General features: G+C 47.2%; 1 protein-coding gene across 1 annotated transcript; it reads left to right on the forward strand.

Annotated features, from left to right (window-relative positions):
- The first annotated feature begins 20409 nt into the window (after window positions 1-20409).
- LOC138674314 (CD209 antigen-like protein D) lies at window positions 20410-59296 on the forward strand. Its single transcript, XM_069762176.1, has 13 exons — window positions 20410-20588; window positions 35997-36125; window positions 38116-38166; window positions 39395-39433; window positions 39553-39626; window positions 42852-42948; window positions 45796-45837; window positions 46071-46148; window positions 47996-48073; window positions 50471-50524; window positions 52080-52228; window positions 54672-54775; window positions 58825-59296. Exons 1-13 carry the CDS (start codon window positions 20510-20512, stop codon window positions 58955-58957), a joined length of 1107 nt encoding a protein of 368 aa, XP_069618277.1. The 5' UTR covers window positions 20410-20509; the 3' UTR covers window positions 58958-59296.
- Window positions 59297-60948: the final 1652 nt, after the last annotated feature.

The following is a 60948-nucleotide window of genomic DNA, read 5'->3' on the forward strand; positions in this document are numbered from 1 at the left end:
TCTGGATGTGTAGTCTGGAGCCCCCCTATAACAGCAGTCTGGAGGTGTAGTCTGGAGCCCCCTATAACAGCAGTCTGGAGGTGTAGTCTGGAGCTCCCCTATAACAGCAGTCTGGATGTGTAGTCTGGAGCCCCCTATAACAGCAGTCTGGAGGTGTAGTCTGGAGCCCCTATAACAGCAGTCTGGAGGTGTAGTCTGGAGCCCCCTATAACAGCAGTCTGGAGGTGTAGTCTGGAGCCCCCTATAACAGCAGTCTGGAGGTGTAGTCTGGAGCCCCCCTATAACAGCAGTCTGGAAGTGTAGTCTGGAGCCCCCTATAACAGCAGTCTGGAGGTGTAGTCTGGAGCCCCCCTATAACAGCAGTCTGGATGTGTAGTCTGGAGCCCCCCTATAACAGCAGTCTGGAGGTGTAGTCTGGAGCCCCTATAACAGCAGTCTGGATGTGTAGTCTGGAGCCCCCTATAACAGCAGTCTGGAGGTGTAGTCTGGAGCCCCCTATAACAGCAGTCTAGATGTGTAGTCTGGAGCCCCCTATAACAACAGTCTAGATGTGTAGTCTGGAGCCCCCTATAACAGCAGTCTGGATGTGTAGTCTGGAGCCCCCTATAACAGCAGTCTGGAGGTGTAGTCTGGAGCCCCCTATAACAGCAGTCTGGATGTGTAGTCTGGAGTTCCCTATAACAGCAGTCTGGAGGTGTAGTCTGGAGCCCCCTATAACAGCAGTCTGGATGTGTAGTCTGGAGCCCACCTATAACAGCAGTCTGGAGGTGTAGTCTGGAGCCCCCTATAACAGCAGTCTGGAGGTGTAGTCTGGAGCCCCCTATAACAGCAGTCTGGAGGTGTAGTCTGGAGCCCCCTATAACAGCAGTCTGGAAGTGTAGTCTGGAGCCCCCCTATAACAGCAGTCTGGAGGTGTAGTCTGGAGCCCCCTATAACAGCAGTCTGGAGGTGTAGTCTGGAGCCCCCCTATAACAGCAGTCTGGATGTGTAGTCTGGAGGCCCCCTATAACAGCAGTCTGGAGGTGTAGTCTGGAGGCCCCTATAACAGCAGTCTGGAGGTGTAGTCTGGAGCCCCCTATAACAGCAGTCTGGAGGTGTAGTCTGGAGCTCCCCTATAACAGCAGTCTGGATGTGTAGTCTGGAGCCCCCTATAACAGCAGTCTGGAGGTGTAGTCTGGAGCCCCTATAACAGCAGTCTGGAGGTGTAGTCTGGAGCCCCCTATAACAGCAGTCTGGAGGTGTAGTCTGGAGCCCCCTATAACAGCAGTCTGGAGGTGTAGTCTGGAGCCCCCCTATAACAGCAGTCTGGAAGTGTAGTCTGGAGCCCCCTATAACAGCAGTCTGGATGTGTAGTCTGGAGCCCCCCTATAACAGCAGTCTGGATGTGTAGTCTGGAGCCCCCCTATAACAGCAGTCTGGAGGTGTAGTCTGGAGCCCCTATAACAGCAGTCTGGATGTGTAGTCTGGAGCCCCCTATAACAGCAGTCTGGAGGTGTAGTCTGGAGCCCCCTATAACAGCAGTCTAGATGTGTAGTCTGGAGCCCCCTATAACAACAGTCTAGATGTGTAGTCTGGAGCCCCCTATAACAGCAGTCTGGATGTGTAGTCTGGAGCCCCCTATAACAGCAGTCTGGAGGTGTAGTCTGGAGCCCCCTATAACAGCAGTCTGGATGTGTAGTCTGGAGTTCCCTATAACAGCAGTCTGGAGGTGTAGTCTGGAGCCCCCTATAACAGCAGTCTGGATGTGTAGTCTGGAGCCCACCTATAACAGCAGTTTGGAGGTGTAGTCTGGAGCCCCCTATAACAGCAGTCTGGAGGTGTAGTCTGGAGCCCCCTATAACAGCAGTCTGGAGGTGTAGTCTGGAGCCCCCTATAACAGCAGTCTGGAAGTGTAGTCTGGAGCCCCCCTATAACAGCAGTCTGGAGGTGTAGTCTGGAGCCCCCTATAACAGCAGTCTGGAGGTGTAGTCTGGAGCCCCCCTATAACAGCAGTCTGGATGTGTAGTCTGGAGGCCCCCTATAACAGCAGTCTGGAGGTGTAGTCTGGAGGCCCCTATAACAGCAGTCTGGAGGTGTAGTCTGGAGCCCCCTATAACAGCAGTCTGGAGGTGTAGTCTGGAGCCCCCCTATAACAGCAGTCTGGAGGTGTAGTCTGGAGCCCCCTATAACAGCAGTCTGGATGTGTAGTCTGGAGACCCCTATAACAGCAGTCTGGAGGTGTAGTCTGGGGCCCCCCTATAACAGCAGTCTGGATGTGTAGTCTGGAGCCCCCTATAACAGCAGTCTGGATGTGTAGTCTGGAGCCCCCTATAACAGCAGTCTGGAGGTGTAGTCTGGAGCCCCCTATAACAGCAGTCTGGAAGTGTAGTCTGGAGCCCCCCTATAACAGCAGTCTGGAGGTGTAGTCTGGAGCCCCCTATAACAGCAGTCTGGAGGTGTAGTCTGGAGCCCCCCTATAACAGCAGTCTGGATGTGTAGTCTGGAGGCCCCCTATAACAGCAGTCTGGAGGTGTAGTCTGGAGGCCCCTATAACAGCAGTCTGGATGTGTAGTCTGGAGACCCCTATAACAGCAGTCTGGAGGTATAGTCTGGGGCCCCCCTATAACAGCAGTCTGGATGTGTAGTCTGGAGCCCCCTATAACAGCAGTCTGGATGTGTAGTCTGGAGCCCCCTATAACAGCAGTCTGGAGGTGTAGTCTGGAGCCCCCTATAACAGCAGTCTGGAAGTGTAGTCTGGAGCCCCCCTATAACAGCAGTCTGGAGGTGTAGTCTGGAGCCCCCTATAACAGCAGTCTGGAGGTGTAGTCTGGAGCCCCCCTATAACAGCAGTCTGGATGTGTAGTCTGGAGGCCCCCTATAACAGCAGTCTGGAGGTGTAGTCTGGAGGCCCCTATAACAGCAGTCTGGAGGTGTAGTCTGGAGCCCCCTATAACAGCAGTCTGGAGGTGTAGTCTGGAGCCCCCCTATAACAGCAGTCTGGAGATGTAGTCTGGAGCCCCCTATAACAGCAGTCTGGAGGTGTAGTCTGGAGCCCCCTATAACAGCAGTCTGGAGGTGTAGTCTGGAGCCCCCTATAACAGCAGTCTGGAAGTGTAGTCTGGAGCCCCCCTATAACAGCAGTCTGGAGGTGTAGTCTGGAGCCCCCTATATCAGCAGTCTGGAGGTGTAGTCTGGAGACCCCTATAACAGCAGTCTGGAGGTGTAGTCTGGAGCCCCCTATATCAGCAGTCTGGAGGTGTAGTCTGGAGCCCCCCTATAACAGCAGTCTGGAGATGTAGTCTGGAGCCCCCTATAACAGCAGTCTGGAGTTGTAGTCTGGAGCCCCCTATAACAGCAGTCTGGAGGTGTAGTCTGGAGCCCCCTATAACAGCAGTCTGGAAGTGTAGTCTGGAGCCCCCCTATAACAGCAGTCTGGAGGTGTAGTCTGGAGCCCCCTATATCAGCAGTCTGGAGGTGTAGTCTGGAGCCCCCTATAACAGCAGTCTGGATGTGTAGTCTGGAGCCCCCTATAACAGCAGTCTGGAGGTGTAGTCTGGAGCCCCCTATAACAGCAGTCTGGAGGTGTAGTCTGGAGCCCCCTATAACAGCAGTCTGGAGGTGTAGTCTGGAGCCCCCTATAACAGCAGTCTGGAGGTGTAGTCTGGAGCCCCCTATAACAGCAGTCTGGAGGTGTAGTCTGGAGCCCCCCTATAACAGCAGTCTGGAGGTGTAGTCTGGAGCCCCCTATAACAGCAGTCTGGAGGTGTAGTCTGGAGCCCCTATAACAGCAGTCTGGAGGTGTAGTCTGGAGCCCCCTATAACAGCAATCTGGATGTGTAGTCTGGAGCCCCCTATAACAGCAGTCTGGAGGTGTAGTCTGGAGCCCCCTATAACAGCAGTCTAGATGTGTAGTCTGGAGCCCCCCTATAACAGCAGTCTGGATGTGTAGTCTGGAGCCCCCTATAACAACAGTCTAGATGTGTAGTCTGGAGCCCCCCTATAACAGCAGTCTGGATGTGTAGTCTGGAGCCCCCTATAACAGCAGTCTGGAGGTGTAGTCTGGAGCCCCCTATAACAGCAGTCTGGATGTGTAGTCTGGAGCCCCCTATAACAGCAGTCTGGAGGTGTAGTCTGGAGCCCCCTATAACAGCAGTCTGGAGGTGTAGTCTGGAGCCCCCTATACTAGCAGTCTGGAGGTGTAGTCTGGAGGCCCCCTATAACAGCAGTCTGGAGGTGTAGTCTGGAGGCCCCTATAACAGCAGTCTGGAGGTGTAGTCTGGAGCCCCCTATATCAGCAGTCTGGAGGTGTAGTCTGGAGACCCCTATAACAGCAGTCTGGAGGTGTAGTCTGGAGCCCCCCTATAACAGCAGTCTGGATGTGTAGTCTGGAGCCCCCTATAACAGCAGTCTGGAGGTGTAGTCTGGAGCCCCTATAACAGCAGTCTGGAGGTGTAGTCTGGAGCCCCCTATAACAGCAGTCTGGAGGTGTAGTCTGGAGCCCCCCTATAACAGCAGTCTGGAGGTGTAGTCTGGAGCCCCCTATAACAGCAGTCTGGATGTGTAGTCTGGAGCCCCCTATAACAGCAGTCTGGATGTGTAGTCTGGAGCCCCCTATAACAGCAGTCTGGAGGTGTAGTCTGGAGACCCCTATAACAGCAGTCTGGAGGTGTAGTCTGGAGCCCCCTTTAACAGCAGTCTGGAGGTGTAGTCTGGAGCCCCCTATAACAGCAGTCTGGAGGTGTAGTCTGGAGCCCCCTATAACAGCAGTCTGGAGGTGTAGTCTGGAGCCCCCTATAACAGCAGTCTGGATGTGTAGTCTGGAGCCCCCCTATAACAGCAGTCTGGAGGTGTAGTCTGGAGCCCCCTATAACAGCAGTCTGGAGGTGTAGTCTGGAGCTCCCCTATAACAGCAGTCTGGATGTGTAGTCTGGAGCCCCCTATAACAGCAGTCTGGAGGTGTAGTCTGGAGCCCCTATAACAGCAGTCTGGAGGTGTAGTCTGGAGCCCCCTATAACAGCAGTCTGGAGGTGTAGTCTGGAGCCCCCTATAACAGCAGTCTGGAGGTGTAGTCTGGAGCCCCCCTATAACAGCAGTCTGGAAGTGTAGTCTGGAGCCCCCTATAACAGCAGTCTGGAGGTGTAGTCTGGAGCCCCCCTATAACAGCAGTCTGGATGTGTAGTCTGGAGCCCCCCTATAACAGCAGTCTGGAGGTGTAGTCTGGAGCCCCTATAACAGCAGTCTGGATGTGTAGTCTGGAGCCCCCTATAACAGCAGTCTGGAGGTGTAGTCTGGAGCCCCCTATAACAGCAGTCTAGATGTGTAGTCTGGAGCCCCCTATAACAACAGTCTAGATGTGTAGTCTGGAGCCCCCTATAACAGCAGTCTGGATGTGTAGTCTGGAGCCCCCTATAACAGCAGTCTGGAGGTGTAGTCTGGAGCCCCCTATAACAGCAGTCTGGATGTGTAGTCTGGAGTTCCCTATAACAGCAGTCTGGAGGTGTAGTCTGGAGCCCCCTATAACAGCAGTCTGGATGTGTAGTCTGGAGCCCACCTATAACAGCAGTCTGGAGGTGTAGTCTGGAGCCCCCTATAACAGCAGTCTGGAGGTGTAGTCTGGAGCCCCCTATAACAGCAGTCTGGAGGTGTAGTCTGGAGCCCCCTATAACAGCAGTCTGGAAGTGTAGTCTGGAGCCCCCCTATAACAGCAGTCTGGAGGTGTAGTCTGGAGCCCCCTATAACAGCAGTCTGGAGGTGTAGTCTGGAGCCCCCCTATAACAGCAGTCTGGATGTGTAGTCTGGAGGCCCCCTATAACAGCAGTCTGGAGGTGTAGTCTGGAGGCCCCTATAACAGCAGTCTGGAGGTGTAGTCTGGAGCCCCCTATAACAGCAGTCTGGAGGTGTAGTCTGGAGCTCCCCTATAACAGCAGTCTGGATGTGTAGTCTGGAGCCCCCTATAACAGCAGTCTGGAGGTGTAGTCTGGAGCCCCTATAACAGCAGTCTGGAGGTGTAGTCTGGAGCCCCCTATAACAGCAGTCTGGAGGTGTAGTCTGGAGCCCCCTATAACAGCAGTCTGGAGGTGTAGTCTGGAGCCCCCCTATAACAGCAGTCTGGAAGTGTAGTCTGGAGCCCCCTATAACAGCAGTCTGGATGTGTAGTCTGGAGCCCCCCTATAACAGCAGTCTGGATGTGTAGTCTGGAGCCCCCCTATAACAGCAGTCTGGAGGTGTAGTCTGGAGCCCCTATAACAGCAGTCTGGATGTGTAGTCTGGAGCCCCCTATAACAGCAGTCTGGAGGTGTAGTCTGGAGCCCCCTATAACAGCAGTCTAGATGTGTAGTCTGGAGCCCCCTATAACAACAGTCTAGATGTGTAGTCTGGAGCCCCCTATAACAGCAGTCTGGATGTGTAGTCTGGAGCCCCCTATAACAGCAGTCTGGAGGTGTAGTCTGGAGCCCCCTATAACAGCAGTCTGGATGTGTAGTCTGGAGTTCCCTATAACAGCAGTCTGGAGGTGTAGTCTGGAGCCCCCTATAACAGCAGTCTGGATGTGTAGTCTGGAGCCCACCTATAACAGCAGTTTGGAGGTGTAGTCTGGAGCCCCCTATAACAGCAGTCTGGAGGTGTAGTCTGGAGCCCCCTATAACAGCAGTCTGGAGGTGTAGTCTGGAGCCCCCTATAACAGCAGTCTGGAAGTGTAGTCTGGAGCCCCCCTATAACAGCAGTCTGGAGGTGTAGTCTGGAGCCCCCTATAACAGCAGTCTGGAGGTGTAGTCTGGAGCCCCCCTATAACAGCAGTCTGGATGTGTAGTCTGGAGGCCCCCTATAACAGCAGTCTGGAGGTGTAGTCTGGAGGCCCCTATAACAGCAGTCTGGAGGTGTAGTCTGGAGCCCCCTATAACAGCAGTCTGGAGGTGTAGTCTGGAGCCCCCCTATAACAGCAGTCTGGAGGTGTAGTCTGGAGCCCCCTATAACAGCAGTCTGGATGTGTAGTCTGGAGACCCCTATAACAGCAGTCTGGAGGTGTAGTCTGGGGCCCCCCTATAACAGCAGTCTGGATGTGTAGTCTGGAGCCCCCTATAACAGCAGTCTGGATGTGTAGTCTGGAGCCCCCTATAACAGCAGTCTGGAGGTGTAGTCTGGAGCCCCCTATAACAGCAGTCTGGAAGTGTAGTCTGGAGCCCCCCTATAACAGCAGTCTGGAGGTGTAGTCTGGAGCCCCCTATAACAGCAGTCTGGAGGTGTAGTCTGGAGCCCCCCTATAACAGCAGTCTGGATGTGTAGTCTGGAGGCCCCCTATAACAGCAGTCTGGAGGTGTAGTCTGGAGGCCCCTATAACAGCAGTCTGGATGTGTAGTCTGGAGACCCCTATAACAGCAGTCTGGAGGTATAGTCTGGGGCCCCCCTATAACAGCAGTCTGGATGTGTAGTCTGGAGCCCCCTATAACAGCAGTCTGGATGTGTAGTCTGGAGCCCCCTATAACAGCAGTCTGGAGGTGTAGTCTGGAGCCCCCTATAACAGCAGTCTGGAAGTGTAGTCTGGAGCCCCCCTATAACAGCAGTCTGGAGGTGTAGTCTGGAGCCCCCTATAACAGCAGTCTGGAGGTGTAGTCTGGAGCCCCCCTATAACAGCAGTCTGGATGTGTAGTCTGGAGGCCCCCTATAACAGCAGTCTGGAGGTGTAGTCTGGAGGCCCCTATAACAGCAGTCTGGAGGTGTAGTCTGGAGCCCCCTATAACAGCAGTCTGGAGGTGTAGTCTGGAGCCCCCCTATAACAGCAGTCTGGAGATGTAGTCTGGAGCCCCCTATAACAGCAGTCTGGAGGTGTAGTCTGGAGCCCCCTATAACAGCAGTCTGGAGGTGTAGTCTGGAGCCCCCTATAACAGCAGTCTGGAAGTGTAGTCTGGAGCCCCCCTATAACAGCAGTCTGGAGGTGTAGTCTGGAGCCCCCTATATCAGCAGTCTGGAGGTGTAGTCTGGAGACCCCTATAACAGCAGTCTGGAGGTGTAGTCTGGAGCCCCCTATATCAGCAGTCTGGAGGTGTAGTCTGGAGCCCCCCTATAACAGCAGTCTGGAGATGTAGTCTGGAGCCCCCTATAACAGCAGTCTGGAGTTGTAGTCTGGAGCCCCCTATAACAGCAGTCTGGAGGTGTAGTCTGGAGCCCCCTATAACAGCAGTCTGGAAGTGTAGTCTGGAGCCCCCCTATAACAGCAGTCTGGAGGTGTAGTCTGGAGCCCCCTATATCAGCAGTCTGGAGGTGTAGTCTGGAGACCCCTATAACAGCAGTCTGGAGGTGTAGTCTGGAGCCCCCTATATCAGCAGTCTGGAGGTGTAGTCTGGAGACCCCTATAACAGCAGTCTGGAGGTGTAGTCTGGAGCCCCCTTATAACAGCAGTCTGGATGTGTAGTCTGGAGCCCCCTATAACAGCAGTCTGGAGGTGTAGTCTGGAGCCCCTATAACAGCAGTCTGGAGGTGTAGTCTGGAGCCACCTATAACAGCAGTCTGGAGGTGTAGTCTGGAGCCCCCCTATAACAGCAGTCTGGATGTGTAGTCTGGAGCCCCCTATAACAGCAGTCTGGATGTGTAGTCTGGAGCCCTCTATAACAGCAGTCTGGATGTGTAGTCTGGAGCCCCCCTATAACAGCAGTCTGGAGGTGTAGTCTGGAGCCCCCTATAACAGCAGTCTGGAGGTGTAGTCTGGAGCCCCCCTATAACAGCAGTCTGGATGTGTAGTCTGGAGGCCCCCTATAACAGCAGTCTGGAGGTGTAGTCTGGAGGCCCCTATAACAGCAGTCTGGAGGTGTAGTCTGGAGCCCCCTATAACAGCAGTCTGGAGGTGTAGTCTGGAGCCCCCCTATAACAGCAGTCTGGAGGTGTAGTCTGGAGCCCCCTATATCAGCAGTCTGGAGGTGTAGTCTGGAGACCCCTATAACAGCAGTCTGGAGGTGTAGTCTGGAGCCCCCTTATAACAGCAGTCTGGATGTGTAGTCTGGAGCCCCCTATAACAGCAGTCTGGAGGTGTAGTCTGGAGCCCCTATAACAACAGTCTGGAGGTGTAGTCTGGAGCCCCCTATAACAGCATTCTGGAGGTGTAGTCTGGAGCCCCCCTATAACAGCAGTCTGGATGTGTAGTCTGGAGCCCCCTATAACAGCAGTCTGGATGTGTAGTCTGGAGCCCTCTATAACAGCAGTCTGGATGTGTAGTCTGGAGCCCCCTATAACAGCAGTCTGGAGGTGTAGTCTGGAGACCCCTATAACAGCAGTCTGGAGGTGTAGTCTGGAGCCCCCTATAACAGCAGTCTGGAGGTGTAGTCTGGAGCCCCCTATAACAGCAGTCTGGAGGTGTAGTCTGGAGCCCCCTATAACAGCAGTCTGGAGGTGTAGTCTGGAGCCCCCTATAACAGCAGGCTGGATGTGTAGTCTGGAGCCCCCCTATAACAGCAGTCTGGAGGTGTAGTCTGGAGCCCCCTATAACAGCAGTCTGGAGGTGTAGTCTGGAGCCCCCCTATAACAGCAGTCTGGATGTGTAGTCTGGAGCCCCCTATAACAGCAGTCTGGAGGTGTAGTCTGGAGCCCCTATAACAGCAGTCTGGAGGTGTAGTCTGGAACCCCCTATAACAACAGTCTGGAGGTGTAGTCTGGAGCCCCCTATAACAGCAGTCTGGAGGTGTAGTCTGGAGCCCCCCTATAACAGCAGTCTGGATGTGTAGTCTGGAGCCCCCTTTAACAGCAGTCTGGAGGTGTAGTCTGGAGCCCCTATAACAGCAGTCTGGATGTGTAGTCTGGAGCCCCCCTATAACAGCAGTCTGGATGTGTAGTCTGGAGCCCCCATAACAGCAGTCTGGAGGTGTAGTCTGGAGCCCCCTATAACAGCAGTCTGGAGGTGTAGTCTGGAGCCCCTATAACAGCAGTCTGGAGGTGTAGTCTGGAGCCCCTATAACAGCAGTCTGGATGTGTAGTCTGGAGCCCCCTATAACAGCAGTCTGGAGGTGTAGTCTGGAGCCCCCTATAACAGCAGTCTAGATGTGTAGTCTGGAGCCCCCCTATAACAGCAGTCTGGATCTGTAGTCTGGAGCCCCCTATAACAACAGTCTAGATGTGTAGTCTGGAGCCCCCCTATAACAGCAGTCTGGATGTGCAGTCTGGAGCCCCCTATAACAGCAGTCTGGAGGTGTAGTCTGGAGCCCCCTATAACAGCAGTCTGGATGTGTAGTCTGGAGCCCCCTATAACAGCAGTCTGGAGGTGTAGTCTGGAGCCCCCTATAACAGCAGTCTGGAGGTGTAGTCTGGAGCCCCCTATACCAGCAGTCTGGAGGTGTAGTCTGGAGCCCCCTATAACAGCAGTCTGGAGGTGTAGTCTGGAGCCCCCTATAACAGCAGTCTGGAGGTGTAGTCTGGAGCCCCCTATAACAGCAGTCTGGAGGTGTAGTCTGGAGCCCCCCTATAACAGCAGTCTGGATGTGTAGTCTGGAGCCCCCCTATAACAGCAGTCTGGATGTGTAGTCTGGAGCCCCCTATAACAGCAGTCTGGATGTGTAGTCTGGAGCCCCCTATAACAGCAGTCTGGAGGTATAGTCTGGAGCCCCCCTATAACAGCAGTCTGGATTTGTAGTCTGGAGCCCCCTATAACAGCAGTCTGGATGTGTAGTCTGGAGCCCCCTATAACAGCAGTCTGGAGGTGTAGTCTGGAGCCCCCTATTACAGCAGTCTGGAAGTGTAGTCTGGAGCCCCCCCCCATAACAGCAGTCTGGAGGTGTAGTCTGGAGCCCCCTATAACAGCAGTCTGGAGGTGTAGTCTGGAGCCCCCCTATAACAGCAGTCTGGATGTGTAGTCTGGAGCCCCCTATAACAGCAGTCTGGAGGTGTAGTCTGGAGCCCCCTATAACAGCAGTCTGGAGGTGTAGTCTGGAGCCCCCTATAACAGCAGTCTGGAGGTGTAGTCTGGAGCCCCCCTATAACAGCAGTCTGGATGTGTAGTCTGGAGCCCCCCTATAACAGCAGTCTGGATGTGTAGTCTGGAGCCCCCTATAACAGCAGTCTGGATGTGTAGTCTGGAGCCCCCTATAACAGCAGTCTGGAGGTATAGTCTGGAGCCCCCCTATAACAGCAGTCTGGATTTGTAGTCTGGAGCCCCCTATAACAGCAGTCTGGATGTGTAGTCTGGAGCCCCCTATAACAGCAGTCTGGAGGTGTAGTCTGGAGCCCCCTATTACAGCAGTCTGGAAGTGTAGTCTGGAGCCCCCCTATAACAGCAGTCTGGAGGTGTAGTCTGGAGCCCCCTATAACAGCAGTCTGGAGGTGTAGTCTGGAGCCCCCCTATAACAGCAGTCTGGATGTGTAGTCTGGAGCCCCCTATAACAGCAGTCTGGATGTGTAGTCTGGAGCCCCCTATAACAGCAGTCTGGAGGTGTAGTCTGCAGCCCCCCTATAACAGCAGTCTGGATGTGTAGTCTGGAGCCCCCTATAACAGCAGTCTGGATGTGTAGTCTGGAGCCCAGTTTAACAACAGTCTGGATGTGTAGTCTGGAGCCCCCTATAACAGCAGTCTGGAGGTGTAGTCTGGAACCCCCTATAACAGCAGTCTGGATGTGTAGTCTGGAGCCCCCTATAACAGCAGTCTGGAGGTATAGTCTGGAGCCCCCCTATAACAGCAGTCTGGATGTGTAGTCTGGAGCCCCCTATATCAGCAGTCTGGAGGTGTAGTCTTGAGCCCCCTATAACAGCAGTCTAGATGTGTAGTCTGGAGCCCCCTATAACAGCAGTCTGGAGGTATAGTCTGGAGCCCCCTATAACAGCAGTCTGGATGTGTAGTCTGGAGCCCCCTATAACAGCAGTCTGGATGTGTAGTCTGGAGCCCCCTATATCAGCAGTCTGGATGTGTAGTCTGGAGCCCCCTATAACAGCAGTCTGGATGTGTAGTCTGGAGCCCCCTATAACAGCAGTCTGGATGTGTAGTCTGGAGCCCCCTATATCAGCAGTCTGGAGGTGTAGTCTGGAGCCCCCTATAACAGCAGTCTAGATGTGTACTCTGGAGCCCCCCTATAACAGCAGTCTGGATGTGTAGTCTGGAGCCCCCTATAACAGCAGTCTGGATGTGTAGTCTGGAGCCCCCTATATCAGCAGTCTGGAGGTGTAGTCTGGAGCCCCCTATAACAGCAGTCTAGATGTGTACTCTGGAGCCCCCCTATAACAGCAGTCTGGATGTGTAGTCTGGAGCCCCCTATAACAGCAGTCTGGAGGTGTAGTCTGGAGCCCCCTATAACAGCAGTCTGGATGTGTAGTCTGGAGCCCCCTATAACAGCAGTCTGGAGGTGTAGTCTGGAGCCCCCTATAACAGCAGTCTGGAGGTGTAGTCTGGAGCCCCCTATACCAGCAGTCTGGAGGTGTAGTCTGGAGCCCCCTATAACAGCAGTCTGGGTGTGTAGTCTTGAGCCCTCTATAACAGCAGTCTGGATGTGTAGTCTGGAGCCCCCTATAACAGCAGTCTGGATGTGTAGTCTGGAGCCCCCTATAACAGCAGTCGGGATGTGTAGTCTGGAGCCCCCTATAACAGCAGTCTGGATGTGTAGTCTGGAGCCCCCTATAACAGCAGTCTGGATGTGTAGTCTGGAGCCCCCTATAACAGCAGTCGGGATGTGTAGTCTGGAGCCCCCTATAACAGCAGTCTGGATGTGTAGTCTGGAGCCCCCTATAATAGCAGTCTGGAGGTGTAGTCTGGAGCCCCCTATAACAGCAGTCTGGAGGTGTAGTCTGGAGCCCCCTATAACAGCAGTCTGGAGGTATAGTCAGAAGCCCCCCTATAACAGCAGTCTGGAGGTATAGTCTGGAGCCCCCCTATAACAGCAGTCTGGATGTGTAGTCTGGAGCCCCCTATAACAGCAGTCTGGATGTGTAGTCTGGAGCCCCCTATAACAGCAGTCGGGATGTGTAGTCTGGAGCCCCCTATAACAGCAGTCTGGATGTGTAGTCTGGAGCCCCCTATAATAGCAGTCTGGAGGTGTAGTCTGGAGCCCCCTATAACAGCAGTCTGGAGGTGTAGTCTGGAGCCCCCTATAACAGCAGTCTGGAGGTGTAGTCTGGAGCCCCCTATAACAGCAGTCTGGAGGTATAGTCTGAAGCCCCCCTATAACAGCAGTCTGGAGGTATAGTCTGGAGCCCCCCTATAACAGCAGTCTGGATGTGTAGTCTGGAGCCCCCCTATAACAGCAGTCTGGATGTGTAGTCTGGAGCCCCCCTATAACAGCAGTCTGGATGTGTAGTCTGGAGCCCCCTATAACAGCAGTCTGGAGGTGTAGTCTGGAGCCCCTATAACAGCAGTCTGGAGGTGAAGTCTGGAGCCCCCTATAACAGCAGTCTGGAGGTGTAGTCTGGAGCCGCCTATAACAGCAGTCTGGAGGTGTAGTCTGGAGCCCCCCTATAACAGCAGTCTGGATGTGTAGTCTGGAGCCCCCTATAACAGCAGTCTGGAGGTGTAGTCTGGAGCCCCTATATCAGCAGTCTGGAGGTGTAGTCTGGAGCCCCCTATAACAGCAGTCTGGATGTGTAGTCTGGAGCCCCCTATAACAGCAGTCTGGAGGTGTAGTCTGGAGCCCCCTATAACAGCAGTCTGGATGTATAGTCTGGAGCCCCCCTATAACAGCAGTCTGGATGTGTAGTCTGGAGCCCCCTATAACAGCAGTCTGGATGTGTAGTCTGGAGCCCCCCTATAACAGCAGTCTGGATGTGTAGTCTGGAGCCCCCTATAACAGCAGTCTGGAGGTGTAGTCCGGAGCCCCCCTATAACAGCAGTCTGGAGGTGTAATCTGGAGCCCCCTATAACAGCAGTTTGGAGGTGTAGTCTGGAGCCCCCCTATAACAGCAGTCTGGATGTGTAGTCTGGAGCCCCCTATAACAGCAGTCTGGAGGTGTAGTCTGGAGGTGTAGTCTGGAGCCCCCCTATAACAGCAGTCTGGAGGTGTAGTCTGGAGCCCCCCTATAACAGCAGTCTAGAGGTGTAATCTGGAGCCCCCTATAACAGCAGTTTGGAGGTGTAGTCTGGAGCCCCCCTATAACAGCAGTCTGGATGTGTAGTCTGGAGCCCCCTATACCAGCAGTCTGGATGTGTAGTCTGGAGCCCTCTATAACAGCAGTCTGGAGGTGTAGTCTGGAGCCCCCTATAACAGCAGTCTGGAGGTGTAGTCTGGAGCGCCCTATAACAGCAGTCTGGAGGTGTAGTCTGGAGCCCCCTATAACAGCAGTCTGGAGGTGTAGTCTGGAGCCCCCTATAACAGCAGTCTGGAGGTGTAGTCTGGAGCCCCCTATAACAGCAGTCTGGAGGTGTAGTCTGGAGCCCCCCTATAACAGCAGTCTGGAGGTGTAGTCTGGAGCCCCCCTATAACAGCAGTCTGGAGGTGTAGTCTGGAGCCCCCCTATAACAGCAGTCTGGAGTTGTAATCTGGAGCCCCCTATAACAGCAGTTTGGAGATGTAGTCTGGAGCCCCCCTATAACAGCAGTCTGGATGTGTAGTCTGGAGCCCCCTATAACAGCAGTCTGGATGTGTAGTCTGGAGCCCCCTATAACAGCAGTCTGGAGGTGTAGTCTGGAGCCCCCTATAACAGCAGTCTGGAGGTGTAGTCTGGAGCCCCCCTATAACAGCAGTCTGGAGGTGTAGTCTGGAGCCCCCCTATAACAGCAGTCTGGAGGTGTAATCTGGAGCCCCCTATAACAGCAGTTTGGAGGTGTAGTCTGGAGCCCCCCTATAACAGCAGTCTGGATGTGTAGTTTGGAGCCCCCTATACCAGCAGTCTGGATGTGTAGTCTGGAGCCCCCTATAACAGCAGTCTGGAGGTGTAGTCTTGAGCCCCCTATAACAGCAGTCTGGAGGTGTAGTCTGGAGCCCCCCTATAACAGCAGTCTGGAGGTGTAGTCTGGAGCCCCCCTATAACAGCAGTCTGGAGGTGTAATCTGGAGCCCCCTATAACAGCAGTTTGGAGGTGTAGTCTGGAGCCCCCCTATACCAGCAGTCTGGAGGTGTAGTCTGGAGCCCCCTATACCCGCAGTCTGGATGTGTAGTCTGGAGCCCCCTATAACAGCAGTCTGGAGGTGTAGTCTGGAGCCCCTATAACAGCAGTCTGGAGGTGTAGTCTGGAGCCCCCTATACCAGCAGTCTGGATGTGTGGTCTGGAGCCCCCTATAACAGCAGTCTGGAGGTGTAGTCTGGAGCCCCCTATAACAGTAGTCTGGATGTGTAGTCTGGAGCCCCCTATAACAGCAGTCTGGAGGTGTAGTCTGGAGCCCCCTATAACAGCAATCTGGAGGTGTAGTCTGGAGCCCCTATAACAGTAGTCTGGATGTGTAGTCTGGAGCCCCTATAACAGCAGTCTGGATGTGTAGTCTGGAGCCCCCTATAACAGCAGTCTGGATGTGTAGTCTGGAGCCCCCTATAACAGCAGTCTGGAGGTGTAGTCTGGAGCCCCTATAACAGTAGTCTGGATGTGTAGTCTGGAGCCCCTATAACAGCAGTCTGGATGTGTAGTCTGGAGCCCCCTATAACAGCAGTCTGGATGTGTAGTCTGGAGCCCCCTATAACAGCAGTCTGGAGGTGTAGTCTGGAGCCCCATATATCAGCAGTCTGGATGTGTAGTCTGGAGCCCCCCTATAACAGCAGTCTGGAGGTGTAGTCTGGAGCCCCCTATAACAGCAGTCTGGATGTGTAGTCTGGAGCCCCCTATAACAGCAGTCTGGATGTGTAGTCTGGAGCCCCCTATAACAGCAGTCTGGAGGTGTAGTCTGGAGCCCCTATAACAGCAGTCTGGAGGTGTAGTCTGGAGCCCCCTATACCAGCAGTCTGGATGTGTGGTCTGGAGCCCCCTATAACAGCAGTCTGGAGGTGTAGTCTGGAGCCCCCTATAACAGTAGTCTGGATGTGTAGTCTGGAGCCCCCTATAACAGCAGTCTGGAGGTGTAGTCTGGAGCCCCCTATAACAGCAATCTGGAGGTGTAGTCTGGAGCCCCTATAACAGTAGTCTGGATGTGTAGTCTGGAGCCCCTATAACAGCAGTCTGGATGTGTAGTCTGGAGCCCCCTATAACAGCAGTCTGGATGTGTAGTCTGGAGCCCCCTATAACAGCAGTCTGGAGGTGTAGTCTGGAGCCCCATATATCAGCAGTCTGGATGTGTAGTCTGGAGCCCCCCTATAACAGCAGTCTGGAGGTGTAGTCTGGAGCCCCCTATATCAGCAGTCTGGAGGTGTAGTCTGGAGCCCCCTATAACAGCAGTCTGGAGGTGTAGTCTGGAGCCCTCTATAACAGCAGTCTGGAGGTGTAGTCTGGAGCCCCCTATAACAGCAGTCTGGAGGTGTAGTCTGGAGCCCCCTATAACAGCAGTCTGGAGGTGTAGTCTGGAGCCCCCTATAACAGCAGTCTGGAGGTGTAATCTGGAGCCCCCCTATAACAGCAATCTGGAGGTGTAGTCTGGAGCCCCCCTATAACAGCAATCTGGATGTGTAGTCTGGAGCCCCCTATAACAGTAGTCTGGATGTGTAGTCTGGAGCCCCCTATAACAGCAGTCTGGATGTGTAGTCTGGAGCCCCCTATAACAGCAGTCTGGATGTGTAGTCTGGAGCCCCCTATAACAGCAGTCTGGAGGTGTAGTCTGGAGCCCCCTATAATAGCAGTCTGGAGGTGTAGTCTGGAGCCCCCCTATAACAGCAGTCTGGAGGTGTAGTCTGGAGCCCCCTATAACAGCAGTCTGGAGGTGTAGTCTGGAGCCCCCTATAACAGCAGTCTGGAGGTGTAGTCTGGAGCCCCCCTATAACAGCAGTCTGGAGGTGTAGTCTGGAGCCCCCCTATAACAGCAGTCTGGAGGTGTAATCTGGAGCCCCCTATAACAGCAGTTTGGAGGTGTAGTCTGGAGCCCCCCTATAACAGCAGTCTGGATGTGTAGTCTGGAGCCCCCTATACCAGCAGTCTGGATGTGTAGTCTGGAGCCCCCTATAACAGCATTCTGGAGGTGTAGTCTGGAGCCCCCTATATCAGCAGTCTGGAGGTGTAGTCTGGAGCCCCCCTATAACAGCAGTCCGGAGGTGTAATCTGGAGCCCCCTATAACAGCAGTTTGGAGGTGTAGTCTGGAGCCCCCCTATACCCGCAGTCTGGATGTGTAGTCTGGAGCCCCCTATAACAGCAGTCTGGAGGTGTAGTCTGGGGAGCCCCCAATAACAGCAGTCTGGATGTGTAGTCTGGAGCCCCCTATAACAGCAGTCTGGATGTGTAATCTGGAGCCCCTATAACAGCAGTCTGGAGGTGTAGGCTGGAGCCCCCTATAACAGCAGTCTGGAGGTGTAGTCTGGAGCCCCCTATAACAGCAGTCTGGAGGTGTAATCTGGAGCCCCCTATACCAGCAGTCTGGAGGTGCAGTCTGGAGCCCCCTATAACAGCAGTCTGGAGGTGTAGTCTGGAGCCCCCCTATAACAGCAGTCTGGAGGTGCAGTCTGGAGCTCCCTATACCCGCAGTCTTGATGTGTAGTCTGGAGCCCCCTATAACAGCAGTCTGGATGTACAGTCTGGAGCCCCCTATAACAGCAGTCTGGATGTGTAGTCTGGAGCCCCCTATAACAGCAGTCTGGAGGTGTAGTCTGGAGCCCCCTATAACAGTAGTCTGGAGGTGTAGTCTGGAGCCCCCCTATAACAGCAGTCTGGAGGTGTAGTCTGGAGCCCCCTATAACAGCAGTTTGGATTTACAGTCTGGAGCCCCCTATAACAGCAGTCTGGATGTTTGGTCTGGAGCCCCCTATAACAGCCAGGGCAGTGGGGTGCTCGGTACCAGGTCCGGTCGCTCTTAAAGGGGATGTCAAAGTGACTGCAACCCAGTCTGTGGCATTGGGACTCAATTAAAGGGGGATAGTCTTTTAAGTGGTGTTGTGAAAGTCTATTTTCGTGACGCCACCTGTGGTTCTCGGTCAGTAGGGACCGACGCCGCTTAAAGGGGTCCTCTGGGGTGTTGGTATGGCGGCTGGATGGTGACGCTTCCCACAGGTGAAGGGGGGTCCCCAGGGCTCCCAAGGTATATAGCAGGGATGATGTGTTGCCAGTAAATAACAGAGGACTCAGGGTTGCAGTCTTTACCTGGTTTACTGTTGCTAGCAGGCCACAGTCCAGGGCATCGGCAACAGGTATAGAAGGAGTCCAGGCAGCCCGGAAACAAGAAGTCCCCTTGGCAGGTCAGGTTGGGAGCCTTCCTCTTTGCGCTGGGTTTCTAGTACCTTGCTGTTGTGAATTCCGTTCTGGAGCTCCCTCCTGTGGTTGCTAATGGTATTTTTGTGAGTTCTGCCCTTGGGCTCCCTCTGGTGGTTTCGAGTGGAACTGCTGCTCCTTTAGGTAGCTGTAGCAGCTGCCTTCACTAATGGCCTTGCCTGTTTTTGTTATTTAAACCTGCTCTGGGCTTTAGTCCATGCCTGCTGTCAATGTTGTTGGTTGGATTTGGTTCTTTCCTTGGAATTCTCATATGGCCAGTCCTTGTCTGCAAAAGATAAGTTTTTGCTAGTTTTTGTTTGTCCATTTGTTTTGGACTCTATTGCTTTGCAAATATGTCTCTTTTTGTCCAGCTTGTCACTATGTGTTATTCAGGCTAGCTGGAAACTCTGGGAAAGCAGATTTGCCCCTCCATGCCGTGAGTCGGTGTGGAGTTCATTTTTGTAAACTCTGCGTGGATTTTGTAGTTTTTATACTGACCGCACAGTATCCTTTTCTCTCTATCTATCTAGTTTAGTATTGGCCTCCTTTGCTGAATTCTGATTTCATTTCTTTGTACGTCATTTCCCTCTCCATTCACAGTCAATATTTGTGGGGGGGCTATCTTTCCTTTTGGGGGTTTTCTCTGAGGCAAGATAGCTTTCTATTTCCTTCTTTAGGGGTAGTTATTTCTTAGGCTGTGAAGAGGTGTCTAGGGAGAGTCAGGAACATCCCACGGCTATTTCTAGTGTTGTTGTTAGGATTAGGGACTGCGGTCAGTAGAGATACCACCTTCTCAGAGCTCACTCCATGTTGCTTTTAGCCACCAGGTCATATCAGTGTGGCCTGTTAACCACCAGGTCATAACACCTTGCTATCTGTGGTTTGCTGGCAAAGTACTCCTTTCTCCTGTCCTGGGACAGAACCTGCACGGCAGCCAGCTTGTACTCTTGGGGGTCTCTGACACGGTGACTCTAGGCTCTATCTGCTGCTTTGCCTCAGGTATCATATGGGCAGTATACTTATAGTCCTATGCGCTCCAGCTCTGCTGTTGACATTGCAGCTATCCACAACCTCGGGCCCCTGGTGCCCGGTTTCTGCGCTCTGGCTCTTAGGGGCCTGATCGTCGCCTCTTTGAGCCCTCAATCTGTCCTCTGCTCCTTTCCTGTCTGCTCCAGGCTGAACTGAACTCTCTGGTCTCTCTGGACCAACTGTCTGACTCCTCCTCCAGACCAGGATCCTTATTCAGGGAAGCTGCCCTAAAACCGGGTTTTGAGCTCCCCCTCCTGGCCTGGATTCAGAAAGTGTTGTGTGTGAGATTACCTGCCAAAGGGATCCCTCTTGTCTCCAGGCATAGCACTACCCTCCCCGAGAGGAAGGCAGCACTACTGTGGTACCCGAACTCCTGTGGCCCCACACTCGCAGTTGACATGATGTTCTGTGTAATTTCGTAAGCCCAGGTAGGGTGCAGAGTACTCTCACAGAGATGAGTCCAGAGTACCTCTACACAGGCTGCTTTGCAGAGTACCTCCACACAGGCTGTTTTGCAGAGTACAGAACCACACTGTCCCTCACTGGACCAGTGTCCTGTCTCTACGCTAGTAAGAGCAGAATGGTGACGCAACCCGTGATCCGGCGGTTATACAGACCAGGTCAAAGTGGTGCACTGGCCAATCTCAGCCATGACAATACTCGGCATGGCTGTGATGGCTGCGGAAGTGCCCACAATCTAAAAACTTGTTGATTGGCTGCGCTGCTGCCTTTCAACAAGCTTTATTCAGCATCCAAACTCTGAACACTAAAACGGACTTCTGGGAGAAATCTGTGTTCGGAGTTCAGCAGCGGAAACTAGATGTCCGGTACGAATCCCGAAGTTTACAGTTTGGATTTGCTCATCCCTTGTCAGAAGGGTTTTTTTTTTTTTTACAGTATTTCAGTCAGTGATATAAATGAGTTTCAAAGAGATAAAAAATGACAGAAGTGAAAGAAAACATTACTAGTTTTGCTGCCTACACGCGCTGGGACCAAGCGTCCTTAGGGACGTCTTCTTACTTGTTGGGTGTGATCGGCATTGCTCTGTTGGTCTTTATGAGGAAGAAAAATCAAAGTGAGAAGAATCATCTCTCCTCTAGAAGGACACTTCCACCACGTATGTCAACGACTCTGGAAGAACACAACGTGCACTCAAGTGAGTCCGTGGGCTGGCAGGACTATTTCACTCCATTACACCGCGTCAGGACAGAGCCCACTTGTGGTCTTCTAGACGAGAAGCTGTGAGAGATATGTGGAGGCTAGAAGGAAGATAACGGACTGAAGAGATTGATGTATAGAAGTTCCTCTGTACGTGAAGACAAGATGCAGAACGTTTATGGAACCTCATCAGGGAACAGAGTCAAAACAGGTGAGTACAAAGTATGGATTATTCAGGAAGACAGAAATATACTTGAGCTAAGAGGGTCTTCCTTCTAGCAGCTGATCGCTTAGGTGTAGTGATGAGCGAGCGTGCTCATCACTACTCGTTACTTGAGCATCAATGCGGGAGCTCGAGTTCCCGCCCCGCATATTTGGCGCTTTTTAGAAAGCCAATGAACATGCAGGGATTGCCTGCCAGTCAATGTAATGCCGTAGCCATCTTGGTTGTGGCATTACTGTGATTGGCTGGCCACATAGCGTCATCAGGTCTATATAAGACTGGTGACTGTACCCTGGAAACAAGTAGAGCAGGGAGAGGTGCCAGTGAAAGATGGACAGGATTGTAGCTGTGCATTAGCCAGGGATTCAACCACATTTACATTTCTTTTAAGTACAACAACATACCTTCTTAGGGTTAATAATAATAAATAGTAATACTGCTGTTAGCTGCATAGGGAGAGATTGTGCTGAAAGGATCGTGTAGGACAGGACAGGGTGAATTGCACGTCCTTTATGCTACAGCCTGCAACTCAGACCAAAACCCTTTCTCGGGGCTAATAATATTCTTTTTGCTCTTAATCTTGATGTACAATAACAAATTTTATTGTGGTACCGTGTTAGCCAGAAAAATTGATGTGAATACTTTTCTGCCCAACGATGACAAAAGTATTCTCGGAGTGATACCTTTATTGAATAACCAGAAAATAAAATGTTTGCAAGCTTTCAGAGCACAGAGGCTCCTTCTTCAGGCAGGATTACAAATAGATTAATAAGAAAAAAGCACAACATGTAACCCCTTTCTGACATATGACGTTCTATCCCGTCGAGGTGGTCTAGGCCCGTATGACCACCGACGCTATAGTACGTCTAATGCGATCAGCCGCGCTCACGGAACGCTCCTGGCACATTAACCCCCGGAACACTGCGATCAAACATGATCTCAGTGTTCCGGCGGCATAGGGAAGCATCGCACAGGGAGGGGGCTCCCTGCGTGCTTCCCTGAGACCCTCGGAGCAATGCAATGTGATCGTGTTGCTCCGAGCATCTCCTCCGTCCTCCTCCCTGCAGGCCCCGGATCCAAGAGGGCTCCTTCCGGGTCCTGCAGGGATGTGATCTCAGAGCAGGCGCCGGCAAGCCTCGTGCAGTGCCTGTCAGATCTCTGATCTGACACAGTGCATTGCAAAGTGTCAGATCAGCGATCTGACACTATAACATGATGTCCCACACTGGGACAAAGTAAAAAAGTAAAAAAAAATATTTACATGTGTAAAAAAAAAAAAAACCTAAATAAAAAAATATTGTTCCAATAAATACATTTCTTTATGTAAATAATAAAAAAACAATAAAAGTACACATATTTAGTATCGCCGCGTCCGTAACGACCCGACCTATAAAACTGTCCCACTAGTTAACCCCTACAGTGAACACTGTAAAAAAAAAAAAAACTAGGCAAAAAATAACGCTTTATCATCATACCGCCAAACAAAAAGTGGAATAACACACGATCAAAAAGACAGATATAAATAAACATGGTACCGCCAAAAACGTCATCTTGTCCCGTAAAAAACGAGCTACTATACAGCATCATCAGCGAAAAAATAAAAAAGTTATAGTCCTCAGAATAAAGCGATGCAAAAATAATTATTTTTTCTATAAAATAGTTTTTATTGTATAAAAGCGTCAAAACATAAAAAAAAGATATAAATGAGGTATCGCTGTAATCGAACTGACCCGAAGAATAAAACTGCTTTATCAATTTTACCAAACGCAGAACGGTATAAACGCCTCCCCCCCCCAAAAGAAATTCATGAATAGCTGGTTTTTCTTCATTCTGCCTAACAAAAATCGGAATAAAAAGCGATCAAAAAATGTCATGGGCCCAAAAATGATACCAATAAAAACTTCAACTCGTTCTGCAAAAAACAAGACCTACATGACTGTGTGGACCAAAATATGGAAAAATTATAGCTCTCAAAATGTGGTAATGCAAAAAATATTTTTTGCAATAAAAAGCGTCTTTTAGTGTGTGACAGCTGCCAAACATTAAAACCCGATGTAAATAGTAAATCAAGCCCCCCATTATCACCGCCTTAGGAAAAAATAATAAAATAAAAAAATGGATTTATTTCCATTTTCCCATTAGGGCTAGGGTTAGGGCTAGGGTTAGGGTTGGGGCTAAAGTTAGGGTTGGGGCTAAAGTTAGGGTTGGGGCTAAAATTAAGGTTGGGGCTAGAGTTGGGGTTAGGGTTTGGATTACGTTTACTCTTGGGTTAGGGGTGTGTCAGGGTTAGGGGTGTGTCAGGGTTAGGGGTTTGGTTAGGGTTGGAATTAAGGTTAGGGGAGTGTTGGGGTTAGGGGTGTGTTGGGTTGGGATTAGGGTTAGGGGTGTGATGGGGTTAGGTGTTGTGAATTCTGCTTTTGGGCTCCCTCCGCTGGTTGAAGGTGGTAATGCAGTTGTCCCTGGGTTGCAGTCTTGGACAGGTGTATCTACTGATTGCAATTCTGACTGGGGTATTTAGGATTGCAGGACTCATTGGTCCTTGCCAGTTGTCAATGTTTCTTGGGAAGTGTTGGATCTTTGTCTGGCTTCTCCTGCTTAGCTGCCAATTCAGCAAAGATAAGTGTCTGTTTCTTTTTCTGTGACACACAAGCTGTGTGCTTATATTCTGTGCTATTCATTTGTTTTCTCTTGTCCAGCTTAGACTGTGTCAGTGTTTTCTCAGTCTTGTTGGATTCTCTGGAGTTGCAGATATACGCTCCACATCTTTAGTTAGATGGTGGAGTTTTTGTATTTTCTGCTGTGGATATTTTTGGAAGGATTTTAATACTGACCGCTTAGTATCCTGTCCTATTCTTTCCTATTTTAGATAGAGTGGCCTCTTTTGAATAATCCTGTTTCCTGCCTGCGTGTGTCTTTTCCTCTACTACTCACAGTCAATATTTGTGGGGGGCTGCCTGTCCTTTGGGGTTCTGCTCTGAGGCAAGGTAGAATTCCTATTTCCATCTATAGGTGTATTTAGTCCTCCGGCTGTGTCGAGGAGTCTAGGATTTGTTAGGCACACCCCACGGCTACTTCTAGTGGCGGTGTTAAGATCAGGATTTGCGGTCAGTATAGTTACCACCTACTCCAGTGAAAGTTTTCATGCTGCTCCAAGGTCACCTGATCATAACAGTACAACTGGCCCATAATGAGTTAAATGCATCTCAGAAGAAGGGAAGAAAGGTCTTGAGCCATTTTTTTTTCTTCAGTCTGCTTTGTCTTCTCCTCCCTCTTAATCTCTGGGTGGCTGAGGAGCCTTGTGCTAGCATGAATGTTCAGGAATTAGCTTCTCGTGTAGACCAGCTTGCTGCTCGGGTACAGGGTATTTCTGATTATATTGTTCAGACTCCTGTTTTAGAACCGAAGATTCCTACTCCTGATTTGTTTTTTGGTGACAGGTCCAAATTTTTGAGTTTTAAAAACAACTGTAAACTGTTTTTTGCTCTGAGACCTCGATACTCTGGTGATTCCATTCAGCAGGTTAAAATCATCATCTCCTTGCTGCGTGGCGATCCACAGGATTGGGCATTTTCCCTGGAATCTGGAAATCCGGCTTTGCTTAATGTAGACTCCTTTTTTCAGGCTTTAGGATTATTATATGATGAACCTAATTCTGTGGATCAAGCTGAGAAGACCGTGTTGGCCCTGTCTCAGGGTCAAGAGGCGGCAGAATTGTATTGTCAGAAATTCAGAAAATGGTCTGTGTTGACTAAATGGAATAATGATGCTTTGGTGGCAATTTTCAGAAAGGGTCTTTCTGAATCCGTTAAAGATGTTATGGTGGGGTTTCCCACGCCTTCCGGTCTGAGTGATTCTATGTCTCTGGCCATTCAGATTGACCGGCGCTTGCGGGAGCGCAGAACTGTGAGCGCTGTGGCATTATCCTCAGAGCAAATTCCTGAGCCAATGCAGTGTGATAGGATTCTGTCTAGAACGGAACGACAAGGTTTCAGACGTCAGAATAGGTTGTGTTATTATTGTGGCGACGCTTCTCATGTCATTGAGTTTGCCAGGCATTGTGATTTTCCCTTGCAGCCTTTGCAGAACCCTATTCCTTTAAGGGGCATTGATGCTACACCCTTGGCTAAAAATAAGCCCCAGTTTTGGACACAGGTGACCATGCGCATGGCGCCAGCCCATCAGGAAGATTGTCGATTTCTGGTGTTGCATAGTTTGCATGATGCTATCGTGCTGGGTTTTCCGTGGTTGCAGGTACATAATCCTGTGTTGGATTGGAAATCCATGTCTGTGACTAGTTGGGGTTGTCAGGGGGTTCATAATGATGTTCCTTTGATGTCAATCTCCTCTTCTTCCTCTTCTGAAATTCCAGAGTTTTTGTCTGATTTTCAGGATGTATTCGAAGAGCTCAAGTCCAGTTTCCTTCCACCGCACAGGGACTGCGATTGTGCTATTGACTTGATTCCAGGCTGTAAGTTTCCTAAGGGCCAACTTTTCAACCTGTCTGTGCCTGAACATACCGCCATGCGGAGCTATATTAAGGAGTCTTTGGAGAAAGGGCATATTCGACCATCTTCTTCACCGTTGGGAGCAGGGTTCTTTTTTGTTGCTAAAAAAGATGGTTCCTTGAGACCCTGTATTGATTATCGCCTCTTGAATAAAATCACGGTCAAGTTTCAATACCCTTTACCTTTGCTTACCGATTTGTTTGCTAGGATTAAGGGAGCTAGTTGGTTTACGAAGATTGACCTTCGGGGGGCATATAATCTTGTTCGTATTAAGCAGGGTGATGAATGGAAAACTGCGTTTAACATGCCCGAAGGCCATTTTGAATACCTTGTGATGCTATTCGGGCTCTCTAATGCTCCATCTGTTTTTCATTCCTTCATGCATGATATCTTCCTGACTTATCTTGATAAATTCTTGATTGTATATTTGGACGATATTTTGATTTTTCCGATGATTGGGAGTCTCATGTGCAACAGGTCAGGATGGTATTTCAGATCCTTCGTGACAATGCTTTGTTTGTGAAAGGGTCTAAGTGTCTCTTTGGGGTGCAGAAGGTTTCTTTTTTGGGCTTTATTTTTTCTCCCTCGTCTATAGAGATGGATCCGGTTAAGGTTCAGGCCATTCATGATTGGATTCAGCCCACATCCATGAAGAGCCTTCAGAAATTTTTGGGTTTTGCAAATTTTTATCGCCGTTTCATTGCTAATTTTTCCAGCGTGGTTAAACCATTGACCGATTTGACGAAGAAAGGCGCTGATGTGGTGAATTGGTCCTCTGCGGCTGTCTCTGCCTTTCAGGAGCTTAAACGTCGATTTACTTCTGCTCCGGTGTTGCGCCAACCGGATGTTTCTCTTCCGTTTCAGGTTGAGATTGACGCTTCTGAGATTGGGGCAGGGGCCGTTTTGTCTCAGAGGGATCCTGTTGGTTCCTTAATGAAACTGTGTGCCTTCTTTTCCCGTAAGTTTTCGCCTGCTGAACGCAATTATGATGTCGGCAATCGGGAGTTGTTGGCTATGAAGTGGGCATTTGAGGAGTGGCGACACTGGCTTGAGGGAGCTAAGCACCGTATTGTGGTCTTGACCGATCATAAGAATTTGATTTACCTCGAGTCTGCCAAACGGCTGAATCCTAGACAGGCTCTATGGTCCTTGTTTTTTTCCCGTTTTGATTTCGTGGTCTCGTACCTTCCGGGTTCTAAGAATATTAAGGCTGATGCCCTCTCTAGGAGTTTTTTGCCTGATTCTCCTGAGGTCTTAGAACCGGTCGGTATTCTGAAAGAAGGGGTGGTCCTTTCTGCCATTTCCCCTGATTTACGACGGGTTCTTCAGGAATTTCAGGCTGACAAATCTGACCGCTGTCCTGTGGGGAAAATGTTTGTTCCTGACAGATGGACTAGTAGAGTGATTTCTGAGGTTCACTGTTCCGTGTTGGCTGGTCATCCTGGCATTTTTGGTACCAGAGACTTGGTTGGTAGGTCCTTTTGGTGGCCTTCTTTGTCGCGTGATGTGCGTTCTTTTGTGCAGTCCTGTGGGACTTGTGCGCGGGCCAAGCCTTGTTGCTCCCGTGCTAGTGGGTTGCTTTTGCCATTGCCGGTCCCTGAGAGGCCCTGGATGCATATTTCTATGGATTTTATTTCTGATCTTCCTGTTTCCCAGAAGATGTCTGTTATCTGGGTTGTTTGTGACCGATTCTCTAAGATGGTTCATTTGGTGCCTTTGCCTAAATTGCCTTCCTCTTCGGATTTGGTTCAGTTGTTTTTTCAGCATGTGGTCCGTTTGCATGGTATTCCGGAGAATATTGTGTCCGACAGAGGTTCCCAGTTTGTTTCTAGGTTTTGGCGGGCCTTTTGTGCTACGCTGGGCATTGATTTGTCTTTTTCTTCTGCATTTCATCCTCAGACAAATGGCCAGGCTGAGCGAACTAGACTTATCAGACTTTGGAAACTTATTTGAGATGCTTTGTGTCTGCTGATCAGGATGATTGGGTGGCTTTCTTGCCATTGGCCGAGTCTGCCCTTAATAATCGGGCTAGTTCGGCTACTTTGGTTTCGCTTTTCTTTTGTAATTTTGGTTTTCATCCTCGTTTTTCTTCTGGGCAGGTTGAGCCTTCTGACTGTCCTGGTGTGGATTCTGTGGTTGACAGGTTGCAGCAGATTTGGGCTCATGTGGTGGACAATTTGGTGTTGTCTCAGGAGGAGGCTCAACGTTTTGCTAACCGTCGTCGGTGTGTTGGTTCCCGGCTTCGGGTTGGGGATCTGATCTGGTTGTCTTCCCGTCATGTTCCTATGAAGGTTTCTTCTCCTAAGTTTAAGCCTCGGTTTATTGGTCCTTATAGGATTTCTGAGATTATTAATCCGGTGTCTTTTCGACTGGTGCTTCCGGCCTCTTTTGCTATCCATAATGTCTTCCATAGATCTTTATTGCGGAAATATGTGGAGCCCGTTGTTCCCTCTGTTGATCCGCCGGCACCTGTGTTGGTTGATGGGGAGTTGGAATATGTTGTTGAGAAGATTTTGGATTCCCGTTTTTCGAGGCGGAAGCTTCAGTACCTTGTCAAATGGAAGGGTTATGGCCAGGAGGATAATTCTTGGGTTTTTGCCTCTGATGTCCATGCCGCTGATTTGGTTCGTACCTTTCATCTGGCTCATCCTGATCGGCCTGGGGGCTCTGGTGAGGGTTCGGCGACCCCTCCTCAAAAGGAAGGTACTGTTGTGAATTCTGCTTTTGGGCTCCCTCCGGTGGTTGTAGGTGGTAATGCAGTTGTCCCTGGGCTGCAGTCTTGGACAGGTGTATCTACTGATTACAATTCTGACTGGGGTATTTAGGTTTGCAGGACTCATTGGTCCTTTCCAGTTGTCAATGTTTCTTGGGAAGTGTTGGATCTTTGTCTGGCTTCTCCTGCTTAGCTGCCAATTCAGCAAAGATAAGTGTCTGTTTCTTTTTCTGTGGCACACAAGCTGTGTGCTTATATTCTGTGCTATTCATTTGTTTTCTCTTGTCCAGCTTAGACTGTGTCAGTGTTTTCTCAGTCTTGTTGGATTCTCTGGAGTTGCAGATATACGCTCCACATCTTTAGTTAGATGGTGGAGTTTTTGTATTTTCTGCTGTGGATATTTTTGAAAGGATTTTAATACTGACCGCTTAGTATCCTGTCCTATTCTTTCCTATTTTAGATAGAGTGGCCTCTTTTGCTAAATCCTGTTTCCTGCCTGCGTGTGTCTTTTCCTCTACTACTCACGGTCAATATTTGTGGGGGGCTGCCTATCCTTTGGGGTTCTGCTCTGAGGCAAGGTAGAATTCCTATTTCCATCTATAGGGGTATTTAGTCCTCCGGCTGTGTCGAGGTGTCTAGGATTTGTTAGGCACACCCCACGGCTACTTCTAGTGGCGGTGTTAAGATCAGGATTTGCGGTCAGTATAGTTACCACCTACTCCAGTGAAAGTTTTCATGCTGCTCCAAGGTCACCTGATCATAACAGTTAGGGGTGTGTTGGGGTTAGGGGTGTGGTTAGGGTTGGGATTAGGCTTAGGGATGTGTTGGGGTTAGGGTTGGAGTTAGAATTGGCAGGTTTCCACTGTTTAGGCACACCATGGGCTCTGCAAACGCAACATGACGTCCGATCTCAATCCATACAATTCTGCGTTGAAAAAGTAAGACGGTGCTCCTTCCCTTCCGAGCTCTGCCGTGCGCCCAAACAGTGGTTTACCCCCACATATGGAGTATCAGCGTACTCAGGACAAATTGACAATAACTTTTGGAGTCCAATTTCTCCTGTTACCCTTGGGAAAATACAAAACTGGGGGCTAAAATATAATTTTTGTGAAAAAAAAAGATTTTTTATTTTCACAGCTCTGCGTTATAAACTTTAGTGAAACACTTGGGAGTTCAAAGTGCTCACCACACATCTAGATAAGTTCCTTGGGAGGTCTAGTTTCCAAAATGGGGTCACTTGTGGGGGGTTTCTACTGTTTAGGTACATCAGGGGCTCTGCAAACGCAACGTGACGCCTGCAGACCATTCCATCAAAGTCTGCATTCCAAAACGCCACTTCTTCTCTTCCGAGCTCTGCCATGCGCCCAAACAGTAGTTTTCTCCCACATATGGGGTGTCAGTGTACTCAGGACAAATTGAAGAACAACTTTTGAGGTCCAATTTCTCCAGCTACCCTTGGGAAAAAACAAAATTGGGGGCTAAAAACCATTTTTGTGGAAAAAAAGGATTTTTTAAATTTTCATGGCTCTACATTATAAACATCTGTGAAGCACCTAGGGGTTCAAAGTGCTCACCACACGTCTAGATAAGTTCCTTAGGGGGTCTACTTTCCAAAAGGGGGTCACTTTTGGGGGGTTTACACTGTTTAGGCACATCAGGGGCTCTCTAAACGAGACATGGTGTCCCATCTCAATTCCAGCCAATTTTGCATTGAAAAGTCAAATGGCGCTCCTTCCCTTCTGAGCTCTGCCATGCGCCCAAACAGTGGTTTACCCCCACATATGGGGTATCAGCGTACTCATGACAAATTGTACAACAACTTTTGAGGTCCAATTTCTCCTGTTACCCTTGGGAAAATAAAAAATTAGGGGCGAAAATATCATTTTTGTGAAAAAAATAAGATTTTTTAATTTTACGGCTGTACATTATAAACGTCTGTGAAGCAGTTGGGGGTTCAAAGTGCTCACCACACATCTAGATAAGTTCCTTAGGGGGTCTGCTTTCCAAAATGGTGTCACTTTTGGGGTGTTTCCACTGTTTAGGCACTTCAGGGGCTCTCCAAACGCGACATGGCGTGCTATCTCTATTCCAGCTAATTTTGCATTGAAAAGTCAAATGGTGCTCCTTCCCTTCCGAGCTCTGCCATGAACCCATACAGTGGTTTACCTCCACATATGGGGTATCGGCGTACTCAGGACAAATTTCACAACTATTTTTGGGGTCCAATTTCTCCTGTTACCCTTGGTAAAATAAAACAAATAGGATCAGAACTAAATTTTTTGTGAATTTTTTTTTTAAACATTCCAAAAATTCCTATGAAACACCTGAAGGGTTAATAAACTTCTTGAATGTGGTTTTGAGCACCTTGAGGGGTGCAATTTTTACAATGGTGTCACACTTGGGTATTTTCTATCATATAGACCCCTCAAAGTGACTTCAAATGTGATGTGGTCCCTAAAAAAAATGGTGTTGTAAAAATGAGAAATTGCTGGTCAACTTTTAACCCTTATAACTCCCTAACAAAAAAAAATTTTGGTTCCAAAATTGTGCTGATGTAAAGTAGACATGTGGGAAATGTTACATACTAAGTAATTTTTGTGAAATATCTCTGTGATTTAAGGGCATGAAAATTCAAATTTAGAAAATTGCAAAATTTTCAAAATTTTCGCCAAATTTCCATTTTTTTCCACAAATAAACTCAAGTAACGTCAAGGAAATTTTACCACTAACATGAAGTACAATATGTCATGAGAAAACAGTGTCAGAATCACCAGGATCCGTTCCAGAGTTATAACCTCATAAAGGGACAGTGGTCAGAATTGTAAAAATTGGCCCGATCATTAACATGCAAACCACCCTCGGAGTTAAAGGGGTTAATTGATACAATGGGACATTTGATCAGGGGGTGGGAGGTGTGATGCCTCCTAAAGATAAGCCATGGCTGACTGTGAGCACAAAGGTCAAGACCGTGGGCAAGGTGACACTGCCTGCCTTGGGAGCACTACAAACACACACATAATTTCGATCTAGCTTCCTGTCCCACTTTGTAGAGGGGCGCGGACCACCGCTCTTGAAGCCAGACCAGTGTGAAAAGATTGTTGAATGGATAGCCCATAATGCTTCCAGTCACTTTGCTAGTGCCACCCTGTCTACCACACAGTCCAGTCTCAGTAGCCATGATTCTGGACCATATAATCCTCACCCTGATCCTCCTCCCTCACACCAAGCCGAGTGCCCGTAGACAAGTGATCCCACACTTGGACACTCCAAGGAGCTGTTCACATTTCCATTTATCGATTCTGACCTCTCGCCCTGACCGTTTCAAGCAGGACACGAGGAGATTGCATGTAGTGATGCCCAAATATTTGAGCAGCCACGCGGCGATGGTGGGGAAATGCAATTGCTGTCGCAAGAGATCGATGATGAAGTTACTGATCCAACCTGGGAAGGTGACATGCAGAGCGAGGACAGCAGTGCACAGGGGGAGGGATCCGCAGCACCACAACAGGCAAGAAGAGGCAGTGACTTGGCCAGAGACACAAGGCGAGCAACTGTTCCTCAGAGAACCAACATGGTTGAAGTTGCCATGCCAAGGTTTAGGTGTTCACGAGTCTGGCACTTTTTTAAAGACAGTACAGTTAAGCCAAAAAAAGGCCACTTGCAATATCTGCCATGCCAGCATCAGCGGGGCAGCACAATTACAAGACTGATCACCGCCTTCATGCTCAGGCACATGCAAGCAAAGCACTAGTACTTGGTCCAGAAACAATGTCTGTGGGTGACACCGCTGCCTCTTTCCCTGTTCTACTTGCACGTCCATCAGGGGATCAATGATGTCGGTGAAGATGCCTCCCACTTGGCACCTGTCGTTGCACACTTGCAACCACTGTCAGCAGCCACATCCATTTCCTTGTCCCAGAACAGCGTTAAGTTGTCCCTAGCCCAGTCCTTGGAACGCAAACGTAAACATGCAGTCACCCACCCAGAGGCTACAATACTAAATGGCCATATTTCCAGACTGCCCTGGAAATGTTGCTGTTTAGGCTTGTGGAGCCACAACCTCATGGCGGCGGCCGTCCCTCGGTACTCGGTCCCCAGCCGCCACCATGTTTCCCGGTGTGCCGTCCCTGCCTTACACAAGTATGTGTCCCATAACCGTGCCCTGCCGTGCCCCGATCAATGCTGTGACTGGGAAGTTCCACTTAACCACGGACACATAGATAACTGCTTGTGGTCAGGGCCACGACATTTCCCTAATGGCACACTGGGTGATCATTGTGGCAGCCAGGACCCAGTCGGACCGAGAATGCGGGCCCGGGTTCAATCGCGGTTGTTCCCACCTTCTACAGCAGTTACTGCACCTCCTCCACATCACAAACATCAACATTTGTCGCAATCTGGAAGCACTGCCTCGGCTAAGCAGCAACAAGCTCTGCTGAAACTAATCTGCTTAGGTGACAAACTGCACACCGCCTCAGAGTTGTGGAAAGGTGTAACAGACCAGACTGATCTGTGGCTCTCACCCCTGTACTTACAACCAGACATGGTTGCATGTGACAATGGCTGTAACCTAATGGCAGCTCTGAAGCTTGGCAACCTCGCACACGTACCATGCCTGGCCCACGGGCTCAACTTAGTGGTTCAGTGGTTTCTCAAAACCTACCCAGATCTGCCTGAGCTACTTCTGAAAGTATGCAGCGTGTGTGCCCATTTCTGCAAGTTGGCTATAGCTGCTGCTGACGCCCTGGCGGTGCTGCAGCAGCGTTTGCAACTTCCAGCTCACCGACTGGTGTGTGATATCAACATGCGTTGGAACTCAACGTTTTATATATTGGCAAGGCTTTTGTGAGCAGTACAGGGCAGTAAAATTAATTAAATTGCACCAAGTTTCAGTCTTCATTTAATCTTCATTCCTTAATTCATTTTCAGATCCTCTGATGTACAGTTTGCAACTGCCTCTTTCTGAAATACATGCTGGATGTGAGGTCTATGTGTAATGAAATTGTTGCTGTCTTCACTTGCTATCATGTATCAGCACAGCTCTGAAACATATTTAGTCTTTATGTAATCCTTTTCCACGACTTGTTTTATCTGCCCTCCTTGAGACTTTACATGCTTTCTCCCCTATCCAAACTCTGAAGATCTGTATACAAACACTTCCCCTCCTGCTGATATCGCTAATACTGAGAGGGAGGCAGAATTCTGTCAAAACTAATCAGGAGCTCTGATGGATTGCTAACATTTTTGCAGATCTCTCAGCTAGATAAAGAATAATAATAATCTTTATTTTTTATATAGCGCTAACATATTCCGCAGCGCTTTACAGTTTGCTCACATTATTGTCGCTGTCCCCGATGGGGCTCACAATCTAAATTCCCTATCAGTATGTCTTTGGAATGTGGGAGGAGACCGGAGAACCCGGAGGAAACCCACACAAACTCAGGGAGAACATACAAACTCCTTGCAGATGTTGTCCAAGGTGGGATTAGAACCCAAGGCTCCAGCGCTGCAAGGCTGCAGTGCTAACCACTGAGCCACCGACAGAACTTACAGACTCTTTGCAACAGCAAAATAATTGATTTTTTTTATTTTAATGAAGAATATTTAGAAAGTTGCTTAACTCAGTAAATAAAATTAACAATAAAAAGAAAATCTGTGTGATGGTATACATAGTTTGTAAGATAAGTTCTGCAACTTTCCAAATTGGGTTTCCATTTTTCTCCATTCTTGAGATCTTTTCTTGCTGTCATTGAATGGAAACATCCTTTTGTGCATTAAGACGCTAAAATCCCATCCTTCCTGATCCTATTCCGCTAACAGAGGTGCACGGCTTATCAAAATCTCACCTCTAACAATCCCCCCCCCAAAAAAAAAAACGGGGCAAAAACAGTATAAGCTCCGCCATACAACAACTACAGAAACCCAAAGGAAGAAGGACACTAGAGATATTAAAATATTAGAAAATTCTTTTATTGGAAAATATTTTTAAAAGTCGTATTCAGACAATAATACCACATTTTATAACTAAACAAGACGCAATAGACAAGAGATAAACAACAATCCTAGTACCGAGCACAGGAAGAGAGCAACGCAGGTTAAATATGTACAACATATAAACTACACCAATAAATATATAGATAGTCTAAAATAATACCATTAAAGGTTGGTGAAAAATAAATTGAAGAATACTATACGTGGATTAATGGTTCAAAGCATCATACCAGGTCTATATGTGTCATCAACTACTAAAAATATGCCTAAAAAGTGCCAATAGTGCAAATAATATGAGATACAAATAAATGCTACCACATACATTGTCAATGTCCCACAAGAGGCACGCAATGCAAAATTAAATATATCAGCAGACACATGATTGTTTTCAAAGACATATTAGTAGAACATATACTGATTAAATAGTCCCATATTAGTCCCATATCTTACAAGGGTTATAAATGTATGGAAGATCCGATATATATATATATATATATATATATATATATATATATATATATATATATAAAAGTACCAGTAGTGCAATATATAATCCAAATGAACGCTACAATGGCGATTACACTCTATCAATATCCCATTAGGGGCACACAATATCAAGGTACCGTTACCATAAATAAGGACCGAATAATGGATCTAATCACCTATGTACTCCTATCGATATCCATGTGGGCTAACAAAGGTAGCATGACAGGATTAATCCACAAGACAACAGTGAAAAGAAAGAGAGTCCCATAGCAAAGGGGAGGGAAGAATAACCAATATGACAATTGAACCAACCTGCTCCTGAACCTGGGATAAAGGAACCCCGACGCGCGTTTCGCACTTGTAGCTTCCTAACAATCCCCGCATCATTTGGACATTATCAAGTTTTCATTCCCTGGATGTAATAAAGAAGGGTTATATTTTCTGACAGCATGTATGAGTCTTTGAATCCTGAAAGAACTTATAATACGTATGTTTTATTGGCATGAAATTATGTATCGAATACCTTTGTACAGAAATTAAAATACTTAGAAACTAATCTGACTCTTAAAGGGAATCTGTTAGTAAGATCAACTTCCCCAAACTGCTTACGTGGCGCACAGGTCTTTGAAAGCTAAATCAACTGACACCTTTATATCGTCTATCTGTTGCTGCATTCCCAAGAAATCAGTGTTTTGATTCATGTGTAAACAAGGCATTAAGTGCTCTGGACTTAACAGAGCACTTCCTGGACCTTTGTCTCCCCGGGTTGTTTTCCTGCTTAGTATCGGCCTCTTTAGCTTTATTGATGTGTCCTGATCTGATTTTCTTCCTTGGCGCCTCATGTCACACAGACAATGAGCTAGCAATCAACCTAAAGAGACTGGTGCTAGGCAAGGAAAAAACCTCAGTGGCAGAGGCTCAGTAAGTGATCTATCACACCCAGAACATTTAATGCTATATTTGCAAATGAATGAAAATGTTGATTACTTCGGAATGCAGCAACAGATAGAAGATATAAAGGTGTCGATGGATTTTGCTGTCAAAGGCTTGTATGCCCATATATGCAATTTGGGGGAGGGGTTTGATCTTACTGACAGATAAAAAGACACACACATATGCAAAAACATAAAATAAAAAGGTGGAAATAACAGAAAGTACCTAGTTGTTTTTCTTTTGCCTTGGGTGTGGAGAAAATGAATTATGGATCATAACCAGCAATGGCTGACCCCCACATGTGAACACCTATCCATTCTGTTGCCCAACTTTTATACGCCGGGCACTGGGCTTGGGTTTCCAGGACGGCCTGAATTGGACTATTTAAAAATTGCAGTTTGTGCCTGGATGGTGAGCGAATTTAGGGGCCAGGACTTTGTATTTAAATATCCCGAGTCTCTATCTACTCCCTATGACCATCTGTTTCCCTGTGAAGCTCAGACTGACCAGGGTGGGCTGTCTATTTGGTGTAGATGGCAGACTCAACCCCATGTAAAAGGATTTTCAGTCCCTACAGTGGTCTACTGTGCCGAATGTCATCACAGAAAGCGATGGTGACCTAAACTCAAGGCACTAGAGCAATAAGAGTTCCGGGCATTGAAACGTTAATCCAAAGCTTAAAAAGTGGCTAAATGAGGTTGTCAGAAACTGACCTACTGTAACTCCTTCATCAGGTTTCATAATGTGAATGTGTCTTCTTGTCCTCAGTATGTGGAATATCTGATGACGACGCCGATGACTATGAGAATGTGATTGACAACAGGAAGGGGCTTGCTGTACCAGAACGCTTAAAGAAGGGGAACAAAACCACAGGCAAAAAAGACCTGCAACTAAAATGTAAAAAAAAAACACCTCAAAAATTGTACAACTGAAAGTGGATCTGTGACCAGATTTCACAATACAAGCTGTATACATTACATAGGTTTGATGAGATTGGTGCACTTACTTACACAATCTATGTCAGAATAACTGTATAATCCTGATATTAAGATGAACATTTTACGAGTCCATCTAAAGAGAAAGCTCATGAGTCCAAGAGTATTCGGTTCTCTCCCACCCTGTCCTGACAGACGATGCAGCTGGAACGGAGCAGTGTGAGATCTCAACAGAGAGGAGGGACACTGAGGAGCTGTCAGTCAGGAAAGGCAGAAGGAGATTAAATGTAAACTATAATTAAGGATTATATATCCATTCTGGCATGGGTAGCCATCCTAATCTCTACGCAGTTGTGCTCCGTCTTCTGCAGAACTGAATGCTAGCTGTCAGGTCATGCAGGAAACACCACAGCTTGTACATCACTGTAATATGATATGTCTACTTTTTCATATACTGTATGTACACCATTAAGTATGGCTTCCTTGACTGTAAGATTAAATAAACCAAAACCAAATAAATTGAGCCAGAGCATATGTTGGTATAAGTGCAGTGTGTAGGTGCGCATTCACACTGTGGCCATTTAACAAACAGAACCTAAGATAAAAAAAATGAAAAAATACCCTGTAGTAAGTAAATAGTAATAGTACAAGTAAATGATACAGGGTACTTAGTTAAAACTGTTTTGTTAAAAAAAGAGCGTAAAAGCCATCCCACCATGATAAAGTGTACCCCAATCGGGATGGTACCTGTTGTGAATTCTGCTCTTGGGCTCCCTCCGGTGGTTATGAGTGGTAGTGCTGCGGTAGTTGGATCGCAGCATTTATCAGGTGTATCTATTTTTTGCAATTTGGGCTGGGCTATACAGCCTTGCAGGATCCTTTAGTCAGTGCCAGTTGTCCATTGTTTTTGGAGGATTCACATCCCTTCTGGTCTCTCCTGTTTGCTGTGCTTTTCTTCAAAGATAAGTCCTGGCTTTGTTTTTGCTGTCCACCTGCTGTGGACCTTATAGTTCTGTGCATTTTCATGTTTTTGCCTTGTCCAGCTTAGTCTGTGAAGGATTTTTTGCAGCCTAGCTATTTCTCTGGAGATGCAGATATACCCTCCATGTCTTTAGTCAGATGTGGTGTTTTGTATTTTTCTGTGGTGGATATTTTCTAGTGTTTTTATACTGACCGCATAGTACTCTGTTCTATTCTTTCTTTTTAGCTAGTAGGGCCTCCTATGCTAAATCCTGATTTCATTTCTGCGTATGTTATTTCCCTCTCCTCTCACAGTCAATATTTGTGGGGGGCTGTCTTTCCTTTGGGGATTTTCTCTGAGGCAAGATAGGTTTCCTGTTTCTGTCTTTAGGGGTAGTTATTTCTTAGGCTGTGCCGAGGGGTCTAGGGAGTGTTAGGTACCCCCCACGGCTACTTCTAGTTGTGCTGTTAAGTTCAGGGTTTGCAGTCAGTACAGGTTCCACCTTCTCCAGAGTACGTCTCATGCTGCTCCAAGGCCACCAGGTCATAACAGGTACCTAACTCTTGTATGTATCAGCAGATGTAAAAAAGATTGATAAGGGCAGAGTAGCACTTGGGTTAAGACACCCGCCTGTGGGAAGCGATGTAACCAAAATGAACAGCCCAAAAAAGGGAAGTCACGCCCCTGTTTGTACAGAGTGCAAAAAATGTCAAGTAAAACCAAGAAATTGAGCTAGAGCATATGTTGGCACTGTATAAGTGCAATGCATAGGTGTGCAAGTTCTTCTGATGGCCATTTTATCTATTCTAGAAATGAGCTGCCGACAGCTAAAATCTCCAATTTTTCTAAGAAGGGTGGGAAGGGGCAAAGAAAAAGCTATGAATAAAGATGTGGCCACGTAAAACATTAACAGGACAGGCCCGTTTTGCTTTTAGCCAATGGCCCTATTTCTATTAATTTATTCCTGGTCATTGTCAAATATTGCTTTCAGATATGGATCAGGCTCCAAACAGTTTTGATAGATCAAGAAATACAACTCATGGTAAGAATTTATATTTATCCTCTCTACCCACCATGATTTACTGAGACTGCACGTACTCTATAGGCAAATATACCGTAATACCCTGTGTGATCCCTATGGTGTGGCAAACTCAGCAATGGCCCAGCGCAGTATCCCATGGGCACCCTAAGGACTGGACCTTCATGGGCAACGTGAATGTGCAGCATGTAAATCTTCACAGCCTGGGACCACCAGGGACTTTAGCATTAATTTCTTTACAGTTCTTCAGTAATTTGGCATTATGTAGTGGTAGTATTATTGGGCACTTATTGCGGGTCTGCTTGGACCTTAAATGGCAGTATTGGGAAATAAATAATCCCAGCAGTACAGAATAATCCACGGCACTCCACCACTTGACATTTGGAATTGGTAATTAAATGACTGCCCTAAGTGGACATTATATGGTAGTATTATTTGCATATGGTATGAGGTTAACATTCGGGCATTGTATGGCAGTAGGATTTGGACATGTTATGAAGGTATTAGGAAATACAAGACTGTCCTATGTGGACATTATACGGTAGTATTATTTGTTTTCGGTATTAGGTTGACATTCGGGCATTGTATGGCAGTAGGATTTGGACATAATATGACAGTATTGGGAAATACATGACTGTCCTATGTGGACATTATACGGTAGTATTATTTGCATATGGTATGAGGTTGACATTTGTGCAATGTATGGCAGTAGGATTTGGACATGTTATGAAGGTATTGGGAAATACATGACTGTCCTATATGTGGATATTATACGGTAGTATTATTTGCATACCAAATGAGGTTGACATTCAGGTATTGTATGGCAGTAGGATTTGGACATGGTATGACAGTATTGGGAAATATCTGAATGTCTTATGTGGACACTATATGGCGGCATTATTTTAATACTATGAGTAGTGAGGACCATTGCATGAAAAAAAAATTTGGCTTTGTATTAAAATGTTCATGTGTGTCCGTGTTGTTTTTTATATACTGTATATATAGATTTTTTTTTATAAAAGTGTCAAGTGTGAGAGGGAACAAGGCTCTTTGTCAAGGGTTCCGTTTTTTTGTAAACCCGCCTTACATGATGGTACATGATCTTTTGTGTTGCTTGCGCCAGGCACCCTGTAGTGTATCAGCTTTGCTGGAAATGTCCCTTTAATTAATAAGCCTATTGATAACATTTTAACTCTAAAGTCGCTGACTTATGTGTGCTCTTTACCATCAGGACTAGGAACTTCTCCACCATTTCAGCCACCACGAATAGGTAAGTGAACAGGACCACCCAGCAGAAGATATACCGTATGCTGTATGTATTTCCCATGTCTATGGACTACGGCCAGTCCCATTCATATGTTAGGACATTTTTCAATCTTCTTCCCTTAGGTCTCGACTTCTCGTCCGCAGCGGTAAATGCAGCATTCAGAGATCAGGAGACAGGTAAGCAGCCGCAGGAATCTGTATGTGACCTTCTAAAAGAGGAAGCGGTCGATGCAAAGGTCCACATTTAAATAGTGTGGGTATTGAGCGTGTTAATGTTTCCCCCTCACAGGGAACTACCAGAATATCTCTGTATTAAGGGGATTTCCAAGAACAAAAACAAAGTGTTCCGATTATTGTGGGTTCAGTTGTTGGGACCCCCACAGAACACAGAAATTGGGGTCCTTTATCCCACAGAGATAGCTTGCTTATCTGTATGAGCCCTGTACACTCAGAATGGCGTTTTATGCACCACGGCAGTGCCAGTAAAACGGGACACAGGACCACTTTCTTGTGATCAGTGGTGGTCCAAGCAGTCAAGTCTCCGCAATCCGACACTTGTCATTGATCATGTCGCTAGGTGTTAAATTTTATTTCTGGGAGAATTGGAACGCCCTACCAGGGCCGTGGGGTACTCGGCACCGGGTCCGGTCTTAAAGGGGAAGTCACGGTGGCTGCGACCTGGTCCATGGCCCTGGGCGCACAATTAAAGGGGAAAGGTCTTTAAAGGGGATATGGTATAAAGTCTATTGTTCGTGATGCCACCTTTGGTTCTCGGTCAGTAGGGACTGACGCCGCTTAAAATGGGTCCTCTGAGGTGATGGTATGGCGGCTGGATGGTGACGCTTCCCACAGATGAAGCATGGTCCCCAGGGCTCCCAAGGTGTGTGGCAAGGATGTTGTATGCTGACGAATAAGTGGAAGACAGAAGTTAAAAAAGTCTTTACTTGGTTTACTGATGGTGGTAATCCACAGTCCAGGGTACCAAGTGCAGGGGTAGCTATGGTCCAGCCGGCTTGAAGGCAAAGGTGATCCCTCTCCCGGGTGAGGTCCGTAAGCCTTTCCTACTTGCGCTAAGATGGCGAGGTCCCTGCTGCTTGTAACTTGCTGGCAAGGAATCCTCTCTCTCCTGTCCTGTGACAGTTGCCTGCACGGTAGGCAATTTGAGCCTTTTTATAGGGTCTCTACCATGACCCGGGCTCTTAGTGTACTGCTGTACCTTAGGCTTGGTGCGGGCAGTTAACATGTAGTCTAGTGCCCTCCGGTTCTGCTATGTGTCTTAAAGTCCCACAAAAGCCTCGGGCTCCCGGTACCCGGTTTCTGCACTTCGGCTCAGAGGGTGGCCGGCCACAGTTCCCCTCTGAGCCCTGCTCCACTCCTGTGCTCCTTTCCTCAATGCTTCACTGCATGCAACAACCTTTCAGGTTCTCCTCTTCCCAGGAGCTGCAGCACAGTCCTGGCTGCACGGCTCCGCTGTCTGCTCTCTCAGACTTCCTTCTTCTAGGTATCTCTGGACCAACTCGCTTCCTCCACTCTCTCCCTCCAACTGGCTAACTCCTCCTCCAGACCAGGATCCTTAAAGCTGGAGAAGTTCCCCTGAATCCAGGTCCTGAGCTCCCCCTCCTGGGCTGGATTCAGAATGTGTTGAATGTGTGTGCTTACCTGGTAAAGAGAATCCTCCTTGTCTCCAAGCATGATATCGCCCTCCCCGAAAGGAAGGCAACATCACTGTAACAACCGGTTACCTGGGGTGTTACAGAATCTGATGTGATGCGTCTGATTGAAATATGTATAAAAAGATAAATATCTTATTCTTATGCCAATGTCAAAATCACAGGTGCCCTCTGAAAATAAAACTTCTGGGCCCCATGACAATAATTCCTGAGCTCTTGCTGCTTTTTCTTAGAGTAACATGCTCCCCAGTCCCGACCCCCATATCGCCTTCCTACGTTGTCTGGTGCCGATGTGTGGACGGTGCTGACATCAGAGGAAGAGGTTGTGATGTCATCTCTGGGTGGTGGCACTCAGCCATCCAGCCCACACAACTTCTCCTTCCTCCGAAAGTAAACCGTCCCCTCCTGCATTCATATTAATTTCAGAGATCAGAATATTGAAGATCCAGCTGATTGGCCAATGCTGATGCTGGGTATTGGACCTATGGTAGGTTGGGTTTGGCCACCAATGGAAGTGCTTGGCTCATTATTTCCATCTCCTTGTGACATCCTGCTATTGCCAGTTATTGCTCGATATGATCTGCTCCTGAGGCAATTATATTTGGTTGACCCTTTATATTCTTATATACCTTTACAACTCTGCTGATTAACCTCTTAGATGACCTCTGGATCTCACCCTGGACTCTTGGCTTCTGCTTCAGGTCTTCACTCTCTAAACTTGACCTCTATTCTTCCCTATGTCTTTGGTATTTGATTCTGACTTGGCTTGTTGATCATTCTACCTTTAACTCTCTACAACGCCCTTCAGCTACTTAGTGGACACAACCCAGGTGTCTACAGCTAAGGCCAGATCCCGATACGGGGATACAAGGGTGAAAATCAAGAGTGTCCTTGGGACCCGCTGAGGAAACTGGTTTACTCCAACTTTGTGCATAGAAGCCCTTTCGTGCTGATACTTTGATTACACTTATTATATCGATCACTGGGCCTCGTCTCAACCAGTTAAATTTCTTCAATTAGCAGTGGAAGAAAAAAATGAAAACTGGTTGATTTATTGGAAAAGGATCAATAAAAGATTTTTTCTGTTTGTGCAGGTGACAGATCCTTGTCATCTGTATAGTGTGCCATGGAAGAGTTGCCAATGTTTTTGGACAACACTACCGGATTTCTTTGAGCTAAAAACTCTCTGCACTATTAGACCATACGGATAGGACTCTAAAAGACTACTAACGGGAAAAGATTAAATTGATGCTTGTTGACTTTCGTGCCCCTCGTAATGATCTATTACACTTTTCTACTTCAACTTTTCTTCTAAAAATCATAGATATCAGGAAAATGAAGGAAAAAATGTAAGACAATAGATGGTTTCCTAGTGATCTGTCCTTCTATTTTATTTTTCACCAAACTTCTGATCGATCTCGAGCCATGGTGACTTGATGAACGATCTGTAGGGAGATCAATCTTGTGCAAGCCCAGATAGGTCCACCAGGGTCTTCACCACTGTTACCTAGATGGTATCAATCCATCGAGTTGCTGGTCTTCCTTTCGCCTTATTCCTTCTATTCATCCAACCAAGATGTCCTTCTCCAGTGATTGCTCTCTTTGCATGATGTGTCCAAAGTAGACAAGTCGTATCGTAGCTTGGTCATCTTTGCTTCAAATGACATGTCTGGCTTGATTTATTCCAAAAGTGATTCTATTATCAGTTGATTATCTTGTCTTTTAGTGGAACAAATCACTGGACCAGCTGAGAAGCGAGTATGCCGTTGGAAGAAGATGGTTCTGATATTCTACCTGCTTCTCACGTTTCTCTTCTTCATTCTTCTGACAAGCATCATCTTCATCTATTGTGAGTACTTTTTCACATTCACTCCATATTTCTAAATCGAGATGAAACGGCAAAATTCTCCAGTTTTCCCATATATGAAATTTTGATAATTTCCTACATCATTTATGTCAAACATTTTGACTATAATCATACTCCTGGTGCTTTGCCTAATATTTCTAAAGGTCAAAGGTTTACCCCTGAAGGTAGAGAATTGTTTGTCTAGGTTCTCACTCTGAAAAGGTATTCTAGCTTCCTGTTTCTAAACGACTGAATTACGGTATTATTATTTATTATTATAGCGCCATTTATTCCATGGCGTTTTACATGTGAGGAGGGGTATACATAATAAAAACAAGTACAATAATCTTGAACAATACAAGTCACAACTGGTACAGGAGGAGAGAGGACCCTGCCCGCGAAGGCTCACAATCTACAAGGGATAGGTGAGAATACAGTAGGTGAGGATAGAGCTGGTCGTGCAGCGGTTTGGTCGATCGGTGGTTACTGCAGGTTGTAGGCTTGTCGGAAGAGGTGGGTCTTCAGATTATTTTTGAAGGTTTCGATGGTAGGCGAGAGTCTGATGTGTTGGGGTAGAGAGTTTCAGAGTAGGGGTGATGTGCAGCACGGTGGCGCAGTGGTTAGCATTGCAGCCTTGCAGTGCTGGGGTCCTGGGTTCTAATCCCACCCAGGACAACATCTGCAAAGAGTTTGTATGTTCTCTCCGTGTTTGCGTGGGTTTCCTCCGGGCACTCCGGTTTCCTCCCACATTCCAAAGACATACTGATAGGGATTCTAGATTGTGAGCCCAATTGGGGACAGCGATGATAATGTGTGCAAACTGTAAAGCGCTGCGGAATATGTTAGCGCTATATAAAAATAAAGATTATTATTATTATTATTATTATGTGCGAGAGAAATCTTGTATGCGATTGTGGGAAGAGGAGATAAGAAAGAACATGGTTAACACTGCCATATTGTTCGCTGTAAGAAAATTAATCAATAGTCATTGTTTACAGAAATAGTCAGTTTTTGGATCCAAAAGTCCTAAAAGTGTGCATGTCATTTCATCCAAAATCAGATTAGAAGCTGGGTCTTCCTACCTTTATCCCCATATCCTTATCTTATATTAATGCTGCTTTTTCATGCACATATCAGTGTAGGAACTGTCCCGATTCTTATGATCTGTAACTTTCCTACAACTCTCTTCAGTTTTCAGCCAGCACTATAGGATCTAGAACTTCCTTTCCTTCATTTCACAGCATGCACTGCGTCCGCTATGGTCCTATGGCCTGCTCTGAAAGGAAAGCCTCTTGAGTGTTCCAGGATGCAGTGTGACAATTAAGAGAGCAGAAATAATAAGAAAAGAAACTCATCCTTAGTTTCTACAGATACAAGACCTTCATGTAGGGAGACAAAGACCCTCCCTACACCCTGTAATCCGCCTTCGTGTCCCTTCTGCTACAGCTGGATTACATTTAGCATAAGTCAGTGGATAGCACTTTAGAGAGTAGGGAGAGAACCTGTGATGGGCCCTTCGGAGTGAGTTTTTTGGGCCACCAAAGCCATTTTAGGTAAATAAATAGCTTTGCAATTATTTTGTTAATGCATTGACCATCAAAGCTGATGTTTATTGGTTGGAAGAGTAACTATTGTAATTATATTCAGATTTTGTATGGGTCGTGTGGACCTTGTTGTCCCGGCCGTGTGTTGCTCCCGGCGTATTTTAATATAGGAATTTTTTCTGTTGTTTGTCTATTTTATCTTTTTCAATAAATTTTGTACTTTTCAATCTTTCAGTGATAGCCTCTTTTTTCTATAGTATTTTGTTATGGAAAGGTGGTTTTGATATGTAAGACCAGGGTTGCAAAGAGCTATTCTGTGTTTTTTTTAAGAATTGAACCGCACTAAAAAAAAAAGTTTAGCTTTTTCCCTCTTAGGAACACCAACATTAACCACAGGCTTTGTTTGCAGTTGAGGCTCGTACACATTACCAGACAGAGTCCATGGATATGAATGGTACTGTATGTGTTAAGGGTTTATTACGACAGAGGAGCCAGAAGACTGCAGCGACTGATTTCTCCTTCTCCTGCACTGATTAGAAGCACCTCACCTTCATATTATTAATGGTGCAGGTTTCTTTTAGCATTGCAATGGTTAATCTGCTAAATTGAGAGCTCTTGGAAGCTTTCCTGCATTAAGGCTTAGCTGTTCACTGTTAGCCACTCCTATCTCCTATATACACTAGGCCTTGTAAGCACACATTGCCAGAGTTAGCTTATGCTGCATGGCTGGAGGTCGTTGGTTTTTTGTGATAACGTTTGGTGGATTTATCTGTGACCGTTGCTAGGTTTTGGGTGTGGGCTAATTCCCTTCTCCTAGTTTGGTTTTATCCCATCCGCAGCGTGTACCCTTGTTGTTTGTGTGATTATATTTATATGATTGGTATTTTCCTTTTATCCCTGTTTAAATTACCTTGTTAGCCTGGTTGTTGTATTACGGTACACTACTACTCCCCTCTTTCCTTGGTGAGGGAATGATACAGACTTAGGGTGAATTCAGGAGCTAAGGCAAGGTACATGGCCCCGGCATCTTCACCATCAGAAGTAATCGGGGGAACAGAGCGAGCAAGGGCTCTCCGGCGTTAGGGACAGGGAAGGATCCCCTGGTCCTGGAACACCCAACAGCAGAGTCGTGACAGTATGGGGGCCATTATGAGGATGGGATAAGCAGACATAATTTTTGAATCCTATACAGCCATTATATCACAGGTTATCTCTTAGTTTGAAGGACCTGATCTAATCTCTATACACATAGTAATGTAATGTCGGTTTTAACTGGATCTGATGCCAAATTCTAATTCTATTTCAGACTCCAATATCTCCAATCAACTGGCTGAGCTGAAGAAAAATGGTGACTAACATGTAAAAGGGATTGGAAATACATGGTTGCCTTTCTAAGTGTTGTATTGCAGCCCAGCTCCATTTATTGCAATGTAGTAGTCACAATCCATAGAGAGGTGTGGAGGTTTTCCTGGAGAAAAGCAGTCATAGTTTTCTAATCTTAGACAACCCCTTCAATTCTTAATGATATTTATGTAACCAGTGCTACAGTCTTGTAATAACCTGAATTTAATTCCTACTCAGCATCCTGGGTCCAGGACTCAATCAAGAATGAAAGAGAAACTTTGAAGGAAAACTTGATGTCTATCAACAAGACGTTGGGTAAGCAAAGCCTTGCAACACAATTTAGTTTACTTCCAAAGTGCAATGACCAAATATACATGGCGCACGTTTTCATACAGAGATGGGGCAAGTGATCCGCCTGGCCGCATGTGATTATAACTCTGGTCATTACCGTGGCCAGTAGAAAACTTTGTTATACATCTTAACATAGAATTTTGCCTCTTTCTCAACTTATGAGCTACTTCTTCCCCTTCCCTCTGCCTTCTGAGCTCATCATCCTATCTGGAAAACTTCTAAAGTCAGTCAGTCTTTGGATAAGAGAGGGAAGAGCAGATTAAAAAGGGCACAAACATACACAAACCTGTGCTGCTGCTTAATAGTAAGTCTTTATCTCACCTTATGGATGGATTCACAGGTACACTGCTCAGTCCTTAATTCTTCATAGATTGTAAGCTTCCAAGCAGGGCCCTCACTTGTCACGTAGCATCAAAAGACTGTGGTAACCTACCAGATGACTCAAACTAGGGGCACCATAGTTTACCCTGTCCCCCGATTACCCCAGAGAGTGGAGAAGCTAGGGTCAGTTATGCTCCTAACTTAACGCTTATCTAATCCCTCCCCTAACCAGGGAGGTAAAGGCTGAATTTTGTAGGAAAACACTAACCAAACAGACAGAAGTAAACAGACAGTTGTAAAAGAAAACTACCATCAAACAAATACACTCACAAAACAACATAGTGGGAAACAAAGGAGTTATAGGAAGGGGAAACTAAATGGGAGAGGATAAGGATAAAAGGGCAAACCAACTCCACACAGCAATCTCCAGAAAATCTCTCCAACCTCCAAACACTGAATTCTCTCTATCACCACCAAACCAGGAAGAAGAACTATCACTGGCAACTCCCAAGTGCCAGTGGCAAGCATATTTACCAGGGAAGGGGAGTGGCCAACACAGAACAGCTGAGACAATTCAGCATGGCGAGTTCTTGGAGATCAACTGAACTCATTAACCCTTGCTATGACAGAGCAAGGAAAACCTACACTGATTAATATGATGGTGAAATAGTTCTAATAGGTGCAGGAGTTTGTGTAACCGGACGTTGTGAACTTCTGGCCACTCTCTATCGCGATATCCCCTTGGCATCACTCCTCTTGGTATCTGTTGAACTATATGTTACTCTGTAATGTCTTATCTTGTTTGTATCCTCTGAATTACAAAGTGCAGAGGAATTTGTTTGCGCTATAGAAATAAAAATAATAATTATATTGTCCTCCATGCTGAACTGCTTCTGAATATGTGCAACATAAAGATAAGAGTGTGTGTATTGTGTATGAAAGACATCCTAAGAGCTAGTCTTCACCCTCCAGCTCAGAGACAACTGAAAATTAGTATTTGGAGAGGAGAGAGAAAGGCAGATTAAAAAAGGCACACACATAAACAGACCTATGCTCCTGCTTTATAGTAAGTGTATATCTCACCTCAAAGCTGGAATCACAGCTGCACTGCTCAGCTATTCTGTATAATGTCCTCTATGCTGCTGCTGCTGCTTCTGAACATGTGCAACATAAAGACAAGAGAACAAGATTACTTCATGTCTGTGTATACTGTATATTAAATGCATCCTAGCAGCTAATTGTCGTTAACAGCTCAGAGACAACTGAAAATTAGCGATAAAGTATGCAGAACGTTCTACATATTTTTTCCTTCTCCTCTGTCTTTATTTGGCATTGAGGCACCAGAAGCCGCCCATGGACAGAATGTATATAAATACTAACTCTGTTACGGGCTCCGACATTTCCAGTCCGCTGTCTGAAAACAATAGTGACTGGCATATTAACCAATCAGAATTTATACTTATGATTAACCGAGACTACTTTCTTCATAGTATCGCCGGTCCAGGACTCAATCAATAAAGAAAAAGAAACTTGGAAAGAAAACTTGATGAAGATGAACCAAACATTGGGTGAGTGAATCTCGGATCCTTAATTTCCAGGATGGGTGCCTTCATTTGCCACTACAAACATATGTTAGGGGCCCTGCTTAGCGGGTATGGTGGCACCTGCTCATATGATTTGATGAGACATCTAAAAAATTGATTATGGCTTCTCTGTCCTGTTTGCACTCCTGACTTTACATTAAGGAAAAAAATACACAGAAAATAAATAAATTGCACAGAGAAAATGGATATAATATTGTTTTATAAGTAATACTTCTAAATAGCAATCATTCGGTTAATGAATAACATATTCACATAATCACCATATTGTTACTGAATATATCCGCTATACCAAAACTAATATCCTAATAATAAATGAAATAAAGGCGATAAATATCACTACACAATGCCCATATATTATCACCAGGTAGTATCGGAGTATAACCACCATTTTGTCCTGTAATAATGTCCTTCATTTTGGACCCTAACCTGTAATAATGTCTCCCATCCTTTCGCCATCCTGAATATATGTCCCCCATCCTGGCTCCAATACTGTAATAATATCACACATCATATAGCAATGTCCCCCAACTAGGCCCCTGTCCTGTAATAAGGTCCCCCATCCTGTAGCTATGCCCCCAATCCTGACCCCTACCCTATAACAATGCCCCCCATCCCCTAGCAATGACTACAATCCAGGCAGTCTTCACATACATATGAAAAATAAACAGAGAAAAAGATTCCCCCCATACTGGCCTCTATCCTGTAATAATGCCCCCATCCTATAGCAATGCCCCCCATCCTGGCCCCTATCCTGTAATAATGCCCCCATCCTATAGCAATGCCCCCCATCCTGGCCTCTATCCTGTAATAATTCCCCCATCCTATAGCAATGCCCCCCATGCTGCCCCTATACTTTAATAATGCCCCCTATCCTGCCCTCTATCCTGTAATAATGCATCCTATCCTGTAATAATGTCCCCCATCCTGTAGCAATACCCCCATCCTGGCCCCTATCCTGTAATAATGCCCCCCATCCTGCCTTCTATCCAGTAATAATGCGTCCTATCCTGCAATAATGCCCCCATCCTCTAGCAATTCCCCCATCTTGGCCCCATCCTGTAATAATGCCCCCATCCTGCCCTCTATCCTGTAATAATGTGTCCTATCCTGTAATAATGTCCCCCATCCTGTAGCAATGCCCCCATCCTGGCCCCTATCCTGTAATAATGCCCCCCATCCTGCCCTCTATCCTGTAATAATGCCCCCATCCTGCCCTCTATCCTGTAATAATGCGTTCTATCCTGTAATAATGTCCCCCACCCTCTAGCAATGCCCCCCATGCTGTAATAATGCCCCCATCCTGCCCTCTATCCTGTAATAATGCGTCCTATCCTGTAATATTGTCCCCCATCCTGTAGCAATGCCCCCCATCCTGGCCCCTATCCTGTAATAATGCCCCCCATCCTGCCCTCTATCCTGTAATAATGCCCCCCATCCTGCCCTCTATCCTGTAATAATGCCCCCCATCCTGTAATAATGCCCCCATCCTGTAATAATGCCCCCATCCTGTAGCAATGCCCCCATCCTGGCCCCTATACTGTAATAATGCGTTCTATCCTGTAATAATGCCCCCATCCTGGCCCCTATACTGTAATAATGCCCCCCATCCTGCCCTCTATCCTGTAATAATGCGTTCTATCCTGTAATAATGCCCCCATCCTGGCCCCTATACTGTAATAATGCCCCCATCCTGGCCTCTGTACTGTAATAATGCCCCCCCATCCTGCCCTCTATCCTGTAATAATGCCCTCTATCCTGCATTAATGCCCCCCATCCTGTAGCAATGCCCCCATCCTGGCGGTCTTCACATCCACATGTACAATAATAAAAAATAAACATAGAAAAAAAGATTCCTCTCACCTATCCGATCTCACGATCCTCTTCCATGGTTGCAGGAGGAGCATGTGTGATAGGCCCACTGACGTCAGCTGCCGGCCTCTGATTGGCTGCTGCCTGTATAGCTGCTGCGGTGCAGGGAGCTGGTGGCTCTCTGCGCTGCAGGACATTTTGACTGAACGTCCAATGTTCATCCGAGGATGGAATCACGATGGTTATGCCTCTGGTCCAAACACCCCGCGCACTATGATTCCACCTACACCAGCCTGAGTGATTGACATCTGTCAAGGATAGTTTATCAGTTCATGCTGTGTGCACTATATTCTGCCCCTACTGCCACATGGCGCAGGGCTGGTGCTGAGGAACAATGATCTGTGCGTTCCATCCTGTAACTTATCAGCAGGGGGTGTTATAATTGGCTGAAATTTTCTGATTGCTCACCACCTCTCTCCCACCGATTCTTGACATCTTCCTCTGACCCTAAAGTCTGATCCTAAAGTCTGTATCATATTTGTTTTTTTGCAGTGAATGAATTAGAGCTCCTAAAGTCAGATATAAAAACCATTAAAAAAGTCTTGGGTAAGTCTACAATGAAGGAATCTAGTTTTTGTCTTCCCTCTCCTCCAATAGATATTGTACAGAAATCCCTTTACTTAAAGAAAATCTGTCAGTAGATTTTTGCTATGGAATCTAAGAACAGCATGATGTAGGGGCAGAGACCCTGATTCCAGTGATGAGTCATTTGCTAGGCGGTGTTGTTGTTTCAATAGACTAAGTGTTTTATCAGCAGGAGATTATCACTAGAGGTCTAAGTGACTTGTGCCATGTAGTTCTCTATATTCATGAGATCTGTGCAGATTTGCCCAAACCACTAATTACCAGCTTTTTGCCTATGCATAGTGTACACAAAAAGCAGCCAATCAGTGCTGTGGGTGGGGTTATACACAGCTCAGCATTCAGAGCTGTGCTAGATCTGCAGCATTGAAAACTGTGACTTTATCGCACCTGCTGCACCCAATAAAGTAAATGATACATCGCTGGAATCAGGGTCTCTGCCTCTACATTATGCTGCTCTCAGATGCGATAGCGAAAACCTGGTGACATATTTCCTTTAATAATACAATCTGCTGCTCATCATCACATTGTAGAAAGGAACATAGTGATGGGAGTCCTGGACATAACAGTTGTACCCAGTCCCCGGTGCCTCAGGGGGCCCAGACTTTGTTGTCTGCACTCTTCTGCAGTACATCTCCCTCTTTTGAAGCATATTTCTTACCCTCACAACATACAAAGATAACATTTCAGGACCTGCCACGATGTGTACATCACAAAATCAACCAAGTGCCCTCATGAGGTAAAGCCACAGGCTGAGGGAACGCGAAATTAGGCTGGTATCCCTAATACCTATGTGAGGGAGGGCCAGGGCCGTAGTCATGGCCGAGGACTCCGGGGCATCTGTGCCCTGGCCTCCCATCACATGAAAATAATGTCCATTACTCTGCATACCTGTGGGTCCACGTTCTACGCCGTCAGGGTCCCCTCTGCTCTGCTGCAGGCTCTATATAGACGCTTCAGCATAAATAGAGACACAGTCCATTTCAAACTGTAAACGAAGAACTTTCCTTGGGTTCAATGGTAGCACATCCACATCAGTTACAGCATCAACACAGAGTACGGCATTCTTCACTTCTATTACGTTCCTTGTGTCTTCACTAAATACTTCCAGGGGTTCCCCGGGCCGTACCAAACTGTTCAGTACTGCATCATCCTCCCTGTCCAGCATAACTACTCTTAGGAGTTCCCTCGTCTGTTTCGCCCCAGACAGAAGGGCTTCAGCCCATGATGAAAGCTGCCACATTCTCAGAGCGACCTGCATCTTTATCCTGCTGCAATTCCTTAGCTGTACTTGCTGACCCACTAGCATTGCACGGCTGGGTCCTTTCCTTTAAGCGTCGCGGTGCTGCTGCACTGTCCTGCGCACTTAAGCCCTTCGGGATGCCTGGGGCTCCCTGGCCCCTCTGAGCTGTACCAGAGTAGACATTTATAGTGGATGACCCATTTAAACCTCCCCTACCACTCTGTATGTGTGTGCTATATTGTGTCACCTAGTTAACCATTCTCGTTCTGCTTTTAGGCCTCTGTACGTCCTGTCCGGCCGGCTGGTCCCGGCTTGGTTCAAGTTGCTATTCTTTCTCTACATCTCACCAGACTTGGCAGAATTCCCAGAAAGAATGCAGTAAAATGGATTCCTCCCTCCTCATCTTGAAAAGCAATATGGAACTGGTAATTTAACTCTTATGGGGAGGACGATACCTTAGTTACAGCGGGCGTCTGAGTTAGAAAATATTTTCAAACACCCTATTAGATGATAGAGGAAAGGGTGCCCAGGAGTTTGACCAATCATAATACGCAGTATTATAGCAGCATCTTTTTGGGTGTACGGTTGGGTTCACTTCATCTTGGTAAACTGGTAAAACTGCAAAGTGCCTCCTGGTAAGAACAAGAAACGTTGCAATTTATCTCTTATTAAAAGTTCTCTTCTTTCTAAAGACCCACAGGATTTTTTTTTTAAAGTTCTATAGTGCACAGCTCATTGCCAAGGTCACCGGCCACCTCTGCAGTCTACCAGCCATTAGTCAAGGAATGCAGGCCTGCAAGTTCTTTGCGGGTATCTGTCACTGGTGATTATTGGGGTATTTATGACACTATGGGTTTCCTCTGGTGCCGTATGGGGCTTCTGTGACACTATGGGGTCGTCGCTAGCACTGCATGGAGCCTCTCTGACTTTATGGGGCATCTCTGTTGCTGTAAGGGGTCTCTATGACACTATGGATGTCTCCAGGGCTGCATAAGGCCTCTATGACATTATGGAGCATCTCTGGCACTGTACAGGGCCTATATTACACTATGGGGGTTCTCTGGTGCTGTATGGGCCCGTAGGACGCCATGGGGTATCTGTCACTGGTGATTATTGTGGTATTTATGACACTATGCGTTTTCTCTGTTGCTGTATGTGGCTTCTATGATACTATGGTGCATCTCTGGCATTGTACAGGGCCTCTGCGACCCTATGGGGCATCTCTATTGCTGTAAGGGGCCTCCATGACATTATGGATGTCTCTAGTGCTGTATAGGGCTTCTATTATGGAGCATCTCTAGCACTGTACAGGGCCTCTATGACCTTTGGGGTCTCTCTAATCCTGTATATGACCTCTCTGACTTTATGGAGCATCTCTAGCACTTTATGAGGCCTCTATGACCTTTGGGGCCTCTCTAATGCTGTATAGGGCCTCAATGACTTTATGAGGCATCTATGGCACTGTATGGGGCCTCTATGACCTTTGGGGCCTCTCTAATGCTGTATAGGGCCTCTATGACCTTATGGGGCATCTCTGGCACTGTATGGGGCCCCTATGTCCCTATGGGGCATCTGTAATGCTGTATAGGGCCTCCATGACTTTATGGGGCATCTCTGTCACTGTATGGGGCCTTTATGACCCCATGGGGCCTCTCTAATGCTGTATAGGGCCTCCATGACATTATGGGGCATCTCTGACACTGTATGGGGCCTCTATGACCCTATGGGGCCTCTCTAATGCTGTATAGGGCCTCCATAACTTTATGGGGCATCTCTGGCACTGTATGGGGCCTTTATGACCCCATGGGGCATCTGTAATGCTGTATAGGGCCTCTATGACTGTATGAGGCCTCTATGACCTTATGGGGCATCTGTAATGCTGTATAGGGCCTCCATGACTTTATGGGGCATCTCTGGCACTGTATGGGACCTCTATGACCCTATGGGGCATCTGTAATGCTGTATAGGGCCTCCATGACTTTATGGGGCAGCTCTGGCACTGTATGGGGCCCCTATGACCCTATGGGGCATCTGTAATGCTGTATAGGGCCTCCATGACTTTATGGGGCATCTCTGGCACTGTGTGGGGCCTCTATGACCATTTGGGGCCTCTCTAATGCTGTATATGGCCTCCATAACTTTATGGGGCATCTCTGGCACTGTATGGGGCCTTTATGACCCCATGGGGCATCTGTAATGCTGTATAGGGCCTCTATGACTGTATGAGGCCTCTATGACCTTATGGGGCATCTGTAATGCTGTATAGGGCCTCCATGACTTTATGGGGCATCTCTGGCACTGTATGGGACCTCTATGACCCTATGGGGCATCTGTAATGCTGTATAGGGCCTCCATGACTTTATGGGGCAGCTCTGGCACTGTATGGGGCCCCTATGACCCTATGGGGCATCTGTAATGCTGTATAGGGCCTCCATGACTTTATGGGGCATCTCTGGCACTGTGTGGGGCCTCTATGACCATTTGGGGCATCTGTAATGCTGTATAGGGCTTCTATTATGGGGCATCTCTGGCACTGTATGTGGCCTCTATGACCCTATGGGGTCATATTATTATTATTACACCTTCTACACATTGGGGCACGATCTTGGAGATGGGAATACCCCTTTAAAACTACAAAATAGACTGCAGTTTTTACTTCGATTATTGCAATCCCACTGCAGCGATTTTGAGAATATTCTGGCGATAAAATGAGACAAAACAATAAACTAGCATGTGTGACTGTACCTTTAAGTAATTGACAACTCATTTTTTTTTAATTACAAATCATCAAAGATGATTTGTCAGAATCATCAATATACAATTTGCAAAGAATTTGTTGTGTCTGAGATGTGCTCACCTTTTCCCCAGGATGCGCTTCGTCCATTAACTGGCAATAAGAGATTTTGGATCGGTCTCAAGAAGGGCCATGGAAACACTTGGCTTTGGGTTGATGGAACGATGGTCGCATACACGTGAGTGATGAGCGCGTGTTTCATATACAGACGTATTCTGAAAGCCTCCACGGTGGAATTCATTTCATATCTTCTTTCAAGAACCATAACTTTTTTTATTCCTACATTTACATAGGGCTCGTTTTTTGTGGAACATGTTTCGGTTTTGAATTAAAAAAAAAATTGTAGGGAAATGGTGAAAAACAGCAATATTTCTAGTTATCTTGTGCTTTTGTTTCTATGTTGTTCATTAAGCAATTAAACTGACCTGCTGACTTGTTTCTCCACGTCAGTACAATTAAGGGGATACCAAAATTGAAAAGTTTTTTCTTTTAATGGAGAAAGTGGAGGAAATAAGTATTTGATCCCTTGCTGATTTTTAAGCTTGCCCACTGACAAAGACATGAACAGCCTATAATTTTAAGGGTAGTAGGCCAGTAGACCTGCTGGTCTTAAAAAACTTCTGAAGTTTATAAAATAAGTTTGTCATGATGTTTTAAGTACACTTAACAGGTTGTTAAAGGGTATTTTTAGACATTTATGGCCAATATGCAAAATCTGTCTTTAATGTCTGCAAGGTAAAGAAGATCCCTCTACTCTCATGTATTTCTTTATTTTACTCACTTATCTAACACCATTAAAGGGAACCTGTAACCCCCAAAATCGAAGGTGAGCTAAGCCCACCGGCATCAGGGGCTTATCTACAGCATTCTGTAATGCTGTACATAAGCCCAGGATTTATCCTGAAAGATGCGAAAAAGGGGTTAGATTATACTCACCTGGGGGGGGAGGCGGTCCGGTCCGATGGGCGTCGCGGTCTGGAGCCTCCCATCTTCTTACGATGACGTCCTCTTCTTGTCTTCACGCTGCGGCTCCGGCGCAGCCGTACTTTGTCTGCCCTGTTGAGGGCAGAGCAAAGTACTGCAGCCGGGCCTCTCTGACCTTTCCCGGCGCCTGCGCACTGCAGTACTTTGCTCTGCCCTCAACAGGGCAGACAAAGCACGCCTGCACCGGAGCCGCAGCGTGACGACAAGAAGAGGACGTCATGGAATGAAGATGGGAGGCCCCGGACCGCGATGCCCATCAGACTGGACCGCAGCAGGACCGCCCCTGGGTGAGTATAATCTAACCTCTTTTTCTCATCTTTCAGGATACATCCGGGGCTTATCTTCGGCATTACAGAATGCTGTATATAAGCCTCTGATGCCGGTGGGCTTAGCTCACCTTCGATTTTGGGGGTAACCGGTTCCCTTTATTCCACAACGCTTTACAGACATTATCGGCACTGTCCCCATTGGGGCTCATAATCTAAATTCCCTATCGGTAGGACTTTGGTGTGTGGAGAACCCGGAGGAAACCTACACAAACACGAGGAGAACATACAAACTCCTTGCAGATTTGTCCTTGGTTGGATTTGAACCTGGGACCCCAGCGTTGCTGCCCTACTTTACTCTCATAACTTTTAAGACAAATATGAAATGGAAAATCCCCCGCTAAAACTTCGCTAAAACAGCTAACATAGAAAAATGTTAAAAAACACATACCATAAGATACGGCCTTCCCAAAACCCTGTCTGATGACAAATGCATCTAGCAGGATGCAGCAGGCCTCCACTGATAAAGGACAGGGGCAGCACAGATGCAAACTACTGATGAAAACAACCACCCCCACACTAACCAGATTATGGAGGGGTTGGCTGTCTAGTAGAAAAAATTGCACATTGATATGGCTTGCATAGGACGTCAGTCACACAGGTAAGGCTACGTTCACATTAGCGTTGTGCGGGGCAGCGTGGGGCGCAGCCGCGGCGACGCATGCGTCATGCGCCCCTATATTTAACATGGGGGCGCATGGACATGCGTTCTCTTGCGTTTTGTGACGCATGCGTCATTTTGGCGCAACTGTCAGGGCGCAGAGGACGCTACATGATGCATTTTTTTTCTGCGCCAAAAATCATGCAAAAATGAACGCATGCGTCACAAAAAGCTGCGTTTTGCATGCGTTTTTGAATGCATTGTGCGTTGCGTCGCCGACGCAGCACCACACAACGCAAATGTGAACTTAGCCTAAGTGTGATGCACAGTGTCTGCTAGATGTGCATTTGTCATCAGACAGGGTTTTGGGAAGGCCGTATCATATGGTAAAGCTTCGTACAAAGTAGCGTTCCCGCATAGTTTCTCGTGCGTGATGTTGGAATGCTTCTTGATGTCGAAATGCGTGTTCTGGGGTCTGGAAGGCTTATGGCCTAAAAGGGTATATACTATTGGACAACATTTTTGGCATAGCACTAGGTGTGGCAGGATCAATATGTTCCCTTTAAAGGAGTTGTCTGATACCTATAAAGCCCTTTATAAATATCTATTTTTACCCCATAGCCATTTTTGTAATATGCTTTATTGTAAAATTCCCTACCATTGTCCCTATCCTACTATTCACTATGTGTTTGTTTTTATATTTTTTTAATGACAAGATATGCCTGGTTTCAGCGGGTGACGTGGCTGATGGTTTTGATTTTTATGGATGGGTTATCTGATACCTATAATGCCCTTTTTAGATATCTATAGTTAAGCTGTGACCAGTTTTGTAATTAGCTTTCTTATAAATGTCCTACTCTTCTCCCTGTCCTGTTATTCCTTATAACTGTTATTTTACTTTTTACTTTGTGTGACGTTTCTTTTGAGGGGAGTCTCAAACGGGCCATCAACGGGAAGATATCCGTGCGGCCACTTCTCCGCAGCTTGTATCACCCCTCTTGAAAAAAGAAAATATTATGGGGCTACGATGTGGTCACATACCCTAACTTCTGTCACTACCGCCCCCTGCTGATATCCTCGTTTAGTAGTGATGATGGAGAAGTGATCATATCGTCAGTGACTGCCTCAGTTCTTCTGTCCCCGCCACCCACAACCTAATTTGCCACCATTTCGGTCCTTGCTTCAGTCTCTATTGCCTCTTTCACTGAAATTAGTTGTCATCCGGGAGTGGTGATAGAAGCAGGGTGAATGACACTATCACAGTTCATTTTAGGTTGGTGATAGAAGCTGTGAGGCGATGCTGCTGTAAATCACCCTGCCTCTCTCACCGTCCTTGATGACACCTCATTACAGGGAAAGAGGTGGCCATGCCAAAATCATGGACTGTGACGGCAGTAGCTAAAGTTGCTGGTGGCAGCGACAGAAGAAGTGAGGCAGCGGCCACTAAAGATGTGTTTACTTCTCCATCACTACTTCTGAACCAGAACATCATCAGGGGATGGCGGGGACATAAACTGTGGTAAGTGACCACCCCCTGATGATGTTTTGTTTCAGGAGGGGTGGTTTATTGAAGCTGTGGAGAAGTGAGTGCAGCCCCAGCCTCCTGAGACATCTCCTCAAATGAAACATCACTGGAAGTAAAATAAAATAATGGTTATAGGGAACAAGCAGAATCAGAATAAAAGTAGGAAATTTATAATAAAGCATATTACAAAAACGATTAGAGCTGAAACATAGATATTTATTATGTGCATTATAGGTATTGGATCACTCCTTAAAGGCATACATAAAAATCATAACCTTCGGCCACCTTAGCTGGTGGGACCCTGCATATCTTGTCATCTGTTACTGCGAGGTGAAACTGCCTATAACTACTGAAGGGGTCAAGTCCTCCAGATTGAAATCTCTGCCACATGTAGAGGAGATCTGTATGGTGAACCCCTTGCTATGATCTCCATACTCCCCATTCTAGACTGCTTTTCATAATCTAGAACAGGGGTCCCTAACTCCAGTCCTCAAGGCCCACCAACAGGTCATGTTTTCGGGATTTCCTTAGTCTTGCCCAGGTAATAATTGCATCACCTGTGCAATGCAAAGGAAATCCTGAAAACATGACCTGTTGGTGGGCCTTGAGGACTGGAGTTGGGGACCTCTGATCTAGAAAACCCCTTTAAACTCCAATCCTTTACTAGGTTGATGGAAGGTACTGTATGTTCTTCACAATCAGGTCACAACAGCTGTGATAGGAGGGATACAGTATATAGAATGGTACAGTCTATGCATCCTCTTAATCTATACCATATCTTTTCTTTACAGTAACTGGAATATAGGCGAACCCAATAATGCCGCACAACGTGAGCACTGCACTGAGATGATAGCAGGAGGATGGAACGACTTGGATTGCGACAAAACAATAGATTACATCTGCCAAAAAACAACAACCTGCTGAGTAATGACTCTGATCAATGCAAGTCTACGTCTTACGCCCGGCAATATCTAAGCTCTGAGTGACAGTAAAGAGGGTCACTGGCAAATTTTTTCTTAACCTCTAAGCCAAAGCCCTAATCCCGACCAGTCCTTTTTATGCACCTACAGGCCAAGCTCACACGTCCGTATTTTCGGTCCGAGTGCTGTTCATGAAAAATCGGACAGAAAACAGACAGCGCATGGACAGCAGTCAGACCAATGTTAATCAATTGGGCAATGCAGATGAACTTTTTTTTTTTCATGGACCGTGAAAAATACCGCAGCATGTGGATCGCCCCCAAGGGCTAGGGGATACTCGGTACCAGGCCCTTCTGTAGTCAATGGGGATGTCACGGCGGCTGACCCGGTCCGTGGCCCTCGGGAGGTCCATTGAAGAAATGGGGGGAAGGTCTTTAAAGGGATAATGTTCATGACGCCACCTGTGATATTCGCTCAGGGTGACCGACGCTGCTTAGGGGTCCGCTGGGGTGATGGAATGGCAGCTGGATGGTATACCTTCCCACAGGTGAAGTATGTTCCCAGGGCTTCCCAGAGTGTAGATGGTGGATGGTACAAGGCGCAGTGAATAACGAGGACACAGGGGTGCAGTCTCTTTACCTTTTACTGAAGGCTTCAGCATCCACAGTCCAGGGTAGAGACCACAGGGTAGGCAGTGTCTGGCCGGTCTGATGGCAATTCCAGAGTTCCCTTGACCAGGATGAAATCAGTAGCCTTCCCCTGGCGCACAGTAACGTAGTAGGTCCCTACTTGCATAAGCTACCATAAGGTCCTCACTGTTGTTACTCCTCTCTGTCCCCCAGATGGTACGGATAGGACAAAACCCCTATTACTCATGGCCTGAGGCTTGTTTATAGGGACCCTAGAGATGCCCCGACCCCCACAAGTTGCCACCGTGTTTTCTTAGGTATAAAGGTCAGACAGCCAACTTAGAATTAACTGTCCTGCCAGTCTCTGAAGTAACGGCATAGAGCTCTTTACTCCCTCAGTATTCTGGCCACCGGATCTGCGCTTCAGATGGAGGCAGCCTGCTCCTAGCTGGTCTCCCACTGATGTTTCACTCCTGTTGCTATGACTTATTTTCTCACTCACTACGGCACACTTCCTTTCTCGTCCTTTCTTAGGATGCTGCCGCATGGGTTGCAGGCGCAGCTCCGTGTCCTTCTCCCTCCTTAGACTTCAGTCTGGATCTGACCAGAGATCAACCTTGCCAGCTCGACCGGGAGACCTTTCCTCGTCGGTCCCCAGCCAGGAACTCTCCTCAGACTTCTCGTAATGACTCTCACTCACTTCCTCACCAACCCACCAGTTTTACCCTAATGTGAGGAGTGGCCTAATAGATAGCACCCTTAGCTCCCCCTGGTGGACTGGAGTGTGAAGTGTGTGTGTGGCTGTGATTCCTGAACAGAAGATCTCCTTCATTGCCTTCAGACGTAACATCACTCCATCTGGTGGAAGAATAACATTACTGCAACGAACCAGGACTCAGGGGCGCTGCACATGCACTAGTGCATTCCATATGTCGGATGAGACTCGCTCATTCCAGTCTATGGGTGCGCAAAATAATCGGATTCCATATGGAGAAACTGAATTGTATCTGATCTTTACAGATACATTGCAATTATTTAACACAGCAAGCTGTATTTAGTCTTGTCATTTTTAAAAAACTGCTGATTTATAAAAATTGTCCCGATTCACGCGAAACAATTTTTTTATACTCTGGTGTAAACTTAGCCACATAAAAATTATGCCCCTAATGAAGCCCCTTAGTGTTCCCACACAGTTAGTACCCTTTGTGTGACCTCCACGCAGTTTGATTTCCCAAAGATGATCCCCGCAAACTTTGATACCTCTACTTTACCCCCTTACACACACACACACAACATGGTTCCCCAACAGTGCCGCTCCCAGACAGTATGATGACCCCCTGTACACATTATGATGAACGCACAGTGC

Source organism: Ranitomeya imitator, chromosome 4 (genome assembly GCF_032444005.1).
Source record: "Ranitomeya imitator isolate aRanImi1 chromosome 4, aRanImi1.pri, whole genome shotgun sequence".
NCBI lineage: Eukaryota > Metazoa > Chordata > Amphibia > Anura > Dendrobatidae > Ranitomeya > Ranitomeya imitator.

Bases quoted from the DNA above. Each gene is read 5' to 3' on its own strand.
- LOC138674314 (XM_069762176.1), top strand. From the start codon at position 20,510: ATGTATAGAAGTTCCTCTGTACGTGAAGACAAGATGCAGAACGTTTAT. The intron at 38,167-39,394 runs GTAAGAATTTAT...CTTTACCATCAG, and splicing joins ATCAAGAAATACAACTCATG to GACTAGGAACTTCTCCACCA. The intron at 46,149-47,995 runs GTAAGCAAAGCC...CTTTCTTCATAG, and splicing joins GTCTATCAACAAGACGTTGG to TATCGCCGGTCCAGGACTCA.